The following is a 70,986-nucleotide window of genomic DNA, read 5'->3' as shown; positions in this document are numbered from 1 at the left end:
CAGCATTGCCATTGGCAGCGGGAAGCACCTACTTACAGAAGAAGGAGGTGTGTGGGGAGGGGATATGTGACCTGAACACATGTGTGTTGGATTTGAGAGCATCAAAGGCCAAGGCAGTCAAATCACTCTTACCCTGGGAGGCCGTATCTTGACAGTCAGGAGCGAGGGACTTCTCTGAACAGTGGACCCCAGACTGCTATTTCCTCAGGAAATACCTAGACCAAGCCCTCTGGGTTCTGATCTCAAGTCGTCACCCGAGTTGCCGTGTGAGCCTGGGTCAGTTCTAACCCACTTTGGGTCCCAGGTTTTCCATATGAACAACAACGACGATAAAAGCATATGTGTGTTGGTGGAGAGGAGGATGAAATGTTTTCAGAGGTCCTCTCCAGGTTTGTTATGCTTCAGTTCTATGACCCTGAGTCCTTTTTAAAAAAGTCTAGTCCTGTCTCCGTCCCTGACTTACTGTGTGGCCTTGAGCCAGCTGCTGGACCTCTCTGGGCCTATTTTCACATCTGGAATATCAGGAGATTGGGCAAGAGAGTCTCCAACATCCAGTGATTCTCCCTGGAGGATGCTCACCCTCTTCTCCAGCTGAAAGCTTCAGACAAATCAGAGGAAAGCGAGGCGTTGGTCACAGACGACCCCCTCCTTCCAAACCTTCCGTCTTCTCCCTACTGTCAGGAGCTTGCAGCACCAGCTCGCTTGCCAAACTTGTTGCTATGACAACGGGTTACAAATAACTCAGAGGCAGACAAAGATTTTAACCCAAGAGCTGCTGCGCCAATGGGTTCTTCCTCCCTCCCCACATCAGACTGAGGGAACAATCTGACAAATTCTTTGGGATCAAATCACTCACCTGCTCACAAGCCTGCCAGGGCTCCTCGGTGTCACAAGATTAAGTTCTGGTGTCTGAGGCCCTCCTGGAACCTGATTCAAATCCTTCCAATTACATTTCCCACTTGCTCCCATTAAAAAGTAGTCACTCTCATTTTTGAGCACCTACTGTCTGCCAAGCCCTGTGTTGGATGCTTTACATACCGTAGCTAAGAAAATCTTCCCAGAATTCTATCAGATAAACATTATTATTCCCATTTTGTAGAGGAGAAAATTGAGGCTCACGGATGTGACTTGAGTAAGGTGGTCAGCGAGTCAGAATTCAACCTCAAATCCACCAGATTCCCAAACCTGGGCTCTTTTCATTGTGGTTCACAAATGTTGGTCTACACACTTGGGGCATATTCAGACAATCTGGGGCAGTTAAAAATTCAGATTCTAACTTCCATTCAAGAAGGTGGAACACGTCTGTCTCCTCTAACTCCTGAGACGTCATAAAATAAGAGTAAAGGAATCACGTGTATAAACCCACATCTCCAAAGAAAACTGGAGAAGTTTCCTTCAATCAGGGAGAGATTTTAGCAAGTTTCTGGCAAGCAGAAAGGGGCTGGAGGGGTGGTACTGAGAAAGCCCATCAGGGAAAGGTGAGGCACAGTCCACACATGGGAGGGGATCCATGAGAAGAGCACTGGTCTACCCTGCAAAATTCTGGCAAGGCGGCTGTGGTGCAGAAAACGTATCCTGACAGTGGGAGTGAAGTGTGGAGCCCCCAGCAGGGGGAGAATTGAAAGTACGTGTTGGACCAGTTGACTCCCCCACCCTCCCTCTAACCTTCCCTGTGCTCGTGGGTAGAAACCACAAGAGCCAAACATCTATACTCAAGCAGAAAACAGAGAGTTCCCCCAAAGAAATCAAACAGCCCCAGAGCAAAGCCTCCACTTTCTGGACATAGAGATCCTCCAGCAGGTGGTCCCCACCCAGTCACCTTAAGGGGAAATTTAATAGCAGACTTGACAAACCCCTACTCCTTCCACAGGCTCCCAACCAATCAACTTTTTATTGATTTCGCCTTAAATCAATGGGCTGAGAGGTTTGAACACTTTTGGCGAAATATGCTGATAGGTTTATGAACGAACTGATGAAACAAATGGTAAAAGCTAAGGCTGGGCACATTCCAAGTGGAAACAAAAGAAAAAACAACCCAAGCAATTATTAAATTCAGTAACACACCTCAAACAAGGCTAACCCCCACCCCCGAATCCAGGTAATAATAGTACATTTCTTGGCTCGGTTGCAGCTACTGATTTGCTAGGAATTGGGGTATAAACATATTGGAAAAGTGAAGGGAGGGAAAATAGGAATGTGTGTGTGGAGGGGGATAAAATCTTCTTCTACCATAACAAGCTGTCAAGAGATAATGTCTCAAATTGCTAAGTTAAGAAATAGTAGCATAAGCACATAATAGAGAAACATGGGGGTCCTTCAGTGAAAAATCCTTTCAGCTACAAGTAACAAAAAACCCAACTGACAGTGGCTTCAACACATATAGCATTATTTATTCATTTGTTTATTTATTTATTTTTCAGGAAGTTAACTTATATTTACAAAAGTGTGGCATGTGTTCAGCTGCTCCGTGATGCCATTAAGGATCCAGGCTCTTTCTAACTTTTTCTTCCTTAATGTGTGGAGTCTACATCCTCATGTTCATCCCCTCATGGTCACAAGATTTCTGTCACAGCTCCAGGCAGCACAGCTATATTCAAGGCAGAAAGAAGAAGGAAGGGGACATTGTCGGATATGTGTGTCTCAGGAAAACAAAAGCCTTTCAGAAGGCCCCAGCAAACATCTCAGGGCCATAACTGGAACACATAGCCATCTCTAGCTTCAAGGGGGGCTAAGAAAGTATCTGACTCTTCAGCCTCTGAGTGGGAGATGGCAAGGGAGAAGGGGGTTTTGGAGTAGTAAGTGACAGAAGAAAAAGCCAAAGACTGGCAAAATAAAGTTCTTGCCTCTAGGGAGCAGGACTTGCAGTGGGAAGGAGTGGGACAGGATATTGCTGGGGTTTATTATGAGCTCTTTAGAACATTTTTATTTTTCAACTATGCGCGAGTCTTACTTGGATGAAAAGTAAAAACTTAGAAATAAAGTGCTATGGTTTCTATGAAAGAAAAACATTTTAAAAATAAAAACTGGTGGCAGTTTTCTGTTTCCAGAGAAAAGGACATCCATTCACCTTAGAAGCAAACTAACCAGAATTGGGTCTTTATTGGGCTAAGGAATCTCGGGTATCCACCCACTGATCTTACAGAAAATTGTGCCATCACTATTAACCTGAATGTGGCTGCTGGAAACCAGTACAGCACTGTGTAGCAGTTACATGGGTTGACTGTGGTTAGACAGTCCTGGTGCAATTTCCTGTCTGCCGTTTTATTGGCTTTGTGACCCTGGGCAATTGACACCTGGGAGCCTCACTTTTCTTCTTTAGGGAATGAAGGTAATCCAAGTGCCTGGTTCAGAGTAAGCACTCAGCAAATGTTACCTACTGTGATACAAATGTTAAGCGTCCTGAGCAGTGACATAATTTGGGTGTACTAAAACAGTATTATGCTTGTACTGAGTTCGTTTCTCTTTTTTATTTTTTCTTTTTGTCCTATTCATGGGCTTGGACCGAACTGTCCCTGAAAATTATTTTTTGTTCCTGAGAGAAGTGCATGCATATTTTTGCCCAGGCTTTTGCTCACAGGAGATACGCAGTTTGGACCATCAAAAAAGGTGCAGGCTTGGATTGCTGTTGGCTCCTATTGGAGGACGGACTGTAAAAAGGAACTAGTCTGGATTATTGTTTCCACAACATATATTGCTATTTAACATTAAAGACAATCCACCCTATGAAATGTGCTGCTGACTACTGTGACTGCCTTGTGTAGGACACAGGGACCAGGTCACCACTGTGGGAAGTAGGTGTGAGAATGTCCCAGAAAGAAAATGGATATGGACAGTGTCGTGCTGGTGCAGGAAATACATACAGTTGGCCTGGGAGTGGGGAACAGAACAGTGACCTCCTCTCTCTGATGTCAAGGTGAGAGCTGGAGATCTGGCCTCCAGGTAGGGAGCATATGGCCAAAAACCATCCAGTTGGTGGATAATAATCTTTCCCACAATGATATCAGGCTAGGGGCCTAAAGAGAGGGACAGCCAATAAGCGGTCCCTTTCAGAGGAGTGTGGGTGACATTCTTGTGGAGAGGTAATATCTGGTATCCATTTACAGTTTTCCTTTGTGGTCTGGTAATTATCATCTGTTATCCCCAAGACTCCTGTAAAATTCTATTAAGCACACATACAGAGAAGATATTGCATCCATTAAAAAACAAAACAAAACAAAACGATGCTATGAAAAAGGCATCTTTGGAGAATAAGAAAGAGTGCTTAGAAATTTTAAATGACTGCCAAAAATAAAAATCTTCAATAGAAGATAAAGTCAAGAAAATGTCCCAGAATGCAGAACAAAAAGGCAAAGATATGGAAAATATGAGAGAAAATAAAAAGACAATCACCTAGGAGGTCAAAATCCAACTAACAAGAGGTCTAGAAAGGGAACAGAGAAAATAGAGGAGAGAAAATTTGCAAAGAAATAAAACAGTGATTTCTTAGAGGAGGCGGACCTGAGTCTTCAGATTGAAAAGGCCCAATCACCAGGTGCCCAGTAAAACAGATGGGGAAAAAACACACTTTTGGGCTCATCATTGTGATATTTCAAAACACTTAAGTATGAAGGGAAAAAAATGTAAGCTTCCAGAGGTAGGGAAAACAGGTCGCCAACAAAAAATTAGAACCCGGCTTCTAATCAGCAACACTACATGCTAAAAGCAATATGTGCAACATTCAGAGGAAAAATATTTTTAACGTAGAATTCTAAAGACAAACTATCATTCAAATATAAAGGTAAAATAATGCTACATTTTCAGACATGCAAAGACACCAAAATTTACCTTCTTAGGAAGTTACTTGAGGATGTTCTCCAACAAAATATGTGACGTATCAGTCAGGATTGTTGGACGCAAGTAAGAGAAGCTGACTCTAGTTAACTAGAGCAGAAAAGGGATTTATTGCAAGGTCATTATTGTAGCTCACAGAAGTCTGGAGAATCGGGCAGGAGAAGCCACAACTAAGGCCATGCTGGGGGGACAGCTGGGTTTGAATGCTGCTACTGTCACTGCTAGCCCCACTGCTGTGACCCCTGGACATGACCCCAGCATCACATGCCACTGAAGATGAACTCTAATCATCTTTCTGTCTGTTCTCATTTATTTGTGGTCACCTTCAGCATTGTGTTAATCATGCTCTTCAGTCCATGGCACATTATTTTCATCAGTCCATTCAAGGCCCCTTTTTTGCTTGATTTCATTGTAGTATTATTTTTCCCCGTCAGTCCCCACCCCACCCCAACTCCAGTGTTTGTCATGTATATACACTTCCAATCCATCTTCCACAGATCTCCTTAGATATATGCACAGCCATCATATTATACAGTGTTGTTTTACATTTACACAGATGGTATTATGCTGTAAGTCTCATTCTCTTTTTCACCTTTTCCATTCAACACTAGGTTTTGGAGACCTATCTATGTGACTATATGTAAATTTAGCTATTTTCTTTTTACTGTTTTATATATTCCATCTTATGATGGATATATTTCCATATATCTTATGATATATATCCAGTCACACGTGATGGTCACCTGGGTTGCTTCCAATTCTTCACTATCACAAACAGTGCTGCAAAAAACCACCTCAACTATATTTCCTTAATGACCTGTGTAAGAATTCTCTGGAGTATATACCCAGGAGTGCAATTGCTGGGTCGTAGGGTATACACCTACTGAATTTCAGGAGGTACTGCCAACTTAGTCTCTGGAATACCTGTACCAGTTTACACTCCCACCCACACTTTTCCTTTTCCTCACATCCTCATCAGCACTTGATAATATCTGACTTTCTACATGTTGCCATCCTTTTATTGATTTCTCAATGTTATTTTAATTTTCATTTCTTTAATTATTAAGAGAGTTGAAAATCTTTTAATATATTCAAGTTTCCTCTTGGGTAAATTCAAGTTTCTCATTCTGTTACTCTTCATATCCTTTGCCTATTTTCCTATTGAGTTTACTATCTTCTTTTTCTAGTTATTAATCTTTTGTCAGTTTTGCTCATTGCAAATATATTCTCCTAATCTGTCATCCACCTGTTAATCTTGTATATTTCTGTCTCCTTTGTGTTGCTTACTCTGGATTCAAAGCCATGAACAGAGTATTCAGCCCTTGCTGCCTGGTGGGCAGGGAAAGGAAATCTGACCACCTTCAGTTTCCATAGAGGAAGTGGGGGTCTGCCTTCCACCGAGACTCACACGATGGGGAATCCCCCCAATCAGGATGGAGATTTAGATACTAGGCAGTCAACAGAGTTCACTCCTTTGGTTGGCCAACATCCACATATACCCTTCTTCCCAGACTTACTCTAAAAAAACGCTTTCACAATATAGTGCCTCATATAACCAAAAAATGCACTCATTCCTTCTCTGAAGGGTGAGACCAACAAGTATAAGTTATAATGCTTTCTGGTGCAGGTGATATAAAACCCAACTCAAACTGGTTTAAATAACACAAGCAATTTATTGGCTCGCTTAACCGACAAGCCCATAGGCAGGGAAGACTTCAGGCCTGGTATGATCAGGAATATGGTTCCATTTCCCTGTAATTCTCTTGGCTGTGCCTTCTCCATTTGTCAGCTCCATCCTCAGGTAGGCCTTCCACATGTTCACAAGATGGTTAACAGCAGCGACCAGGCTACATGCTTCTTTGTTCATGTCCAAGGGAAGACAGGCTACCTCTTCCCTCAAAAACTGAACAAAAGCTTCATTGTGACTGGATCATCTCTGAACCAATCATCACTGTGGCAAAGGGGAGAGAGAGATTATCCATAAAGTTCTATACCTAGAGCTGGCAATGGGGTCAGTCTCACTCAAATTGCATAGTTGTTGTACAATGGGGGAGGAGAGGAATGGATATTGGAGAACTACGAAGTCCACTACAAAGGAGTAAACTAAGAAAGAGGAAGATACGGGGTCCAGGAAAGATTGGGTCCAACCCAGAAGAGTAATGAAGGGACGTCCCAGGATGACAGTTGTGCTGCAGGCCTATAGAGCAATAAGTCCAAATTGGAGCAGAAGACGGAGGGCTCCAGGAGGGAGGTATCTGGGAAAAAAGGGGATTCAAACGATTTTATACTTTCCTTAAGAATTTGGAACAACTTAAGAAGGAGATAAAGTCAGACAATGCAAGGAAAAGAGAAAGGCAATTAGAAACTCCAGGAAAAAAAAATTGTATAAGAAAAGAAATGTAATCCAAGTACACTGATTGGAGCATTAGGAACAACATTTACATAATCATAATAACATAAACATTTTATTGACTTTAAGCTTTTAGAATGACCTGTCAGCAAAGTATGGATGACTTAATTTTGGTTATAGAACAGAATGTAAATATTATTAATCTTGTTAGTATAGAAGTAAAAGTATAAATGTTGATAGATTGAAAGAGGGAATATAAGCCTATTATTTAAAGGTACAAAGGTAAGAAATAGAGGATATATAACTAGTGATATGTTTATATTGGGGCATTGGAGGAGGGCAGTTGGGTGGTATTAATAGCAGGAAGTCAACAGATAATGTCTGAAAGTGATAAGTTGATAAATAGAAAAAATTGTATATTATTTAGAGATATGAAGATTATTATCAGAAAAGTAAAAAATAAGCAGTTATAAGTAGACTAGTAGATTTCCAGGACAAGATAGTAGACTTACCACATGTTTATCTCCACTCCCACCTGAAACCTTGCTAAAATGATAGTAAAGGAATTTTTAAAAAGTATAAAAACACAATGATGAAGAGAATGTCCATCAGGAGCAGGTCCATCAGCAAAAGAGAGATTCCAACAAATGTCTGGAAGATAGGAAGTAAATGGAGAAATGGTGACTGATGAAGCATGGTGGAGGAAGCCACAGCCTGGAGTATGCATGGAGGTGATGCCACCGAGGAAGGAGTTGATCTTTCTCTGCAGAAGCCTGGAGTGTCTTGGGTCTTAACAATGCCAGGTATGGTATAGAGTGGGAGTGAGATGTGGGGCTGAAAACAGGGAGATTAACTGGAAGGCTGTATATCAAACTGTTAACCCACCACCCTGTGTACAATTCACAGCAGCCAGGTGTCTACCCATTAGGCAAAACCAGAGGTTTCTTATTTAAGGAAACTGAACAACCTTGGAGAAAAGATCTTTGCATTTTGGCACAGCATAGTAGTCAGCTATTCTCCAATCATCCTAAAGGTAAGCCACCAGTCACCTAGCTCTGTACCCCATATACAGAGCTTCCAATCAAATTTTATTGCTACATTCTTAAATATGAGTAAACAACTATAGATCACCGGGTATTTGAGAAAAGACTACGAATTGAAAGAGATCAAAATACACAAATGAGGGAAAACAAATCCCAAAGGAAATAAATATTTCAAAGAACACAATGAAATATAAAAATACCTCTATTATTCTCAGAAAGATTCAAGATAATAGTGCATCCATTAAACAAGAACAGGATGCTATAAGAAAGGAAAAGATAACATGAATGGATATTTGGAAATTTTAAAATATGATTGGCAAAATGAAAAGGAATGTTAATAGAAGAGTTGGAAAATAAAGTTAAATCTTCTTCCAGAAAGTAAACAAAAGGGAGAGAGAGAGAACTAGGAATGGAAGGGAGAGGGAGGGAGCGGGGAAGTGTGGCAGCAGTTGAGAGAACAGATAAAAATACAAAAGATCAATTCAGAAGGTCTAACATCCAACTTTAAGGAGTTCCAGGAGAGAACAACAACAATAACAAAAACAAAAACAGAAAAGAGGAATGTATCAAAGAAATAATATAAGAGAATTCCCGGAGTTAAAGAACTTCAAAATGAAGGGACCTAACCAATGACCATCACAATGAATGACAAATCCCCAAACTTAAACACATAATTAAGAAATTTTAGAACACCAAGAATACAGTTTTAAAAAAATAACTATTTAAAGGTGTGTGTGGGGGTGGCTGGAGTAAAAGTACTTTCCCCTATTCTTCTCCCCAAGTACAGCTAAAATCCTGGGATATTACATATAAATATAAGAAGACTGAGAGGTGGAGAGAAGGCAAACCTCCTGGGGACCTCAGTAGCAGAGGAGCGACATGGTAGTGAGTTCCCTTGGTTTGCTTTTTGCCTCACATAGCCAAGACTTGGTGCTGGAGAAGATGGCAATTAGATAATAACCACTCTACTCCAGCCAAACACAAAAGGAAAAACTGTGGCCCCACCAGCAAAGGCCAAGTGGGGAGCCTAGACTTCTACCTTTGCTGGCTATAAAGAATAACTCTTCCCCCTTCTCACTGGGGTGCTGTCAGAGAAGGCTGTGTGGGGAGCCAGAACTACCACCCTCACCCAAGAATCATGAGGAAACCCTCCTTCTGGGGTGTGAACAGAGATTGAGTGAGGATCCTGGACTTCCATGCCCATCTGGTAGTAACAAGGCAGCGTCCCCTCTTTCACTGCTGGAACAGTGTCTAAGGAGACAAGCTAAAACAATTAAATAATCCTCGTATTGGACTTCCCTGGTGGCACAATGGTTAAGAATCTGCCTGCCAATGCAGGGGACATGGGTTCGATCCCTGGTCCAGGAAGATTCCACATGCCATGGAGCAACTAAGCCCATGCGCCACTAACTACTAAGCCTGTGCTCTAGAGCCCATGAGCCACAACTACTGAGCCCGCGTGCCACAACTACTGAAGCCCGTGTGCCTAGAGTCCGTGCTCCGCAACAAGAGAAGCCACTGCAATGAGAAGCCTGTGCACCGCAACGAAGAGTAGCCCCCGATCGCCACAACTAGAGAAAGCCTGAGTGCAGCAACGAAGACCCAATGCAGCCAAAACTAACTAAATAAATCAATTTATTTTTTAAAAAAAATCCTCGTATTTAACACCATACCCAAAGTGCCCGGGCTTCAATAGAAAATCACTTATGTTACCAAGAATCAAGAAAATCTCAACTTGAATGAGAAAAGACACTCAATAGACTCCAACACCAAGATGACAGAGATGTTAAAAATCACCTGACAAGGGTTTTTAAGGAGACATCATAAAAATGCCTCAATGTACAATTAGGAATATGCTTAAAACAAGTGGAAAAACAGAAACTGTCAACAAAAAAATAGAAGATATAAAGAAGAATCAAATGGAAATTTTAGAACTGAAAAATACAATAACCCAAACAAAAACCTCAATGGATGGGCTAACAGCAAAATGTAGGGGACAGAGGAAAGAATCAGTTAACTTGAATATAGAACAATAGAAATTACCCAATCTAGAAAACAGAGAGAAAATAGACTGGGAAAAAAGTGAACAGAGACTCAGGGACCTGCGACACTATAAGAAAAAATATAACATTCATGTCACTGAGATCCCAGGAGAGAAGAAATAGAGATGGGTAGAACTATGTAAAAGCAATTAGACTCAGACTAATATTAGGCTTCTTATCCTCAAAATTGGATGTTAGAGGAAAGTGGAGCAACGCCTTCAAAGTTCTATGGGAAAATGATGTTGAACCTCAAACTTTAGGGGACATCCCTGGTGGTCCAGTGGTTAAGACTCTGCGCTTCCACTGCAGGGGGCATGGGTTTGATCCCTGGTCAGGGAACTATGATCCTGCATGCTGCATGGCCAAAAAAACCCAAAAAACAAACAAACAAAAAAACCCAAAACAAACTTCTGCCGAGTATAAGAATGGAATATGGATATTTTCAGATATGCAAAGACCCAGGAAGTCTACCCCCGACACAACCTTTTTGAGAAAGTTACTTGAGGATGTATACTATCAAAACAATGGAAAAAATAAACAAAACAAAAACCCTGGGAACCAGTAAACAGTAGATATAACCAAGGAAAGCTGTGAAGGAAAGTCTCAAAATGACAGCCATGCATCAGGCCTAGAGAGCAACTAGTGCAGATTTGAGAAAGGAGATGGAGGGCTCCAAGAAGGAGGTCTTTTTCTTTTTTGGTGCGGGGGTGGACTTGATGTACTTAATGTGATAGAGATTTTGGGAAGGAAAAAAATGGAATATATGAAAAAGTAAAATAGTGAAAGAGAAGCAAAGAATTAGAAACTTCAGGAAAAATGAAAAACTGCTACAAGGAAAAAATTATAAAAGTACATAATTGGGACTTCCCTGGTGGTGCAGTGGTTAAGAATCCACCTGCCATTGCAGGGGACACGGGTTTGAGCCCTGGTCTGGGAAGATCCCACATGCCGCGAAGCAACTAAGCCCACGCACCACAACTACTGAGCCTGCGCTCTAGAGCCTGCAAGCCACAACTACTGAAGCCTGTGCACCTAAAGCCCGTGCTCCTCAACAAGAGAAGCCACCACAATGAGAAGCCCATGCACCGCAACAAAGGGTAGCCCCCGCTCGCCACAACTAGAGAAAGCCTGCGCACAGCAACGAAGACCCAGTGCAACCAAAAATAAAAAATATAAATTTATTTTAAAAAAGTACATAATTGGCTCTGCAATGAACAATTAGTCATATTAATATAATAACTGCTTATTGCTTTTAAACTTTTAGAATCAAACTATTAAACTGTAGACAAAACACACAGAAAAAGCCTTAATCATGTTTACAGAACAGAATTCAATGTTACCAACTTTGACACATAAAAGACCAGATGACAGAAGTTGAGAGGTTGAACTGTGGGGAAGAAAGCGAAAAGATATTCTCAGCTAACAAAATTCTGGTCAAGAAAAATTGTCTCATGGAACAAGGAATCACAATGTTGCTTAAATTCAGAAAAGTATCTAATAGAGAAACTAAATTATATTAGAAGCAGGAAGGACAAGAGTTGAACTTGGTGTAAATTATCTAAATCCTCGTCTGTCATAGCAGGACATCAATGGGTAATGCCTGAAACTGATAAAAGACAAATCACATGGCATAGTATTTAGATATGGAGATAACAATCAGAAGAAATAACTAAAAGTGGTTGCTAATAACTAAAGGTGGTAGAACGGTGGTGGGGATGTGTGGGTCAGTAGACTCTTTTCATTTCCTTTTGTACTAATTTGAGTTTATTGATTTGTTTTCTGAACAACGTGCATGCATTACTTCTATTTTAAAATGAACGTGTATTTAAAATTAATTTTTAAAAGCAGAAAAAGGACACTCCTCCCCACCACTTACTCCCTCCCCGCAAATTCCCTTGTCCCTGCAGACCTAATGGCAGCAGAATTTACAAATATTTGAGAAACCTTGAAGTCTCCCTTCCTGCCTCTCCCTTAAATGCAGCTCTACTGCAGTCAAACTTGAATATTCGTTAGCCCAAGCTTGCCATACTTATGCTCATCTCCTTGCTTGGAAAAAAAATTACTCCTTATCTCCACTAGTTGGAGTCTTCCTTATTCTTCAAGGCTCAGCTCAAATTCTACCTCCTCCAAAAAGTCTTCCTTAGTCCCCTGGCAGAACCTCCTTCCTCCTCGGTGACTCCCGAGTCTTCATTCATGCCTCTAGTTATGACACTTACATGTTGTTTCTTCAAGTATGTTATTCAGGTCAATGTTTCATGCCCCCACCATCCTTCAAAGCAGCTATCAGAGTGATCTTCCTAAAATACCAATCTGATTCTGTCACTTCCCTGCTTCAAACCCTTCTATGGCTTCCCATTACCCATAGAATCAAAGCTAAGCTTGACTCCCTGGCTTCCACCATTTCTTCCACTGCTCCCCCCAAAATCCATGTGCTTTCACACTCTTTATGTAATTTTGCTTAGGCAGCTCTTCTGCTTGGAATATTCTTTCCCCCATTTCTCCATGGTAAACAGCAGCTCTTCCTTCAAGACTCAGTTCAAGTACCCCCTTCTCTATAAAGGCTTTCCTGATTACTCCCTCCATCCCACCCCACCCCAGGAAGAACAATCCGATGGTCTTATATTCTCTACTCTGCCTCATCTAGACTTCTGTTAGATCATTTGTCACAGTTGGTGCACTTATCTGCTTACTTATCTGAGTCTCCAGGTAAACTGTGACTTCCTGGAGTTCGGGGAGTATATCTCATCTCCAGAACCAAGCACAGGGCCTGACATGCAGCAGGAACTCAATGTATGCTTGCTGAACAAATGGATGAAAAAGTTATGACCGAGTGAATACTGGAAAGAACAAATGAGCAAATGCTTATATTAATGCATGAATGAATAAGTTAATAAGTGAATGAATGAGTTATACATGAATAAGTGAATAAATGAATGATGACCAGACGAATGAATGAGAAAAAGAAGCCAATGAGTAAATGATTGAAAAGTGCCTGTGCCAGTGAGGGTATGAGAGAAGAATGAATAAATTCCCACCTCTGTGTCTCGGTTCAAACCCACCTGGAAGACCTTCTGCCCTGCCCTTCACCCATCTAAAGTGCACGCCTCTTTTAGATTACAAGGAACAGACACACTCAGGTTAGTGATGGAGATTTATTGAAGCATTCACAGGGAAATAAGGAAGACAAAAACAGCTACACAGGCAGCCTCACAGAACAGAAACTTGAAAATGGTTCATGATCCAAAGCAGCTCTAAAGCCTGGCTTATCTTGTCACCCCCTCAGCTGCAGGCATCTGTTGCTCCCTTCTCTAGTGCTTCCCAAAATGGTGACTCAACTTCTTTCTGGCAGTATTTATACTCCTCCTACTGCTACTGACTACCTTTTCTCTGCTCCCCTCCTCCCTAGCCCATGGCCTTCAGGGCCTCAAAGCTTCTGGGCCTCCTGGCTCCTGCAGCTTCCTGGCTTCTGGGGCTTCAGTTCCAATTAATCCAGGGCTTCTATGTGCTGTAATTTCTGCTTGCCTTGTCTATCCTGCTGCCTCTTTGATTCCTGATGCCTTGCTGCCACGTGGTTGCAGCTACCTTGTGGCTCTTGCAGTCTCATCGCTTCTGCTGCCTCATGGATCTTGTCTGTTCAAGCCGTATGCTGCTTCGTTAATCTCACAGATTCAGGGTTTTGTCTCATGATTTCTGTTCCTCATGGCTACTGCTACATCGTGGCTCCTATTGCTTCATGGCTTGTGCCCTTTTGACCCATTGTCTTGCTGCTTCATGGCTTCTGCTACCTGTGGCCCCACATTCTAATGATGTCTCATTATTTCTGCAGCTTTCTCCTTGCTTTCACTGTTCAGTTTCTGACACCCTTCATCCACCACCACTCCTGCCTTGATAAATTCTAATTAACTGTTCACTTCTTCTGAATGCCTCACATTCAACCTCCCTGAAAAAGCATCTGATTGTTTCATATATTTGCCATCCGATACAGCCCATCACTAGGAGGCAGAGTTCTTACATCAGTCCACCTAGTAGGCCACTGGCCAGCTTAGAGACTGGCTGTCCTTGAGTAAGATACTACCCCAACTTAACCATCTGTGGCCAGGACTGTGAGGTCACATGGTACAGAACATGGCAACTCATGCTTAAGAAACCCCTTAGAAGGGACTGTGGGCATGGCAGGTCTGCTGAGGGCTTCCAGAAGGGGGCAGTGTAATTGGCAAGCTGCTTCTTGGGCTGTCCAGTACATCGACCTTCAAGGCCAACCTAAGTCCCACCTTCTCCATGGCCTCCTCTCCCCGTCCTGATCTGCAATGGGAGAAATCAAGGCTCTAGGGGCAATGCGGAAAGGGAACTTAGGTTCCAGTTCTGGCTCCAACACTTCCTAGTAGAGGGGCCTTGGGCAAGTTCCCTCCCCTCTGAGAGCCTCAGGAAGGGGTTAGACAAAATCCTAAATTCCCTTACAGGTCTGACATCTGGGTATCTCCCTTTAGGTTACTGTATAAGGGATATAAGACTTACCTGGGGAAGCCCACAGAAACATCTGAGGTAGGAAAGAGGGAGTCAGAGTCCTGGCTTGGAAAAGCACAGGAGGTGCTTAGCCAAGATTTACTGAACTTGATGAATGAATCAATGGCGAGGGCGGGGGGAGGGGGAGACCACACAGCACACAAAGAATGTTTACCTAACTTGAGGAATTCCAGTTGCTGAGGAGGCTGGAAGGAGATTCTGAGTCAGATGGATAAGGAAAAAGAATGACTGAGATAGGGTAGGAATCTTGGCTATTAACGAGTATTCATTCTATCCTCTCAGTCACCCTCCACATCCAATAATCAGTCACCAAGTCTGCTTCATCATCTTCCTTTACCAGCTCATCTCCAATCCATTCCCACTGCCCTTGCCCTTGAGTGGGCCTAGTATTTTCAACTGTTCCCTAACTAATCTGTCTCCCCTCTCTCACTCACAAATGCATTCATTCATTCAAAAACTATTTATTAGGTGCCTGTTTGGGGTCACGCACTGTGCTTTTTGCTGGGGATATACCAGTAGCAGGATAACCCCAGGCTGACCGTTGTGGTGCTTACAGCTTATTCAGAGAGACAAAACAAGCAAATATAAAACAGTGTGAGAATTGAACAAGGAAACTACAGGCATGGGAGCATACAGCTTGAGCATCTAACCTAATCTATTTCCACACTGGCTGGCCAGAAAGAGGTTTGTTAAAATCACATCTTATCTGGAGTCTCCTCTGCTTAAAACTATTCCACGGCTCCCCTGCTGTCTCCAACCCACAATTCCCAAACCTGGCTGCACCCTGGAGTTGTGTGCAGACCTTCATAAGCACTCCAGATCCTAAGGCCCCCACTCCAATTATGGAAATTGAATTTTTAGAGGTTGGGGCCCAGGATGCCCCAAGTGTTTCTGGTGCACAGCCAGTTTGAGAACCACACTGTCCTACGAGGTAAATCTGCTCTGTAGCCAGGCTCTTACGACCCTCTTCAAATCTGGTTCCTGACTACCTCTCTAGCTTCATTTCCTGCTGCTTTTCCCCAGCCCAGGAAACCTTATACTTCTGTATTTCTGAATTGCTAGGATGTTTCTTGCCTTCAGGTCTTCGTGCATACTGTTCTAACTGGAAACTCCTTCCACTTCTTCCTCAACTGGCTAATTCCTGCCAGTCCCCCAAGAGTCAGCTCAGGTGTCACTTCCTAGACTAGAGGACGTCTTCCCTGAACCTCTACCTAAGCTAGATGCCCCTCCTTTATCCATGCTCCTGTCAGAGCACTGATCACACTGCTTTATGAATTGCCTCCCCAACTAGACAGTGAGTTCCTCAAAGACAGGAGAAAGATTTGACTCATGTTTGTGTCCCGAGACTAAGGCTACTGGGTCCAGAACATAAGGGAGTCAACCTAGTGTCCTCCAACTAGCCCTAGGGATTCTACTTAGATCCAGCTGGCTCTTGGAAACACACACCATGGTGTCTGCTCTTCTCTGGGCACAGCCTGCACTAAGCACGTGTTGCCTTGTGATGATAGGAGGTGGTGTGGCACAAGGGAAAGCACTGGGCAAGCACAGAGGAGATCCCAGTGGAAGTCTAGGCTCTGCCAGCGAACCACCGGAATCTCAGACAAGTCATCTCACCTCTCTGATCCTCAGGATTTAAATCTTTTGGAGCACTTCTGTTCCTATGTGCCAGGGTCTTATCCTAAGGCATCTCATGTAATGCCTTCTACCTCGTGAGGTAGGGATTAGTTACTCAGATTATCATCCACACCTACTGAATTAGATTTCCAGGGGTGGGACCAGAGCAAGGAGCTCCACATCCTTTGGACATGGGGGTGCAGCAGGGAACTGCTGCTTTTCATTATAAGTCCTTCTGTACCATTTTATTTTCTAACTGGTGTATATATTGCTTTGATTTTTAAAAAGGAAAAAGAGGGAGTTCCCTGGTGGCCTAGTGGTTAGGATTCCGGGCTTTCACTACCATGGCCCGGGTTCAATCTCTGGTCAGAGAACTGAGATCCTGCTAGCTGCGTGGTGCAACCAAAAAAAAAGGAAAAGGAAAAAGCTTCGCAGGTAAGGTTGATAACCACCCTTAGAGGGGAGAAAGCTCAAGACTGAATTGGAGGGTGTGGGTTCAAACCCTCACTGTTATCTGGTAGCTGGGTGATTTAACCTTGCTGGGCCTCAGTCTCCTCATCTGCAAAGTGGGAAGAATAGCAATCACTTTTTAAATAATTAATTAATTGATTGATTTTTGGCTGTGTCGGGTCCTCGTTTCTGTGTGAGGGCTTTCTCTAGTTGCAGCGAGCGGGGGCCACTCTTCATCGCGGTGCGCAGGCCTCTCACTATCGCGGCCTCTCTTGTTGCGGAGCACAGTCTCCAGATGCGCAGGCTCAGTAGTTGTGGCTCACGGGCCCAGTTGCTCTGCGGCATGTGGGATCTTCCCAGACCAGGGCTCGAACCCGTGTCCCCTGCATTGGCAGGCAGACTCTCAACCACTGCGCCACCAGGGAAGCCCAGCAACCGCTACCTTTAAAGTCCTGTGATAATCTACATGCCAGCCAAATTGCTTCAGATATATTTCATTTCATCTTCCTTACACCGCTGCAAGGTAGGTGTACATTATCTCCTTTCCTACATTAGGAAACTGAGGCTCAAGGAGGTGAACTAACAGGTTCAAGTTTCTACAGCTAGTATTTGAACCAGGGTGACTCCCCAGTTGTGCTGTTCCACATATGCCAGCATTTCCCAAATTACAGCACACATACCACTAGTGGTATGTGACTTCTTTGGTTGAACACAGACAAATTTATTTTGTTTTGATAGCTATCCCTTTTAATATGTATTAGAAAATACATACTTATTAGCACATCAAACCCATGGTTTCACGGTTATCACTACTCAGGATGAAATGAAGTAGATAATGATATTAGACCCAAGACAACCTCAAGAAAAATACTGAGTAAACAGTACAGAAAGGCAATTTGGAAGTATCTATTGAAAACAAAAATATAAATAACCTACGATTCTGTAATTCAACTTGTAGGAATCAACCCTAGGTAAATTTTCACACACGCACACACGATGCTCCTGCATAGTATCCTTATAACAGCAAAAACAGAAGAGTCTTACTGTCTATCACACGAGAAATAGGTAAATAAAATGTGGCAGAGTCACATCATGGCAATCTACATAACAATTACTAAGGATGAACTGCATCTACATTTAGCAACATGCATATATCTCAAAAACATTGCTAAGAAAGAAAACTGCAGAATGATTCAATATACCATCTGCATTAAACACAGTATTTTCAATGAACTCATATGTAAAAGTCTTAAAACAAAGTCAAGATGGATGTACAACAGACATTATAGCAATTGAGGGGGGAGGGGGAATGGTAGTCGAATGAAGTTAGCTTTATTTGCAACAATCTAATTTCTTAAAAAGAAAATGGATTCATGCATTACTTGGGTAATTAGAACTGATTTAACTTTTAGAAAGAAAAAATGTAGTATACAGATCGGACAAGATGATGGTCTGACAGTATACATGAACAAGCAAAGACCGACCTCATGGCAGCAGACTGCACTGCCTCTGCAGTGCCTGCAACTAATGCGGTTAGTTCCCAGAAGGAACATTACACACAGCCAGGATGCGGCCCAGGCTACCTCTCCCCTACTTCCTCACAACCCAGGTTGGGGCTTAGGCACCCAGTTATCATACATGACTGAAGCGATAGGGTTCCTTAGGTCCTCCACTTACCAGGTAAACCCCATCAATGCCCTGGAACTTTCCCAATAACCAGGGCATTCAACACCTCCCAGATTTGGAGGCTCCTTCTGTCCCTAACAACTGGGATCAGAAGCCTTCAGGGGTTAGGCATGAAAAGGCTTGAATTCTGAGGGGTTGGCACCTAGTGGGCTCCAAGCAGGGATAAGGCCTCCAGTGAGGAGTTTGACATCATTAAATCCTACGAGGTAGGTAAATACTGTTAGCCCCATTTTACAGTTGAGGAAACAGGCACAGAAAGGTCAAATGACTTGCCCAGTGTCAAGCTAGTAAGTGATAAAAAAATGGGACTAGAACTGTCCCCAGAGCCTAGGCTCTGCTCCTAGCACCCAACCAAATCCTACCAACTTGTCAAGGTCCAGCTCAAATGTGACCTCCAGGAAGCCTGGAGCTGATCATCCTCTTCTCAAATTCAAAGCACCTATACATGATTCAGCTAACCACAGGAACTCATGAACCCACTAGCATCTCCTTAGTAGGAGGGTAGAGATCATGTCTGATTCAGTTCTGTATTCCTAGCATAGAGTCTGACAAAGAGGGTGTTTAGTATGTATTTGATGAACACAGGAAATGAATGAAAGCATTAATGAGTGAATGAGGGTGGTTTCACGTAACGGCCTGAATCCTGAGGTCTGGAATAACTATGCCCAGCGCCGCGGTGCTGTCATACTAAGCTCTCTTGGAATCAAATTCAGCCTAGGCTCCTTCTAAAATGGGTCTCCAATATCTTTATTATTTTGCAAACACACCCACATGCGCACATGTGGACACATATACACACATGTACATACCACACACAAGCAAAATGCAGGGGGCCCAAGGAACCCATGATTATGGGTGACGGGGTAAGGTCCAGGGTGGCGGAAGGGGGGATGGACAGATGGCCCTGTTCAGCTCAGTTCAGCTCAGCACCTCGTTCCAGAGGCCAGGATGCTCCCTGAAGCTCAGGAAGTTTTGCTCCAGAACTAACATCACCTCTGTTCCTCTTCATGCTTGACAGCAGTGCCTAAATCCCATGACTATACCAAACAGGGACAGGAGGTAGGGAAAGGTTGGGAGCCAAATATCCAGAGATTGGGAGAGGCGTAACTTAGGGATCCAGACCGGGCAGGAGGGCAGAACTACTGCTACTGCTCATTGGGGTTGGGGTTGGCATCTGGGTACTTGGTGAGGTCGAAGGTCAGGACTTTGCTGATCACACAGTCCCCTTGCTGAAGGAGGAGGGAGAAAAAGAAAAATAAAATTGTAAGGAGAGAATTAAGAGGGGTCAAGTGCCCCAGGATTGTGGGGCCTCAAACCCTCCTCCCTACATACCTGCCCAAAGCCCAGGCAATGGTTCTCTGAGTATGACAGGATGTGCGCAGTCCCATGTGCCTTCTTTTCCTGCCTATCTCTGCATTCTCCTCCTTTTCTCTGCTGTCTGGCTGCCTCTGCCTCGCCTTTCCACCTGTCCCCAAATGCAATGGCCCTGCCCAGCTGAGCTGGCTAAGCCTCCAGGGCAGGGCTCCAACAAGCCCAGATGGCCATTCAGGACCTGAGTCCCTATGCTCCCCCACCCCTGTGCCCCTCCACTGCAGCCTTCCCTTCCTGCCCTGGGAAGTCAGGCAGGGAGTGGGGCTGGCTCCTGAGCCAGGACCGCCCTACCTCGGGGTAGACTCCAATGAGGCTCTCAGCCTTGGTGTAGAACTCCTCCTTGAGAGAAATGACGATGGCCTGGAAGTTGCAAGTAGACTGCTCCTTGATGTAATTTGCTACCTGTGGGAGGGGCCGTGGAGCACTTAGCAGGGCTGAAGCCCTAACACTCCCTGTCTTATCCAGTCAGAACCAGAGGCAGATGGGGTGGGGTAGGGGGCGGAGGGTTGGGGGAAGAGAGGCTGAAAAGGAGGCCACTGACTAGCACAGTGCGGATGACCCTGGGCCCAGCCTCCCAGGCACAGAGAAGAGGCTGCAGGAATGGCTAGGGCGCACTCAGGAGTTGTTCCCTGAAACCCAGCCCCGACCTGGGGGCCTCCCTCCCGGGCCCCACTTTCCTTGCACCCACCTTGCCAATGTTGGTGTTATCCAGGGCAGCATCTATCTCATCCAGGACGAAGAAGGGGGCTGGCTTGTAGCTGGGAGGGAACCAGTAGGTGAGCTGACACTGATGGGGGCAGGGGCGGGGCATGACAGCCCCAGAGCCCATCATACAGGCCAGCACCCCCTTCCATTTCTTCAGAGATTAAAAAACCCAGGTCTGAATGTTGCCTGAGCCCCTAAAGCCCAATATACCAACTGAGTCCTCCTTTGCATCCAGCCCTGCGCTCCAGGATCCCACAGAACAGAAGACATGATCCTCTCTGGAGCGTCCAGGTTGGCTGGGGAGATAAAGCTGTCCTAGGCTCTGGCCATACTGACCAAGCTACCTGGAGGTCTACCCCACCCACTCACACCATGTCTCCCTGCCTCTGCACATGCTGTACCCTCTGCCTTGGAATGCCTACTGGTCTCTCTGGCTAACTTCTACTTATCCTTTGCATTTCCTGCTCAAGTGTTGGCTGCCCTTGAAAGGCTTTCCCAGATTGGGTTGGTGGCTCTCCTCTGTGCATCCACAGCTCACACGCTCACCCGGTTACAACATTTAGCTCACTGTTTGTTTACACATCTGGCTTCCAGTAGACCATGAGCTCCTCGAAGACAAAAACCATGTCTGACTCATCTGTGTCCCTAATCCCCCAACAAGGTCTGGTACAGAGCAGCCCTCAAGAAATGCTCACTGAATGATGCTGTACAATCAAGCACTAAGTTGTGGGGGGGAGTCAGATTCAAGTACTGTTGGCATTCAGGAGGGGGAGGTCAGGGTATGCCACAGTGGTTGAAGCAGGCTTCCTAGAGGAACAGGAGGAAGAGAATGAGATGTGAAGGGGTGGAAGGTGATGGCCAAGCTAGATTTGCATGAAAAGGGCTTATGAGCCAGCAACCATGTAAGCAAAAGCCTGGAGGTGGGACTGAATACATGCAGGGGAAGGCATGCTGAGTGGATGAGGCTGGATTGGGAAGACAGGTCCAGGAAACCAAGGCCAGATATGCTGTAGTAGGTAGGGAAACAGGGATTCAATCCAGAGTCCACCAGATCATCTTCACCTCGGCATAACTTTGCATATCCTTGGACCCCAGAGCCTCCAGTGGCCTCAGTACAGTCTCCACCAACTGCCCTGGAGGGGCACAGCCATACCTGTGGATGGCAAAGAGCAGGGCCAGAGCTGCTACTGTTTTTTCCCCCCCTGACAAGTTGTCCATGGGCCGGAAGCGTTTGCCAGGAGCTACACAGTTGTAGTTGATGCCATCCAAGTAGGGCTCCTCAGGGTTCTCAGGGCCCAGGAATGCCTAGGGGGAAAGGAGATGGGTCAAGAGTCTGGGTCTAGATGGGGATGAGGACAGGAAGCCTAGAGGGAAGGGCGAATGAGGATGGGTAGGGGCTAGTTGGGTAAGGGGCTCCAGCCTACCTGGGCACTGCTGTTACGGGACAGGGCCTTGTAGATCTCATCAATGTTGGTGGCCACTGATTCAAAACAGGAATTGAAGCGGTCAAAGCGCTCCTTCTTGATCTGTTCAAATGCCTGTTTGGCCTTCTTGGCTCGCTTTCGGGCTGCCTCAAACTCTGCCACAAGGCAAAGACAGGTGACCCCTCAGTACCCAGGCTCTGCCAAGGCTGAGGACCATGCCCTGGCAAAAATGACCTACAACTGACAATCCACAGAGCAGGGACATCCCACATGAAGAGGAATGCCTGCGGAGGGGCCCAGGAAGACAGTTCCACGATCACCTGTATCCAGTGGGCCAGCCACATAGTGCAAAGGAAGAAACATGGGCTCGCAGCCACATAACATGGATTCTTCCCTGGGCTCTACCAGCAACGAGCTGTGTGACCTCAGGCAGGTCACTCATTCTCTCTAAACCTCAGCAGTTTTCTACTCTATAAAACAGGTGTGATAATCCCTACTGTTTAGGGCTCTTGGGAGTTTCAAGCAAGAAAGCACGTAAAAACAGGAGCTGTTGTGATGTATAACAGGCCCTTGCCATACCTCTAGCCTCCTGCCTTCATCTTAGAACCAAGAAGAAGAGGAAACCCTTACCGTCTGAGGTTTCCTGGAACTTGTCTCGGACACTTTCCAGCTTTTCCATGGCCTTCATGTTGGGGGCAGCAATACGCTGGAGCACACTCTGCTGCTCATTCAGCTTCTGCTGCAGTGTGTTCATCTCCTGCTTGATCTCCTCCTCGGCCTGGGCATCCTGCAAATCCCAGGCCCAGCAACATCAAGAAGGGCCAGGCCCCTACAGAGATACCTGATCCGGGCGGGGGCCTGGGGACCTACTCCCACGCAGAAGGCAGGTTCCTTTTCCCTAACCCTGCTCCTCTCATCAGGTCCTGCCAACAGTAACCATTCCCACCGTCCCTAGAAATTACAGGCTGACGTCGCTTTTCTCATCTCTAGCCCTTCCCCCAGGCCCTGTCAACCTCTCCATCTCTCAGGAGGAGCAGCTGGTGGTGCCCCTCTCTGGCTCTCAGCCCAGGCCATGAGCCAGCGCCATCCCAGGGTGACCTAGAGGCTCCCACACAGGCTGGTCTGGACTCCACTTACAGCTCTACAACGAATAAGGCAACTCACGTTTTCTGCTCAGATCACCACACCTGAGCAAATTCCATTTGAACTTGGTTTTAGGTCTTATGGATATTGTGATGCATGTCTGGGCTTGTGCCTTTCTGCCACTTTTAGTCAATAAATATTTACTGAATGCCTTCCAATGCCAGGCACTGGCCACTCATATCCTGTGAGTCATGGCTCCTGTGTTCACAGAGCTCATGGACTAACAGAGGAATGCATATAAGCAAACAATCAGAACATCGTATGGTGAATACCCAAACAATGATAAACAGATGGTGACGGGTCAGCACACAAGAAGGGCACCTAACTCAGACACTGGGGCTAGGGAAGGCTTCCAGGAATATTTTTAAGCTCAGGCCCATAGGATGAATGGTGAGGACAGAGAGAAGGAACAGTCTTCTATGCAGACAGGAGTATCACATGCGAAACCAGGGTTTATTCATGGTTCATTCAAGGAAATCGAAGAAATTCAAAAAAGTAATCAACTTTAATGAACTTCAAAAGCCAAACAGGGGAATTCCCTGGCGGTCCAGTGGTTACGACTCAGCGCTTTCACTGCCCGGGCCCAGGTTCAATCCTCGATCAAGGAACTAAGACCCCACAAGCCACACAGCACAGCAGAAAAACAAAAAGGCCAAACAAATATGCAAAGGGCAATTCAACATGGCAATAGTAGCAAGTGTGTGTGTGTGTGTGTGTGTGTGTGTGTGTGTGTGTGTGTGTGTGTGTGTGTGTAAGCACACACATGCCTGTCCGCTAGGCAAAGAGACAAAGCTGGAGGCACATGAAGAAGCCCAATGATAACAGGCCTTTTAAGAAATCTGGACTTTATCCCAAGGGAGGTGAGGTACCACTGAATGATTTCAAGCACAGGAAGGACATGAATATATATATATATTTTTTAGAAAAGCCTTTCTGAACATCTCTCTCTATATATATGTATGGAGTAATTCGTGGATACAGTATAAAGGTACACAATAGAATGCTATCTTTTATCTAAGAGAGGAAATGTGAATAATTTACATACAAATATATTTGTATTTTAAAAATACAACAACAACAAAAAGATAATCCAAAAACTAAAATGGTCACACATACAGGAAGGGGGGTGAAGTTGGACAGGAAAGGAAGCTAAACTTCTCTTCACATACCTTGTATTATACTTATGGTTTCAGAATCAAATGAAGAATTTACATAATTATAAAACAAAATTAAACTGAATCAAAATGTGAAAGCCACTGGGTAAAAAAACTGTTGGGGAACAAGATACTGACAAGGTGCCAAAGAATCACCCTAAAGATTCCTTATTACTTACAAAGGTAAAAGTGTATGCTTAGCACTGAGATCTGGCAATTGATGCCTTAACTGAGGATCAAACCTAGCATCATGAATAGTGGGACACCCTAACACTATGTGCCTCCTGGCGTGATGCAATATAAAGTACATAGTGGGGAGTTCCCTGGCGGTCCAGTGATTAGGACTTGGTGCTTTCACTACCATGGCCTGGGTTCAACCTCTGCTCGGGGAACTAAGATTTGGCAAGCCACGCTGCACAGCTGGCGGGGAGGGGGAGCACACAGTGAAATATTTTTGCCAAAAAATTACTTAACCCAAATCTATCAAGCCTCTAAAATAGTTCAAACTTCCAATTCATAGGAAATACAAGGTTAGGTGGAACAAATTAAACAGAGTAATGGGGCTTCCCTGGTGGCGCAGTGGTTGAGAGTCCGCCTGCCGATGCAGGGGACACGGGTTCGTGCCCCGATCCGGGAGGATCCCACATGCCGTGGAGCGGCTGGGCCCGTGAGCCACGGCCGCTGAGCCTGAGCGTCAGGAGCCTGTGCTCCGCAACGGGAGAGGCCACAACAGTGAGAGGCCCGCATATCGCAAAACAAACAAACAAACAAACAAACAAAAAAAAAAAAAACCAGAGTAATGAAAGGAAACTGACATATCCATAATGTACCCATAACATATCCTGTTCTTCGAGACAACATGTAGACTGTTCAAAAGACCAATGTTATGAAATAAAGTGAGGGGACTGTTCCACATTAAAAGAAACTAACTAAATAAAAGAAACTAAAGAGACAGAACAACCAAAAGCAATGCATGAATTTGATTGGGTCACAGCTTAAAAAAAACAAACTACTACAAAAGACACTTTGTAACAACTAGGAAAATTTGAATATGGGTGGAATATTAGACATAAAATTATTAATTTTCTTAGGTATAAAATTGAACTGTGGTTATGGAGGAGAATCCCTTGCTCCAGCATGCTGAAGAATTTAGAGTTGAAGTCTACAACTTCCTTCAAAAGGTTCAGCAAAAACAAAAAAAGTGTGCAGTGCAGAGGGAGGGAGAGAGTCAAGAGAGATAAGAGAGAAAGCAAACTGGGAAAATGTTCATTGGTCAATCTAAGGTGAAAGGCATATGGGTGTTCAACTGTACTATTCTTTCAGTTTTTCTTGTAGGTTTGAAAAGTTTCAAAATTAAACTTGGAAAAAATAAAGGAGAATAGTAAAAAGCAAAATCCTTTAAAAATTGAAAACTAAACAAAAGAAGTCTGACTATATATTAGCTGGTTAAACACTCAGAAGATTCTTTCAAATCACTTTAAAACATAGGAACACGACTATCCATGCCCAATGAGCTATTAGCTTAATGAGCCATTAGCATCAAGGAAATCTTAAATAGCATTCAATAATTGAATTGTTACTAATAATATCTTATTATGAGTTTCTACATATATGATAGGCTAAAGTAAATATACTATTGAATACTTGCTAGAAACCAGATTTTTAGCAAGAATAATTGGAAACTCAAACATAAAATCAATGTTAAACTGTGAAAATTACAATTTCAATTGGAAGTATCAATATGAACTCATGATACATTTTTCCCTCAAATAAAAAATGCATTTTGTAGTCCAGTCTACTGAAAAGTTCTAGAAGCACCAAGCAACCCAGCAGTCATGAACATTCCAGTGTCCAGATGGTAGTTGCTAAATAATAGCATTCCCTACTAAAAGAAGTCAGAGCTTCTCAGAGAAATGGCTAATTCCAGATCTGGGGTGGGAAACGTAAAGGATGAGCCTGGACATACCAGAAAGCAAGGAAGATATCAAAGACTACAAGAGGGGACTTCCCTGGTGGTCCAGTGGTTAAGAATCTGCCTTCCAATACGGGGGGGGCGGGCAGGTTCAATCCCTGGTCAGGGAACTAAGATCTCACATGCCACGTGGCACAGCCAAAAAAAAAAAAAAAAAAACTACAAGAGTTGTGTCAAAATTATTCAGAAGCCAACTTGAACGAGTTCCCACTGACCAAAGATACAACACCTTGATGCAATGAGAAGGATAATAACCACAACAGAGTGCAACACATCAAATGTGTTTAAATCCTTAAGTTCATAATAACATGAAAACAACTCAGTGGACAAATCTTGAGAATGCCAAAGAACCAACTCATTATTTTATAAACTGGTAAATAAAGGGAAAGAATCAAGCCATATATCCTGCCTTTCCTATACAAACTACCTCAGGGTAACCAAATAATTCACGGAGGAAATCTCTTTACAGTATTCCAGCTAATAAAGAAATGATAGAATAAGATGACCATTTTGCAACCCCTGACAAATTATGTAATGGATCTAGGCAATAATCATCATGGCTGCAAGCCACACAAAAAGAGCCAATGACCAGACATTATAAACCTCCTGATGGAAGTAATGATGCCATATGAAGTAGTCTTGACCAAAATAAACCCCAAAACTTGAATCTAATCAAACCTCTAGATCTGAGCTGTCCAATACAGTGGCCACAAGCCACATGTTACTACTGAGCATGAAAAATGCAGCTGGTGTGACTGAGGAACTAAAGTTTTAATTTTACTGAATGCTAGCTAATTTAAATTTAAAAACTGATACTCAATTCAGTTACTACAAAACTTCTAAGTATATTTGGAACAACTTGGGTATGTGGTTCTCCTTTTTCAATTGTAAATTTTAGGATATCTAAATACAGATCAAGTATTTCTGAGTAAAATTTAGCATCCAAATTGAGATGTGCTGGAAGCTTAAAATAGATAATGAATTTTGAAGACTTAGTACAAAGAGATGGTTAAATTTCTCATCAATAATTTTTATACTGTTTACACATTGAAATGATCATTCTTTTGGATATACTCGGTTAAATAAAATATAGTATTAAACTTAATTTCATGTTTTAAAAGTTACACATGTGGGTGATACTGTACCTCTATTGAATAGCACTAATCTACATCTAACTACCCACTTACAGGAACTATGGGGGACAGCAGAACTTATTTTTTTTTGCTTTGTTCTGGGGGAACATTTTAAAAACCACAGGATACAATCAACAAAGTACAGAATGTAGAAAATCCTTCAGGAGAAATGAGCGAATTTCTTCAACAACAATAAATATTGCAGAGAAAAATAAAAACAGAGGGGGAACTTTTGGATTAAATGAGACTTAGGAGACATCATCAACCAATCACTATATCAATCATCTATCTCTCTTTCATCTTACTTGACTCCCAGTTCAAGCAAGCAAACTGTGAGTGTGTGTGTGTATAACAATCAGGGAAATGTGAATACTAATCATAATATTATTATTAAGGAATTATATAATAATATATAACTCCAATGTTAAGTAATTGGGTTTTTTGTATGATAATGATTCTAAATATTAAGAATTTTCTCTTATAGAGATACATTCTGAAATATTTACAAATGAAATGACATGGTGTCCAGAATTTTTTAAATAACCTGGGGGTGTGAAGGGGAGGATGGAGTGTGTGTGGGTGCATACGAAACAAGTTTGGCCATGAGTTGCTAACTGCTGAAACTGGTGATGGCCACATGAGACAGCACTGTACTATTTTACTTCTGCATATGAAATTTTCCATAATAAAAAATCTAATAAGAACAATAGCAAAAATCAACTTGAAGTGGCTCCCTCTGGCCAAGAATGGGACAATTTGAATATCAAAAAGAAAAATGACTCCAAATAGACTGAAACATACCAAAAGACATCTAAACACTTAAGTTTATAATAAATATAAATTAGAAACCTCACTGGTCACTAACTTTAAAGGTTACAAAGGTAACCAACTCATTCTGAAAGCTGGTAAATAAAGGCAAAGAATTAGGTATTTATTCTACCTTTTCTGTACTAACTGAATTTCAAGGGAACTAAACAGTTGATGTGAGAAAGTTCTTTTTTAGAAATCAAATTAATAAATGTAGGAGGAATGAAAGAATCAGAAAATTACCATTTTGCAGCCCTTAATAGCTGTAGGCAATGATCGTTCATTAATAGCTGCTAAAACCAGCTGTGAAAGGCTGATAGGGAACTTTATAAGATTGATGGGGCTAACAACACCTGAACATGGTGATCATGATTGTTTTTCCTTTTTTAACTTTACATTACGTAAATTTTTAAACATTCACAGAAATGCAGAGAATAATACAATGAACCCCACGTACCCAGCTTCAATGATTATCAACTCATGGCCAATACTCTGCCATCTATACCCAATTTCTTTCTATATTCAACTATTTTAAACCAAATCTCAAATGTTTCATCCATAAATACTTCAGTATGTACCTCTAAAACAGGGTTTCTGCATCTCAGCACTAATGATATTTTGAGCCAAATAATTTGTTGTTGTGGGGGCTGTCCTTTGTGCACTGTAGGATGTTTAGCAGCATCCCTGTTGTCTACCCACTAGATACTGGTAGCAACCTCTGCCCCAGTTGCGACAACTGGGTGTGACAAGAGTTATCTCCAGACATTACCAAATGTCCCCTGGGGAGGCAAAATCTACCCCATCCATTGAGAACCACTGTTGTAAAAGGTAAGGACATTTTAAAAATAAAACCACAATACCATTATCACCTAAAGATATTAACAGCAATTCCTGAACATCATAAACTATCCGGTCAGTGTTCAAATCATCCCAATTGTGTTAACATAAAAATTTTTTTACAGGTTTTTTTCAAAGCAGGTTCCAAATAAGGTGCCCACATTACAATTGGCTGATACATCTCTTAAATCTCATTTAATCTATAAATCCCCCTGCCTCTCTTTTCTTTGCAATGGATTCAAGGGAAGGCCACACATTGTAATTGGTTGATTTGTCTCATAAGCCTATAAAAGTTCTCCCTTTCTGTTTCTTTCTTTCTTCCCATTTATTTATGGAAGAGACCAGGTCTTTTGTCCTTTAGAGTTTCCCACAGTCTAGATTTAGTTAACTGCATCCCTGTGCTTTTACTTAACATGTTCCTCTGGCACCAGTGTTTCATATAATTGGTGGACATAAAAGCTTAATCAGATCCTTGTTTGAGTTTTTGGCAAGAATATTTCATAGGTAGTGTTGAGCATTCATCAATCTTATCATTACAAAGATAGAGAGAACTGACATTCAGTGTCTACTGATGCGATGCAAAAGGAAGTTCATGAGTACATGGTACCACGTATGATATATTCTTGCCAAAAATAAAAAATGAATCTGAATCCAATCAAACCACAGATTTAACTACCAGTTTATAGGAAACACAAGGATGGAAGAACATGTTAAAAAACATCATGGGACACAATCAGCCAAATTCAGAGTATAGAAAATTGTACAAGACCAATGACCCAGTTTCTTCCATAAATAGCAAGAAAAAAATAAAAAGGGATTAAAAAAATGTTATAGACCATAAGAGACCAACTTTAACACATGGACCTCACTTGAATCCTGATTTAAACACAGAAAATTTTTTTTTTTTTTTTTTTTGCGGTATGCGGGCCTCTCACTGTTGTGGCCTCTCCCGTTGAGGAGCACAGTCTCCGGACGCACAGGCTCAGCGGCCATGGCTCACGGTCCCAGCCGCTCCACGGCATGTGGGATCTTCCCGGACTGGGGCACGAACCCGTGTCCCCTGCGTCGGCAGGCGGACTCTCAACCACTGCGCCACCAGGGAAGCCCAGAAAAAATATTTTTAAAAAAGATATTTATGGGACATTCATGGAAATCTAAACATTTATTGAATATCAGGTGACGTTACAGAGTTAGTGCTAATTTTTTGGTATAATATCATGGTTACATTTTTTAAAAAGGAGTCCTAGAGATATATACTGAGGTAATTATGAATGGAATATCTAGAATTTGATTTAAAATGTGCCAATCAGGAGGGGGAAGGGTATAAAAAACAGGATTGACCATATGTTGCTAATTATTGAAGCTGGATGATGGGTACCTGGGGTTCATTGTATCATTCTCTCTACTTCTGTATCTGTTTGAAATTTTCCATAATAAAAAGGTTAAAAAAAAAAATCAAGTCCCCCTGCCTGGCTATAAGGAAAGACTGGAAAGCATCAGAAACTATTTAGAAGGCTCCTACAGTAGTCCATGTGAGTGGTGAAAGCAGCCTGAACTAGAGAGACACTGGAAACAGAGAAAAGTAGAATTCAGTAGATATCTGGAAGGTAGAATTGACAGGGCTTGGTAATTCACTGAATATGCAAAGTGAGAGAGAGAGTTAAGGACAAGGCTCAGATTTCTGGTTTGAACCTGGGGCTGGCACTGAAGAGAAGAGGCCGATTTGGGGAGGAAGGCTGGGGTTTGAGGTACCTGTGGGCCCTAGCACAGAGATGGCAGCTGAAGCCAGGGGAGTAGAGGAGATACCCAGGATGAGAGCACGCCAAATGAGAAGGAAAGGATGCCTGGGACAGAGCCCTGAGGAACCCCCGAGGTCTATCTGTTCACTGTACAGGAGCCTGTTCTCCGTGTACCTGGGCTGAGATGTGTACACAGGTGGAAGGGGAAGACTGGCAACAGGCAGGGATGGGGGCAGCTGGGGGTGGAGGCGGAAGATGTGCCTGTGTCTGTGTGTGCATATTGGGGGAAGCCATGGATCACAACTCCACCCCGCCCCGCCTTGCCAGCTCGCCCCTCTTTCCAGACATGGTGTGTCTCCACAGGGCCCCCAGATGAGCTGACCCTCTCTCTGGACAGCTGGGAGGATGTAGCCACTCCCCGAGGCTGAGCCTCACCTTCAGATCCTCACACAGGTCGCCGTAGTCAATCTCGATGAGGGCCTCTCGTGCATAGATATTGGAAGTTCGTTGGGAGCCACTCACTGAATCCTCCCCCTGGGAGCTACCCTGCAATGGCGAGAGGGAGAGTCAAATGGACCCGAATGGCCATAAGAGCACTTGCTCCTCTAGAGGGGGCTGAGGGGCTCCTTTGCAGCCTTCGATGTCTTTGAGAAGCACCTTGCTAGAAAGTACTTGTGGCAAAAGGAAGAGCAGCTCTGACAGCAGAAAGATCTGAGTTCAAAATTGGGCTCTACCGCTGACTAACCGTGTGACCCTGGGCAAGCCATGCTGTTGCTTGAATCCTCATTTAAACACACAAACCCTCATCTGTAACACAGGACGATGCCTGCCTGGCAGGGCTGTGCTTAGGATTAGGAGTAATTATATCACATGCTACCATGATGCCTGGCACACTGCCAGTGTTCAAAATATTTTGCTGAATTAAATGGAAATGCTATTTGGGAAGAAAGGAGGGAGAAAGACATGTGGGACTGAAATACATGTTCAGGTCAAAGACAAGATATCTGCAAACCTCCTCTCAGTTAACATTCCCACCCCCTTGCCACCAAGCTTCACTTCCAGTGGCTAAAATGCCTTGGCTCTTCTATTGGCTGGTGTCCCTCCCTTTCCCATAACTAAGCTTCATCACCTCTGCATTGCTGATGTCCCTTACCCAACTCTCTCTTGGCCAACCTCCCTCACTGCAGCTAAGTTACCATCCCTCAGGTCCCTCAATTGCATCTTCCTTTGCTCTTGGCTAATGTCCCTCAATTCCCACTCCTACCAATATCCATCACCTGCTGGAACTATCTTAGCTCAAGTCCCTAATGTTAATGAATGACTTCCTCTTCTCCTGGCTTACCTCCCTCACCACCTACTGACATGCAGCCCTACCCCCAACAACTTCCCTCTCACACCAAGGCTATTACCTTTCACCTCACCTGCCTTCACAGCCTCACCCTGCCTCATCTCCCCTGCATCCCTCCTTTTGTCTCTCACCACCTGCAACCACCATCCTTTTCTCTCTCTCACCTGCCCTCCCTAGCCACCTTCATCCCCCATTCCTGGTTATGTTATTCACAGCCCACACCCACCACCAGCCTTAATACTCACCTCTTCCTGACTAATATCGTCCATGGTGCCCTTAGACAGTGGCAACTTGATGTCCTGCATCTTGCAGGCCTGTAGCAGGTTGTGGCGGTCACTGCGTTTCTGTTCAAGCTTGGTCTCAATGGCTGTCACCTCCTTCTGTAAATGGGTCATTTCCCTAAGAAGATCCAAGGAGATAGGTGAGACTCAAATCCAGCAAGCTGCCCGTACTACGTACTTCCCCCAGGCCCAGGCCTGAACCCACTCACTTGTTGGCGCCCCCCAGTTTCTTACGAATCTCCTCCATCTCATGGTTCTTGTCATTCACCTCTGACTTCTTGGCCAGGTGCTGATTCTTCAGGTCTTGTAGCTGGGCCATGGTCTCATCTATGATCTTCATGTGTCTTTGTTCCTCCTGGTCCCAGCACAGTGAACAGGACAAGAAGTGAAGGCTTTCCCCAGCTCACCTTGGGATCTTCTCCCATTGTCCCCACCCTTTCCACCAGACAGTTTGCTGGAATCTGTCTTCAATGAGCTCTGCTTTTACAAACCCCCATCACCCCTCTGAGTTCTTTTACCTTCTTCCAAATTATTTTGTTGACCTCCCCCCTTACCCCAATATACAAGTTGCCTGCTGTAGAAAAGTTCGAAGTATAGGAAAAGTATGAAGTAGGAGGAAAATAAGAAATTACTTGTAATCCCACCAGCCAGAGAGAACCAATTAACATTCAGCCTATTTCCCCTCAGCATTACTTATGGACAGGTCTACATAGTTGAGACTAGATTGTAATTAAAAGTCTATATTCTGACTTAATGTTATTTAAGCATCTTTTCCACACCAAGACTACTGTCATGAGCAATAACATCAATGTTTTTAAAACACCCACAAAAACAATACTGTGTACTTTCCATGAGTACATATATATGAATGCAAAAGTATTTAAGTAGGGCTTCCCTGGTGGTTTAGTGGTTGAGAGTCTGCCTGCCAAGGCAGGGGACACGGGTTCGTGCCCCGGTCTGGGAAGATCCCACATGCCGCGGAGCGGCTGGGCCCATGAGCCATGGCCGCTGAGCCTGCGCGTCTGGAGCCTGTGCTCCACAACGGGAGAGGCCACAACAGTGAGAGGCCCGCATACCGCAGAAAAAAAAATTAAAAAAAAAAAAAAGTATTTAAGTAAATGCCTATAAGGTCTGAAAGAATACACCCTACATGAGATTAGCCCCAGGAAGAGTAAGGGGACTGGGATTGAGAGTGGTCAGTCAAAGGGGACTGTTATCTTACCTATTATGTTCTGATTTTTTTTTAAAGGAGAATGTTTTCATTTTGATCTGAAAGTCACAGAAGGGGACATATCTGCAACTTCCTCTCAAATGGCTCATAAGAAATAATATACAGGGCTTCCCTGGTGGCACAGTGGTTAAGAGTCTGCCTGCCAATGCAAGGCACACGGGTTCAAGCCCTGGTCCGGGAAGATCCCACATGCCGCAGAGCAACTAAGCCCATGTGCCACAACTACTGAGCCTGTGCTCTAGAGCCCAGGAGCCACAACTACTGAGCCCGTGTGCCACAACTACTGAAGCCTGCTCGCCTAGAGCCTGTGCTCCACACCAAGAGAAGCCACCGCAATGAGAAGCCCACGCACCGCAACGAAGAGCAGCCCCTGCTTGCCACAACTAGAGAAAGCCCATGCGCAGCAATGAAGACCCAAAGCACCCAAAATATTAAAAAAATAATAATTTTTTAAAAATTAAAAAATAACCTGGGGGACCTCCCTGGTGGTGCAGTGGATAAGACTCCGCACTCCCAATGCAGGGGGCCTGGGTTCAATCCCTGGTCAGGGAACTAGATCCTACACGCATGCCACAACTAAGTTCGCATGCCAGAACTAAGGAGCCCGCCTGCTGCAACTAAGACCCGGCACAACCAAATAAATAAATAAATAAATAACAAAACAAAAAACAAAAACATCAACCTATGTGCCAGCATTTTGGATTTCCTCATGTATTACTGAGGAGAAATGTATTCTGAAGACTCTCAATGCATGGTGCCATATGGCCTAAGAATGATGGTTTTGTGCATCATGGCCAGTATCCTTTCTTAAAAAAAAAAAATCTTGGGTGATGTGATAGGAAACAAATTACACATAATTGTTTTAATTTGCATTTCTTTGATTTCTACTAAGGCTAAATTATATATACGTGTTTATGGGTTATTTGAATCTCTTCTTGAACTGTTTGTGCCACTTACTCATTTTTTCTCCCTATTTAGGTGTTGGTGTTTTTCTTATTTAGAAGAGGGCTTTATAAAGTATGGATATTATCTCTTCCAATTTTTCCTCTTAGCTTTTAGTTTAGTTTTTCATGGTCTCCTTCCTTACCTTTTTGAGCTTTTCTATCTCATTTTCATCTTTTTTCACTGTCTGCTCCCACATGTGTACTTTATCCTGGTCCTCCTTCAGTTGGTTCTTTTCAAAATCCAATTGGATGCCCAAGCGAGTCTTCTGATTCTCGAACTCCAAACTGTGGGGAGAAAGGAGAACTAGGTCTAGGGCACAGGGACACAGTTACTGCTGAATTTTAGTCGCCACTCAGCTCATCCACATAAAACTGTCCCCTGAAGTTACAGAACTAAGTTCCTTGGCCTCGCTTTGTAGATATGGCACAAGGCAGAGGAGATTGGGCCAAACTCCATGAATCCTCCTTTAAACACTGGAGCCTCCATTCTGACTTCCTAGAGGGAGGCACAAAAAGGTCCACCTGAACCCACCAGCTATGATAATTCCTATTTATTAAGCTTCTATGTAATTTACATACATTACCTCTAATCCTCTAATGAACAGCTCCACAAGAAGGCATTATTATCCTAATTTTACAAATGAGGAAACTTGGGCCAAGAGGTAAAAGACCTTGCCCAAGGCCACAGAGCTGGCAAAGTGAGATTAGATCCCAGGTGTAAACACCAAAACCTGGGTTTCTTCTCCTGGCATCCTTGCAATATAATGTGGTGGGATAAGGGGACTGGTATCTCAACTCTGCCATTTACTAGTAATGAATCTCAGACGAGTTAGTCATACTCTCCATGCCTGTTTCCTCACCTGAAAAATGGAAATAATAATAGTACTGACCTCAGAGTTATTGGGAGTTAATATGTATAAAGTCCTTAGAACCATGCCTGGTACACAGTAAGCACTCAACAAATTTTAGTTATCATCACCATCTCCAGGTATACTGGCTGTATTCAGTTCATATTCAGTTCATGGGCTTTCACTCTTTCCAACTACCCCCAAACCCCCGCATACACCTCTGCCCCAACATTCCAGAATCTCTAAAGGGGCAGAGCTTGGGTAGTAAAAAAAAAAAAAAAAAAAAAAAATGGAGAAAATAGATTCCTGCTAGTTCCCTCCTCCCCATCTCTATAGAAACTCAAGAGTATGTAACCAGCATATGCAGATACTAGCAGGACAGGCAGGTCTAACTTCCAACTGTCCCTCCACCCCCCAATATGGTGTGACAGATGCTGCCAGATGTCATGCTAGCAGCTTAAACCTATTAGTCACTATAATCCAAATGGAATGTAATTGACTCTATAATTTTGAGCTATGCAATTTTAAGTTCAATCTCCTAAGCGTGACTCACAAAGCCTTCTGTGATCTGGCCCCTGCTGACCTCTCCAACACCTCCGCCTTCCTCCTGACCCCATTTTTCTGCTCCAGACATTCAATACTTAGTTTGCAGAACATAGTATGCTCTCTCACACCTCTGCGCATGCTGTTCTCACTGCTTGGAACTCCTTTCTTCTGTCTACTGCCTGGTTGGCTAAATCCTACTCACTCTACAGGTCTCCAGTTCATCACTCCTTGGTCTATAAAACCTTTCTTCACGATTGTGAGCAGGTTCTTAGTTTCTATTACAATTTGTTGGGTTCCTCCCTTTTTGGTGTAATCATACCCCATAGTCCATAAAACACTTACGATCGCTGTCTGTACAAGACCTTTCCCTTTTCTCCTTTGGTTCAATCTGATTTCTACTCCTATTATCTTCCCTACAGTGAGCATGTACACCAAAGTGACATACAGACATACATACACACACACACATACATACGTACATATATAACCTTAAAAATGCATATCCTTGTAAAATGTTGTTTTGTTTTTAAATTTATACAAATGTACAGTGTTATAAATTTATCCTATTACTGCCTGTAAATCTAGTTCTTGTCTGAATTGCTACACAGTATTCCATAGTCTGTACAGTCATCACATTTAACTTATACTTCTCTGCAGTGATGGCCGTCTACATTGCCACCAATGTCCCACTACTACAACTTATGCCAAGATGAACAACTTTGAATCTGTCTCTTTGTCACCCTGTGGCCAAGACTCTCTCTGGGATATAGACTCAGGAGTGGCTTTGCTAAGTCATTGGGCTCGTGTAGACTTATTTTCACCAAATACTGCTAGATTGTTTTAATTCGCATTTTCTCTAATTAGGAATGAGATGGAACATCAATTCAGTTATTAGCCATTCGAGCTTCTCTTTCCATGAAATGCTAATACATCCTCTCTCCATTATTCTACTGGGTCTCTAGGTTTTTATTTTTCCTTTTGTTGATTTGCAGCTCCTTGAACATTTTCCTCTGTATTTTCTATCTACCTCAAGTACAGCATCATTCTGAAACTGCTGATCTACTTGTTTGTCTCTCTCATTACTCCAAAACTCCCTGAGGACAGGAACAGTCTCTGATTCAATTCTATATTCCTTGAGCCTGACTTGGGGGTAGGAGAGCAATGAACAGTTACTGTATGGGTGATGGGCTAGACGAACTGCTGACTGAAGCCCTGGGTCCAGGGGGTGACCTCCTTCAGAGAGACTGTGTCATGTTCATCTATCTTACCCTCATCTCCCCACCCTCTCCAATATCTAGCACAGGACAACTTGGCACAAGTAGGTATTCAAACAAGGTTTGTTGAACAAATGAATAAACTAAAGTGGGAAAGAAAGGAGAAACTTGCTTTGTTCTTACTATTCTTCCAACCTAGAACTTTGGTCCTCCTCTCCCACATCACCCATCAGGACAATGACAATAATAAAAGCTAATATCTATTGGGAGTTCCCTGGTGGTCTAGTGGTTAGGATTCGGTGCTTTCACTGCCATGGCCCAAGTTCAATCCTTGGTTGGGAAACTGAGATCCTGCAAGCCACATGGCGCAACCAGAAAAAAAAAAAGCTAATACCTATTGCTCTTAGTAGGTGCAAAGTATCATGCTAAATACTTTATAAGGATTAAGCCCAACCTCTGATCCACCCCAACAATTCTATGCGATAGGTATCACAATTATCCCACTTGACGCATAAGGAAACTAGGGCTTAGAGAGGTCAAGTCACTGCCCAAGATAAATGAACCATGGAGCTGGGATTTTAACCCAGGTAAACCACGTTTAAAGCTGGTACTCTTAATCCCTATACTGTGCCACATGCTTCCATGATGTCCCTGTTAAGGCTGACCTACCATAAATGCCCATCGCTGTAAAAGCTGCTCCCTGCCTTACGATGGCATTTGACTTCCCAGATGTCAGGCTAGGGGCTCAAGGGCACCCCAGTCTCCCCTTCTAACCACACTTCCACCTACCGCTTCTTGGCGATTTCATTCTGCCGCTTCACCTTCTCTTCCTCAAACTCCCGGATGTTGCGCACACCAATCTCCCGACAAAACTCTTCAAATACCTCATCCTCTACCTGAGGGGAGAAGCAAGGGAGAGAAAAGGCCCTCTGGGTCAGAGTGCTGCTTCCAGCCTCAGTCCTGCCCTGATGCACATGCTGGCATGGCTCATCCTCTACCAACCTGGTTCATCTTCTCCTTCAAGTCTTTCATTTCCCTCTCTCGACTCTGGATGATCCTCTTGATATCATTGATTCGAGGCCCAAAGTTGGCTAGCTCACTCTCCAGCTTGGACTTTTCCTGAAGGAAACAGGGTTGAGAGGACAAAAGAGACCAGGATCCTTGGAGAAAAAGAGCCACCCTGAGTATACTGGCCCCATGGACAAAAAGGGCTAACTCGCCACATGCTGAGAGAACCTGACTTGGCACTGCTGTTAAGGCTGCATCATCTCTCACTTGGACCATCACATGGCTTCCTCCCTGGTCTCTAGTCAGCCAACTTCAATCCAAAAGGCTGGGCACACAGTAAACGTCATTACTTACAGGCCCACACTCCCTCATCAATAACCCCTGGGGCCAGATATGTTTTGGAATTCAGACTTTTTGATTTTAGAAAAATGATACATATACTACATATTACATAACACCTCCAGGGTTAGCTGGGGAAGCACCCATAATCAAACACATTAATATATCTATAAAAGTACCCCCACTCACAGGGACTGAAATATCTGTAGCTCACTTTGAAAACTTTCAGAAGAAACTCAAATATTTGTTGAATGAATTAGTTATGTTAATAGCACCTAACATTTACTGAACATTCACTGGCTATGAGGAATCACTCTAAATACCTCACATATATTAACTCATTCAATCTTTGTAAGGACCCTATAATTTTAACTCCCACTTTACAGATTAAGATGAAAAAATTGACACTGAGAGGTTTATTTTGTTTTTTTTCCTGTTTTGTTTTGTTTTTTGAGTATTTGCAATACATATGCTTGACAAAGATATTGTTTCTGGAATATATTTTTCAAAAAACTTACAAACCAATACAAAAATGAGCAAAAGATTTGAACAGATACAACACAGAGGTTTAGTAACTTGCCTAATGTCATACAGAGCCAAGATCTGAACCCCTGCTTGTCTGACTCTATGCTATGGCTGGTTCCCCAAAGCAGTTCCCCAAAGGAAGTGGGACAAGTTCCCCACCCCCAGAAAAACCTAGGCCAGGAATGTGAGGATGGCCTTTGGCAAACAGGGCTGAAGGCCAGGCCCCACCTGCAGATTCAGGGCCAGATGTCGTGTCTTGGTCTGTTCTAGGTCACTCTGTGAGTACTTGAGCCGCATCTGCAGTCCATGGGCCTGAGACTGCACCTGACGTAGTTCTGCCTCTTTCCGCTTTGCCTTCATCTGCTCCTAAAGTGGAAGAGAGGGGCTAGGTGGTAAGAAGGTGGCCGGCTGGCCTGGGCTTCGGACCCCCATTCCTAGGGACAGCCCTGCCTATGGCTTACCTTCAGCTCTTCTGTCAACCGCTCTTTCTTCTCTTTCAACTTGTCTACTGCTTTCTCATCCCAGCGCCGGGCCTTGGCCTTCAGATCACTAGCCCCGCCAGAGATCACCCCTGACTTCTGGAACAGGGTCCCATCCAGTGCCACTGTCTACATACAGCAGGGAGAAGAGAGGAGAGGGGAGAAGCTAAACAGAGGAATTGCCAATACTAAGCCTGTCCAGCTCCAATATGGGCAAGGGAATCCATACCTTGTGGCGCTGGTGGCCTCCAAAGGCAATGCGGCGGGCATCCTCCACATTGTCACAGACAAGGGCATTGCCACAAGCGTACTGCAGGGCCTTTTTGATGTGAGGTGGCTCATAGCGAATAACATCAATCACCAGCTTGGCCCCCTTCAGCTCCCGAAGTTTCTCATCTGTAGGTTTCACCTGTGAGAAGAAGCTCAGTTAAGTGGCAGAACATGGAGGGCTAGGAGGAGCAGCCCTCTCACACTGCCCTGACCCCATGACCACCAGCTTCACCTCCAGGTAATCAAGAGGCAAGAAGGTCTCAGGCTCCCCACGCTGCTCCTTGATATACTGAATACAGTCCCGGCCTGTCTTCTCTGAGTCCACGATAATGGCATCCATGTTCTTACCCAAAACCTTGGTTACTGCAATCTGATACTTCTTTTGTGTGGGTTGGCAGAGGTCAATGAGGCGGCCGTACTAGGGAAAGTCAGAAGAGAAAAGTGAAGCATGAGGCTTTTGGGAGCTGGCTTGGGAACCCCAATTCCCAGCTTGGAAGGGGGTGGGAGCAGGTCAGAATTTCTATCAGGAACACAGCCCCCACACTACGGAAGAAAAACCTACTCTGGCTTTAAAGCAACAACAACTTCAGGCAGTCATGTCTGAATCCAAAAATCATCTTTCTAAACCTCACTTTTACCATTTCACAGACCACTGCCACCCCAGGCATTATGCCAGAGACCCTATATGCATTATATCAAATTCTCACAAACACCCAGCAAAGTAAATCTCTTTGTTCAGTTCACTTCCCCCATGTCCCCCAAATCAATCATGGTTCCCTAAGAACTATCAGATAAAGGGTAAGATCTTTAAGGGCAGTGACTGAGCCTAACTCCTCTTTATCAACTCCCCAGCAGTGTCTATAGGAAAGATCAGGAAATAGTTGTGGAACTCAATTAAGTTGAACCCAGGGATGGAATTACAGCAATAGAGGAATAATATTCAGGGAATCTGGGGACTCAGGATTTGGTTTAAGAGGCCAAGAGATCTGATAAAGCCTAGTGAATGAGCTGGTTGTTACACGCCAAAGAAGCTCATACTGAAGCCTGCACAGAGCTACTTCCTGGGAACTAATTCCTGCCCTGTGGCCCCTTCCCTTCCCAAAGCCCTCTCCAGTTTCCCCACCTCCCACAAAGGAGTGGACACAAGCAAGACAAAACTTTCAGGAAGATACAACTGGTGTGATGCAAAGAACACGAGGTTAAGAATCAGAACAAGTTGGGTCTGAACTGCAGGGTTTTTTTCTTTTTTAAAATTTTATTTATTTTGGCTGTGTTGGGTCTTCATTGCTGCACGCGGGGTTTCTCTAGCTGTGGTGAGCAAGGACTACTCTTCATCGCGGTGCACGGGCTTCTCACTGCGGTGGCTTCTTTTGTTGCGGAGCACGGGCTCAAAGCACGCAGGCTTCAGGAGTTGTGGCGCTCGGGCTCTAGAGTGCAGGCTCAGTAGTTGTGGCGCACGGGCTTAGTTGCTCTGAGGCATGTGGGATCTTCCTGGACCAGAGATCGAACCTGTGTCCCCTGCACTGGCAGGCGGATTCTTAACCACTGCCCCACCAGGGAAGTCCCTGAATTGCAGTTCTTATACTTATAAGCTATGCTGTTTTGAGCAAGTCATTTAACCTCTCTGACCCTCAGTTTCCCTAGCTGTAAAAATGGGATTAGCAATCCTGTCCTCACAGGGCTGCTGTGAAAATTATCTGACAGTGAGTGTGAAAGTAAGTGCTCAGGAAATGAGTTCCCTCTCCACTCTTACCACAGAGCCAGGGTACAGGCGCTTGATGCTTTCCATAATTTCTGCCTTACGCTGTTGGCGGCTGCTCTCCTGGCGGTCAATGCGTGCATCCCCCAGCTGCTCCATCACCTGGTTCAGCTCCTTATTGATCTCATCAATTCGCCGCTTGGCCATCTCCACCTCCTCTGTCAGCTCCCCCTCTAGCTTCTTCTGCTCCTCGAGGGACTGCCTACAAAGTAAGGAAACACAAGGGTTACCCTGCCTGGCCAGAAAATATTCCTGGCCGAGAGGGACTCTGTGGGTCCTGCCTGGAGAGAGGCAGGACAGGAAGGGTTCACAAGAACAGGCCTGGAAGTAAGAGGGAAGGTTACAAGGCCACATACTTGCTAGTTGTGATGTATTCCTCCAGTTTCTCAATCCGCTTCTGATTCTCTTCAATCTCCCTCAGCTTTTGCTTGATCTTGGCCTGGGAGAAAGACAAATACACTACATCACCATAGGCTGAGTAAGTTAACTCCAAGACCATGGGGCCCTGGCTCACCCCGCTCCCCACGTGCCTGCTCATCCAAGAGCCCAACAGTCACGGACAATGGGTCACTAGTGCAGGAGGCCCATTAAAAAGCAGACACACAGGGACTTCCCTGGTGGTGCAGTGGATAGGAATCCGTCTGCCAAACAGGGAACATGGGTTCGACCCCTGGTCCGGAAAGATCCCACATGCCGCAGAGCAACTAAGCCCATGAGCCACAACTACTGAAGCCCGAGCACCCTAGTGCTCGTGCTCCGCAACAAGAGAAGCCACCGCAAGGAAAAGCTGGCATACCGCAACAAAGAGTAGCTCCCACTCGCCACAAAATGAGAAAGCCCGCACGCAGCAACGAAGACGCATCGCAGCCAAAAATAAATCAAATTAAATCTTAAAAAAAAAAAAAAGCAGACACACAGATGGTGTTCAATGTGGCTCTGCTAACTGATGGGGTCACCCTGGGCCCTATGAAACCCTCTCATAGGTGTTCTACCCAGCCTGGGCTAACTTCCTCACCAATCAAGACAGGCTCAAACCAAAAAAGTGTGGGCTAGACTGCCCAGGTTTACGTCCCAGTTCTGCCACTTAATAACCTTAGGCAAATTACTTCACCTCTGTGCTGTACTTTCCTCATTTGGAAAATGAGGAATTAAATGACTGCATACATGTAAAAAACAGTGTCTAGCACACAGTAAGTGTTTGCTAGATGTTAGCTATTGTCATTACTGTTAAGACTATCATTACTTCCTTTTCTCTGGACCATCATTCCTAATCTTGTACGGCATGCCCACCTCTGTCTCTACTTTCTTCCGCTCTTCCAGATCCAGCCGGTCCTGGTCGGCCTTCTGGTCTCGATTGAACTTCTCAAGCTCCTGCGCCAGGGTAGCTGCTCTCTTGCTGGCTTCTTCTTTCAACCGGTGATATTTCTTCACCTGTGTCAGGGACAGGGAAAGAGGACAGGGATGACCAAGTCAGTCCATGTCAGCCCAGCGATCTCTCTACTCCCGCCCCTCCCCAACCCCACCCAAGAGCTTACCTGATTCTCCTCCAGGGTCAAATCTCTGCCCTGACTCTGACTCTCCTCTTCCATCCGTTCCTCAAACTCCTGCCGGGCTTTCTCCACTGACAGCATCTCCTTTTCCAGCTCATCCATGTCACCTTTACGCTTCTTGTAATGCTTCTGAGCATTCTGTAGGGACTTCTTGGCTGCTTCCAGTTTCTTGATTTTGTGGGAGGTATTCTCCTTGGCTTTGATGTACTGAGGCCTCTTCTGATTCAGCTCTGAGTCCTTCTCCCTTTTGCCAGAGGGGAGGGGGAAACCAGTTAGCACTGTGGGAGAAGGGAGGGTTCCAAGGCTTTTTAATCCAAATGGGGCCTAAACTCCAAGCCTCAGGGAGTGCCTAAAAGAACAAGGGCCTGATGCCCCACAGATCCTCAAAACAGGGGCTATTCCCTAGAAATGCATTCCAGCCACTCTATAAGGTAAAGCTACCACCCCTGCCTCAACTCTAGCCAGGCCAGGCCCCTCAGTAACAACTCCCAAGAGTAACCTGTGTTCACGTAATCTGACTTAACCTTTTCAAATTTCTGTCCTTTAAACTTCAAGCTCCAGTTTTCCTCTTCTAGGAAGAGACTACCAGCCACGAGTGGCTTCCCATCACTTCCTCTCACTTGGCAAAGCCACCACCCCTTTCAAGTTCTCATCTGCTGAGTACCTATCTGCCCGGAGTCTGAGTACTTAAATACTATTTGTCTAAAATGCAAGTCAACAAATGTGTCTGATTCTAGCCAAAGCAAGTCAAGGGGAAGATAGAGAAACTAGTACAGGCACTGGGCTCTGGGCTCAGAGGAGCCCAAGGAAACAGCACAGCCTCTTGGCTTTCCACAAGTCACATGCCCAGGCCTGCCACTTACTTGATCTCCTTCTCAATCTGCTGCTGTTCCCGCATCATTTTGCCCAGCTCCTTCTTCTTCTCCTTCAGCTCATCCTCTACCTTGTCCATCCGCTTCTTGTCCTTCTCGATCTCCTTGTTCTTAGAGGCCAGTTCTTTGTTGAGTTTCTCGATTTCCACTTCGTTATGATAAAGTTTGAAAAGTTGCAACTGTACCTGAGCTCGCACCACCTCATCCTTCAGGCGCTGGTAGCGGTCAGCCTGTGCAAATAGGGGTGTGGAGGCAGGGGTGCATCAGTAAGGCACTGGCTTCAATCTGGCCTCTCAGAGCCCAGAGGCAACCTGGCCACCTACCTCTTCTTTTTCTTGTTTGGCCTCCTTGCGTTCAGCTGCGATGTTTTTTTTGCGATGGTAATTAAACTGCGTGTCCTCTTCAGCTTTTACCATTTCCTTTTTTCGCTTGTCATATTCCTGGGCCAGCTCCCCAGAGCGACTGATCTCTTCAAAAAGAGCTGTCCTCTCTTTGGGGTTCTTCATGGCAATAGATTCCACAGCGCCCTAGTAAAGGTCAAAACACTCTCCCCACTTAGACCCTAGCCAGCCCAGTTCCCGCTACCCACTCCGACTCAATCATTCAGAAAAAGTTCACTGATCCCTTCCCCACACTGGGTGCCACATTTCACCATTGAGCTTTGAGGACATATTCCCTGCCTTTTGAGGTACATGGGGAACAGAAGAGATAGAAGCAGAGACAACGCCGTGTGTTACGTGCAGTGACAGCAGTAGCACAGAAAAAGAACTAAATGAAGCTTGAGTGTAGGAGACTGGTAGGGGTACCTATGTAGGAAGGTTTCCCAAAGGTGACATCTAAGATGAGTTTGGAAGATGGGGAAGAAACTAACCAAGAAAGTAAGAGAGGGGGCTTCCCTGGTGGCGCAGTGGTTGAGAGTCCGCCTGCCAATGCAGAGGACACGGGTTCAGGCACTGGTCTGGGAGTATCCCACATGCCGCGGAGCAGCTAGGCCCATGAGCCACAACTACTGAGCCTGCGCGTCTGGAGCCTGTGCTCTGCAACAAGAGAGGCCGCAATGGTGAGAGGCCCACGCACCGCGATGAAGAGCGGCCCCCGCTCGCTGCAACTAGAGAAAGCCCTCGCACAGAAACAAAGACCCAACACAACCAAAAATAAATAAATAAATTTATTTAAAAAAAAGAAAGTAAGAGAGACGAGGTTATTTCACGTAGAGGAAAATTAATATTGCAAAGGCCTGCAGGCTAAAGAAAGCAGGTGAATTTGGGGAACTGTAAAAGCCTTAATTAGGCTGGAGGGTAGGGCTAGAAGGGAAGAGTAATGGCATATGAGGCTAGTGAGGTAAGCAAGAACCAAAGGGTGGTGTTTCATGAATGACAGGAGTTGGATTTCATGCTAAGGCAATGGTTCTCAAACTTTAGTGTGCATCATAATAACCTGGAGAGCCTGGGAAAACACAAATTGCTGAGCCCCACCCCATAGTCTCTGCCCCTATAGGTCTGGGGTAGGGCCTGAGAATGTGCATTTCTAACATGTCCCCAGTTGATGCCGATCTGGAGACTACAATTTGAGAACTGCCATCAGAAGGCAATGAGAAATCACTGAAATGTTTTAAGGAGAGGAGGGAAAGAAACATATTTGTGCTCCCATAAGATGATCCTGGCGTAGGGGATGAACAGGAAGGGGCAAGACTGGAGTCGGGAAGCACAGTGAGGAAGCTGTTACATTAGTTCGGGGAGAGATGATGAAGCCAGAGATGGAGCAGGTCCAGTGGGGATAGAACAAAAAGCAGGTAGCCAGTAATTGTTAAAAATGCCCACCTGGAAGACGAGGAAGTTACGAGCTTTGATAAGAATGCCCAACTTCTCTAATTCCTCACTGTACTCATGTAGCTGGACCACTTTGTTGTTGATCTTGTACTCAGAGGAACCCCCTACAAGACAATGCATGAGTCAGCCAAGGGTTAGGCCTCCCTCCTACCCCAACAAACTAGTCTAGCCACCCCCGGATGCCCGTGGACCCAAGAAGAACCTCTGGCCAGCCTCACCTACCAACAATGACACGGGCAAAGGTGCGGTCCTCAGCACCCTCCTCAGAGTAGACCATGCTGACAAAGGCCCGGTTGGCAGCTGGCTTGCCCACAGGAGCTCCATGGATCAGGTCCCTCAGGGTCTTTACCCGCAGGTTGCTGGTTTTCTCACCCAACACAAAGCTGATGGCATCCATGAGATTTGACTTACCTAAGGGAGGACAGGACAAAGTAGAGGAGGGGAAGTCAGGAAGAAGGGGAGAGGAAAAGGAATAAAGGAGACATTGACAAGAACATAAATGTTCCCTAATCACTCAGTGCACAGACTAACAGGAGGACAAAATACTGCTTTGCCCCTGTAAAGGCTAGGCCTGACCAAAGCCCTGGATCAAAGGCTTAGAAAAACAGCTCCTTTGCAGTTACCACTTACAGCAGCCAAAAACTAGAACCCCATCTAAGGAAATGGTATATTCACAGAATAAATCATTCTACAACATTTTTTTTTTTTTTTTGGTCATGCCATGCAGCCTGTGGGATCTTAGTTCCCCAACCAGGGATCGAACCCACGCCCCCTGCATTGGAAGTGTGGAGTATTAGCCAGGGAAGTCCCTCTACAACCTTTGATGACATGGGAAAATACCCACAACAGGAGAAACAAGCATGATACAAAACTCAACATAGTTTGATCTCAATCAAGTTTAAAAAAAAAAACACACAAAACAAAAAAACACACAGGGGCTGAGGGAAGGGGGAAAATGCAGAACTGTTATTTGATGAGTATAGTCTCAGTTTTGCAAGATGAAAAAGCTCAGAAGATTGGTTGCACAAAAATGTGAATATATTTAACACTACTGAACTGTACACTCAAAAATGGTTAAAATGGTAAATTTTATGTTATGTGTATTTTAACATAATTTTTTTTAAAAAGGCTTATTCCTATAGTGATACATGAAGCACACAGCATCACCTATGAAGTATCTTACCGAAAATATTTGACCTGAATCTAAACAAACCTTTAGACCTACCTTCCAGTTTATAAGAAACACAGCAGTTAGAGAAACATAGTAAATGACACCATGAAGAAACCTTAAGACAAACACAGAATGTGGGATATTCTACAAGACAACTGGTCTGGTCTTTTTGAAAAGTCAGTGTCTTTTGGGGAGAACCATTCCAGGATACAGAGATTACTGAGACATAAGCAAAGGCAGCACACATACTTTGATTGGATTCTGGTTCCAAAAAAATCCCAAAAAGACATTTTGGGGAGCAATTTGGGAAGCTTGAATATAAACTGGATAACTGATGACATGAGGAAATTAATTCTCTCAGGTATGATAATGGTATACTGGTAAACAGGAGAAGAGTGATCTTAGTAGATGAATGCTGAATCCTTTAGGGGCGAAACGTCATTATGTCTGCAATTTACTTTCAAATGATTAAGTAAAACACAGGTGTAAGTTTGAAAAGTTTCATAATCAAAACTTGGGGGGACTTCCCTGGTGGTCCAGTGGTTAAGAATCCGTCTTGCAATGCAGGGGATGCCAGTTTGATCCCTGGTAGGGGAACTAAGATCCCACATGCCGCGGGCAACTAAGCCCGCATGCCACAACTAGAGAGCCCACGCACTGCAACTAATGAGCCCACGCGCCACAACTAGAGAGAAGCCCACACACCGCAACGAAGAGCCTGCACACTGCAACGAAAGATCCTGCATGCCACAACTAAGACCCAATGCAGCCAAAAAATAAAAATAAAAAACTTGGGGAGAGGGAAAGGCATAAAAATATAAACAGTACAACAGTGATCATTTCTGGGAAAGAAAATAGGTAACAAGTCAGGGAAGGGAGAGAATCTTCTTTTTTACTGTATATCCTTTGGAATTTTCTGAATTTTATACCATGTGCATATATTCACTATTCAAATAAATAAGGTTTTTAACATTAAACATGATTATCTTTTCAGTAGTGGAGTCACAGTTTTTACTTTCTCTATTTTAGACTCAGAAAAAAATATATTAAAAAAAATTTAGACTGGGGTTGGGGGTAGGGAATAGTTTAATCTCTATAAATTCTATCTCAAGATTCCCCCCAACATGCTATCTGACCTTGAACTGAGGACCTGATTTCTAAAACCCTTCTACCCAGCTATAAAAATGGCAGCCCAGGTCCTTCCACAGAGGCAGTACAAGACAGTGATTAAGAGCTTGGGTTCTAGGGGCTTCCCTGGTGGCGCAGTGGTTGAGAATCTGCCTGCCAGTGCAGGGGACACGGGTTCGAGCCCTGGTCTGGGAAGATCCCACATGCCGCGGAGCAACTAGGCCCGTGAGCCACAACTACTGAGCCTGTACGTCTGGAGCTTGTGCTCCACAACGAGAGGCCCGCGCACCGTGATGAAGAATGGCCCCTGCTCGCCACAACTAGAGAAAGCCCACGCACAGAAACGAAGACCCAACACAGCCAAAAATAAATAAATAAATAAAATTAAAAAAAAAAAAAAGAGCTTGGGTTCTAGTCCAACAGACCAGGTTCTAATCTTAGTTTCACCACTTCTTAGCTGACCTTCCTTTCCCTCACCTGGAAAATCTGAAAAACCATGACTCATGGGTAAAATCATCTAAAACAATGGTTGGCACATAGTTCTCTGTGGGAGTGGCAGGAGCACAGGTATGACAGGCACAGGTTCTGATCCTGGCTCTGAGAATCAAGTGTGCAAGTGATCACAACTCTTTGTGCCTGGGTCTTCTCATCTATAAAACAAAGATAATGGTATCTCCCTCCTAGGGTCACTGTGAGAATTTAAATGTAAAGTGTCCTAATAAATAAAGTACTTGCCACACAGTGAATGCTCAATAAATGGCAATCCTATCCTAAGCAGGTCTGGACTCTTAGCTTAGTCTCCCTCATCACAGCAGGACTAGCACATCATGCTGACCAGGAGTCAGCCTTTTAGGCACCCATTTCCAACTTTTGGGCTTCTCCCATGCTCTCCAAGGATGGCAAGAACATCTCACAACCAAAGGTCTCCCTACTCGCAATCATTCAATATTGTAAACATTTTTATAACAAGCATTATGACCTGAACAATGATATAATGTTTCAAGGAATGTCTTCTTTGGGGCACTCCGTAGACCAGTGATGAAGATACAAAACAGAATAAACGTTAACATGTAGCAAGTGTCTACTATGTGGCAGAGAGAAATTCACTGAGGGGAATCAAAGAATGCCTTGTGGAGCTGGGCACTGAAGAATGGGGTCGGATGTAAGCCTGACATCTACTCGAAGAATGAGGAAGAAGGCGGTCTCTTCCCCCTCCCCCACTTTCCTTTGATTATAAAAATGTAGCTCAACTTAATCCTTGGAGCAGAGCTCCCTCACCTTCCCACTTGTATCCCTCACAAGCATCCTATAAATCTACTTCTTGCCTGTCAAAAAAAAACACAGGGTACGGGAGGGCCAGTCAGACCAAGGGCCTTTTCGGAATACCTGGGTATACAAATTTACCCATGTTGAGGAGACTGAATGCCAAGAGGTGCATCTCAGCTCTTTCCACAGGGGCCACCACACCAAAATCCTAAGAAACTGCAGTGGAACCCCAAGCATTAGCCATCTAGGCCAGTAGTTCTCAAATGAGGTGGGGGAGGGTGGAGTGATTTTGCCCCTCCCCCCTGAGGACATCTGGTAATATCTGTAGACTTTTTTTTTGTTTTTTTTTCGGTACGCGGGCCTCTCACTGTTGTGGCCTCTCCCGTTGCGGAGCACAGGCTAGGGACGCGCAGGCTCAGCGGCCATGGCTCACGGGCCTAGCCGCTCCGCGGCATGTGGGATCTTCCCGGACCGGGGCACGAACCCGTGTCCCCTGCATGAGCAGGCGGACTCTCAACCACTGCGCCACCAGGGAAGCCCTGTAGACATTTTTGATTGTCACACCTGGAGGGGGTGGGGGGGGTTGCTACTGTCACCTAGTGGGTAAAAGCCAAGGATGCCACTAAACATCCTACAATCCTAAAAGCCAAGGATGCCACTAAACATCCTACACCTTACAATGCCACTAAACATCCTAGTGGGTAAAAGCCAAGGATGCCACTACACATCCTACAAGAACGGACCCCACAGCAAAGCATTATCTCACTGGAAATGTCAATAGTGCTGCTGTTGAGAAACCCTGCTTAAAAGAGAGCCATATCTAGGCAAGACTCCAGGGAAGGTCATCAGTTACAGCTACTTCAGCAAGAGCAGCCCCTCAGGCTAGAAAGTGATTTAGCTAGAACACCTCTGAGGTGAAGGAACACAGCAGGATTCCAAACAGACCTCTAATGTCCGTAGATGGGAGGACTCCATGGTGTATAATTTAGAGATGGGGAATTTAGATATGAAATGGAGGCCTTATCTGACTACCCTTTCTTTCCTCCTTTCCTTCCTTTTTCTTTCTGTTTTTTCTCCCAGTTTTAACAAGATATAACTGACATACAACACTGTATTACTTTCAGGTGTACAACATGATTCTGTATTTGTATATATTGCAAAATGGTTGCCACAATAAGTTTAGTTAGCATCCATCACCTCACAGTTAATTTTTTTCTTGTGACTTTTTTAAGATCTACTTTAAAACATACAAAATATACAATACAGTATTGTTAACTAATGACCACTCTTCCTAAAAAGCCATCCAAGTCACTCTATCACATCACTGTATCACATCAATCCTGCACAGCACTTATCACAGCCGAAAAATAACTTATTTCCTCCTTTATTATCGTCTTTCCCCTCTGGAATGTAAGTTCTCCAAAAGCATGGCTTATTCTGTTCTCCGCTGTTTCCACAGCACCTTGACTGAATAACTCCTTATAAAGCAGTAAGCATTCAATAAATTTGACGGGCGAATGAGTTCTGACTTTTGATGGTTTCAGTGGTAGGAGAGGCATGCCTCGAATTCGAGGCATCCCGACCTCTCAGTTGAGGCCGGGGAGTCGAGACCCCAAGCACTCCGGAGACGCGAGCACGGAGTCCGAAATTCAAAAGTGCCGCCTCCAGAGAAGAGTTTTTAAAAGAAAGGAAAAAAAAAAAAAAAAAGGAATTGGAGTGTACCAACGCGAGGCGGGAGGGGGCACTGGGATGAAGCAGAAGTATACCGCTTGGCCCGGAGGCTACGGGAGGACCACGAGCGGTCCTACATCTGCCGGGGGGTTCAAACAATGCGTGGAGGCCGGATGCAGCTGCTCCGGGGAGGAACTGCGTGGCCAGCGACTGGCAGCCGGCTCCGGACGCGCCACTTTTGGCTGCAGGGGGCAGTGGGCGGGGTAACGTACACTTCGGCCCGTACCACTCGGGCCGGGAAGGGGGTCGCACAAAGAGAGGGCAACTGACACCTGGGGAAGAGGTTCGCGTCAGAGCACCCAAGCGGGAAAAGCGGGTCCAGGTCGAACCCCTCAGGAGGGCAAGGAACCTGTTAGGGTTTGCGACATTTCAGGCTGCACAGGCTGGATTGTACTACTGTGCTGCCGGATAGGGGGCTCCAGGCTGGGACGTTAAGCAGGGCCGCAGCCGGGTTTATCTCACCAGAGCCATTGGGTCCAATGATGGCGGTGAACCTCTGAAATGGTCCGATAATCTGCCGACCCTTGTACGACTTAAAGTTCTCGATCTCAATCAGCTTCAGGAAACCCATGACCGTGGCGGCGCCGGCGGCTGTTAGAAAGGCCGCGCCGTACGCCCGCGAACGGGGATAGCCCGCGCGGGAAACACCGCAGTGCAGGCCGGGCGGACGGCAAACCTCGCGAGAATAAGTCCAGGCCTAACGGGATTTTCGGCTTCCGGCGCGGGCGGGGCCTTCGGGCTGACGTGGATGTTTTCTAGATCCGTTGCCAGGGCGCGAGGTTACGACAGGCGTTTGGGCCCCTCCCCACTTTCTTGTCGCACGGCAACGCAAACCGCCGCTACACCCAACGTAGCCTTGGAGGAGGCAGGCGGGGCCAGGAGGAATCTGCAGCTGTTGGGATGGGGGAAACCTGTCTGAAGGAGCAGATCCTTGCGGAGACAAGCCAGGAGTCACAGCAGGATTATGCCCTCCAGGGCAAGAGGAAGGTGGGAGCTCGGCTGCGGCTTTTGTCTGGCCGGCGGGAAGGCTCAAACAAGAACGGGGTCGGGAATTGGAAGGACCCCAGGGAGCGGAGGGCTGTACAAGAAGGAGGGGCCAGCGGGAGGATTCCGTGTTAGAGTTCAGATCTTGCTGAGGGTGGAGTAGGGTTGGAAGTGGAGTGGGGTGAGGTTATAGGTGGGATGGGGTGTGAAGGGGGATGGGGCGTGGATGGAGATGAGGATACTCTGGAGCGACTGGGATACGGGCTGGGGAAAACTATGGCCAGAGGTACTGTCCCTATCCCCCGCCTCCCTCCTGTTTCTCCAAGCAGAGTTCAGAGACTGCCGCTATAGCTGCTATAGTCTTGGACCTGATGCTAGACCCAACCTGGAGCTTCAAAATTGGGACTCCTTGCTGAGAAAGATATTTTGTGTGAACCCCTGGGAGTCAGGGTCCCTAAGCCAGTGCTCTCCACCTCTATCCTTCTTCCCTTCTCCCCACTTCATCTCTCTCTCTCCATGCCTCACCCCCATCTCATTCCCTCCTCTCCATCCCCCTCTGCCGTCCCTTGCTTCCTCCCTTCCTCTTCTCTCTCTGCCCTCCACCCCTATCAACCGCCCTGTTGCCCTCCTTCCTCTCTTCTGCCTCTGCCCCTGACTCTGCCCTTTCTATCCCCTTCCCCTCTGTTTCCCATCTTTCTATCCCTCTGCTCCATCCCCTCATCCCCCATCACTTTATACCTGCTTTTTACTAAGCCATGGCCTTAGCAGTCCAAGAGGCTGTCTGTGGAATCTTCCCCTTCAGTGTGACCTTATATTGTGGTGACAGATGGAATGAGTAGGCTGGCATTGGTGCTTAGACTTAGACATGAAAAGGGTCTGGTGGCTGCCACAGCCATTCCTGTGACTATTTTTTAAATGATGTCTGGAGGCTGGGAAGAGTCTTAAAGTCTTAGGACAAGTCCAGGAAAGTGAGAAAGCTTGGTTGATGCAATCTAGTAAATGAAGTTCAGTTGGGAGAAACAGTCATGATCAGGCTGAGGGGATAAAATGACCAAAGGACAGCAATCTCATATAATTGACAGGAACTACTGTTCCATTTAAGATGAAATGGAGCTTGGGGGGAAAAAAGTCAAATTGGATCCCTACTTCTCACACCATATACAAAATGCAATTCCCAAATAGATTAAAAACTTAAATGAGAAAAGCAAAACTTTAGAAATTTTAGAAGAATATATAGGAGAATATCTTTATGACCTCAGGGGATTTCTTAAATAATAAAAACTTTTGAGCTTAAAGGAAAAGATTGGTAAATTTGACTACATTCAAATTCCTCCAAATTAGAACATAAAGTGAAAAGATGGTAAGTGCACACAGAAAGCTTCTAAAGTATTGATACTGTTCTATTTTCTGGGTTCTGTGGAGGGTTCACAGGTGTTCATTTTGTTGTTATACTTCATAACTTACATGTGTTAACCATATTCTTTTGTGTGTATCAACTGTTACCATAAAATTATTATAAAATAATAATAAAGTGAAAAGACAAGCCACAAATTGGAGATATTTGCCACAGGTAAACTAAGAAATGATTAGTGTGTAGAATACAAAAGGAACTCCTAAAATTAATAGGAAAAGGACAAACTGATTTTTTTTAATGAGCAAAAGATATGAATGGGCACTTCACAGAAGAGAAAGAAAAATGGACAAAACACACATGAAAAGATGTTGCAACCTCATTAGCAATAAGGAAAATTCCAATTAAAACTGATAATTATAATTTTATACCCACAAGTTGGCAAAAATTAAAAAGTCTGTAATATCCAGTGTTGCTGAGGATGTGGAGTGGCTAGAGTTTTTATACACTATAGTGAAAGTATAAATTGGTACAATCTCCTTGGAAAACAACATTATCTCGTAAAGTTTAAATAGGCTTATGCCCTATGATCCAGCACTTCCGCTCCTAGGTATATGCTAGGGAAACTTTTCCACCTGTATATATGTCTCTTTTAATCTACAAGTCCTTTCTCTTTTCCTCTTGCAATTAAAAAATAAATAAACTGGGTTGTTTGTGCTGCTGGGTTGTTTGACTAGAGTCCTAGTCTCTCTTGAACCCAGTTCAGTCAGGCCCCAGCAAAAATGTTCTAATCAAGGTCATCAGCAACCCTCCCCTTCAAATTAGTCAGTTCTCAGTCTTCGTCTTACTTAACCCATCATCAGTTGCCCACTCTCTCCTCCCAAAGCACTTTCTTCACTTGGCTTCTCAGGCATTCCCATTTTTTCTCCCACCTCACTGGCCACTCCTTAGCTTCCAGTGCTGGCTCCTCCTCTCCCTGTCTCCCCTGAGGCATTCTTAACTATCTACAGTCCCTTAGAGATCTCTCACTGCCTCATAGCTTTAAATTCCTTATATCAGGCAGGATGGGCTAAATTATGCTGAGGTGACAAACAACCTCAAAATCTCAGCAGCTATATGTGGAAGCTAATAAATACAACAAACTAGTAAATATGACATAAAAGAAGCAGACTTACAGACATTGAGAACAAACTAGTGGTTACCAGTGAGGGGGTAGGGGCAATATAGGGGTGAGAGAGTGGGAGGTACAAACTACTGGGTGTAAGATACGCTCAAGGATGTATTGTACAACATGGGGAATATAGCCAATATTTTGTGATAACTGTAAATGGAAAGTAACCTTTAAAAAACTGTTTAAACGTGTGTGTGTGTGTGAGTTGTGGAAAAAAATAATATCTACTTCATAGAAATATTAAGAAGAATACTAGTAGGTCAAATATCAGCATTTTTATATGGTGCAACCTAATAAATGAGTTACTAATACAACATGCTTATAATTGCACATTTACAGTAAATGCTCAGTAAATGTTAACTGTGATGACAATAAAAAAAGAAAAAATAAAATCATAGGCTATATAAAGCTTAGTAAAAATATGTGCTACATAAGAACAAATTGTTTCTGACAGAGGCCCTGAGAAAGCCTTAAGTGATCTATTTTTGTTTATTTTTAGTTTCAAGCTATGTTATAGGTGGGTGAGGTTGCTGGTTAACTAAATTCCAGTTAGGTAAGGTCTTGCTATACAGAAGCAGAATAATAAAATTATTTTTAAAAAACTGTTTAAAAAAAAAAAACCTAAGGACAACCAATCCAAACAGCCACCTAGGCTTTCTCAAATAAAGCAAGTGCTTCAGCTATAGCCAATCAAATAATTTCCTTCCTTTCCATCTCTTCTCTTTAAAGATCTTTCCCTGAACTCTTCTTAACCACTTCTGGTTTGGCACTGCCCGGTTTGTATTTTGCTCAGATAAACTCTTAAAAAATGTTTTTTTAAGTCTCAGCAGTTCATAAAAACAAAGATTTCTCACTCCTGCTTCTTGTCCACTGTGGGTTGGCTACATCTCTGTTCTGTCATCACTCCAGGACTGAGGCTGAAGGGGCAGCGCTCACCTGGGACATTGCCCAGGTCCCACAGCAGAGAGTGAAGAGAGAAAGTGGCTATAATGTAATGGCTCTTAGTTCTGCTTGGGAATGGCACATGTCAATTCTCACATTGCAGAGGGCAAAGCAGATCATGTGGCTAACCTTGAGGACAATAAGATAAGGATATAGAATCCTTCTGTAAGGAGGAACAGCAATTTTTTTTTTTTTTTTGGCCACATGGGGCTTCTGGGATCTTAATTCCCCAACGAGGGAACAAGGGATCTAACCTGTGTCCCATGCAGTGGAAGCACAGAGTCCTAACCACTGGACCACCAGGGAATTCCCAACAGCAAATCTTTTTGAACAATAACAAAATTTACCATACTATATGTATGCTATCAGTGGGTATCTAATCGACCTCTCAAACTCAACACTTCGAAACTGATCTCCAGATCCTCATCCCATTCTGTTCTCCCCACACAGACTATTCAGTTGATAGCAACTCCTCTGACTGCCCCAGCCAAAATCCTTCAAGTCATTCTTAACACTGCTCTCTCACAGCACATCCAACCCATCAGGAAGTCCTGTTGGCTCTGCCTTCAAAATATATCCAGAATCTGACCACTTCTTGCTACATCCGCTGCTACCAACCTGGTGTGAGTCATCATCATCCCTTGCCTGAACGACTGTAATAGCCTCTTGTCTGGTCTCCCTGCCTCTAGTCTTGCCTCCCCTCCCCTCCAGTCTCTTCTTAACAGAGCAGCCAGAGAGATCCTTTAAAAATCAAAGACAGGACACATCACTCTCACTGCTCAAAATCCTCCAATGGCTGCCCATTTCTCTCAGAATAGAAGCCGCAGCCTTTACAATGGTCTATAAAGTCCTACATGCTCTGCACCCCCCCCACCCAATCTCTCTAATGTCATTTCCCACTCCTCCTTGCCTCCCTGCTGTCCCCTTGAACGTGTGCCTCTTCTGTCCACCTTAAGGCCTTTGCACTTGTTCCCTCGGCCTGCAGTGCTCTCCTAGTTATCTGCATAGGAGACTCTCTCACCTTCTTCAAGTATTTGCTCAAATATTACCTTCTCAGTTATGCCTCCCCTGACGTCCATATTTAAAATTGCAACATGCCCCCCACGTCCTTGGCACTTCCAATTCCCCTTATCCTGCTCTATATTTTTTCCTGAAGCTCTTATTATCTTTTTACAAACTATTTAATGTACTCCCCACTAGAAAGTAACTTTCACAAGGACTCAGATTTTTGTCACTTTTGCTCCTTGATGTCTCCCAAATGCTTAAAGGATCATCTGACAGTAGGTACTCCATAAATATTTGTTAAATGATAGAATGAACATGGGTGAAAAAAGCAAGATGCAGAAGAATGCATACTGTGTGATACTCCATAAAATTCTGAGACAAGAAAATGTTTTAAAATATTGTTCAGGGAGTTATGCACACACAGTACATTAATGCATATTAGTAAGGGAATGGTAACATTTTGTATAGTGGTTATCTCTTAGGGTAAGGATGAGGGAGGAGAGACATAAGACCCTTCAATAGTATTGATCATTCACTATTTCTTAAGTTGGGGAGTTGGTTCATGGGTCTCTTTTATCATGCTTCCTAACTTACATATGGCTTATATATATATTCTCCTGTATACATCAAATATTTTAGTTACAAAATGGTTAAAAGAGAGAGAGAGAGAGAGACCGGAACTAGTTATACGAGGAGTTGAAGAATGGTGTTCCAAACAAAGGAACATGGTGTACAAAGGCCCTGAGGTGGGAACAGTTGTAGTGTTGGAGGACTTGATAGGAAGCCAGTGTGCCTGGAGCACCGTAAGCAAGGGATAGGGAGGCATGAGATGAACTGGAGAGGTGTGCAGGAACCAGATCTTGAAAGCCCACAGTAAGGAGTTTGGATCTGATTGTAAGTGCAGTAGGAAGCCAGTGGAGGATTTTAAGCAGGTGCAAGACATGATCAGATTTAAGTTAGCAGAAGTGGTTTGGGCTGTGGCTTTGGCTGGCTCACGTGCCAAAACTGGGCCTCCCAAAATATGAAGGAACACAGGCAAATTTAAGCCCTCTAGCCTTTCATTTGACTGGAGAATAAGTAATAAAAATAAAGGGGGAGTGGTGGTGGCATTTACTGAAACGGGGAAAACTAAGTAGAACATAATGTAAAAGGGATGTTGTAAATGAGTTGGAGACTTGGAAAGGTGAGCAGGGGTCAGATCATGAAGACTCATAAATCTGGCAAAGGGGGTTGGACTTGATCTTGTAAACACTGGGGAACCATTTGCTTTAAAGCTGCTTTTAAGGGTTTTAAGCTGAGGCGTGCCATGGTCAGATTTGCTTTCAGAAAAATCACTTTGGTAGCCAAGGCAGAGAAAGAGGTAGAGAGCATAACACTAGAGCAAGGGAGGCCAGTGAGGCTCCTGGGAATACTGTCTGGCACCAGCTTGTGAGGCCTGAATTAGGGTGGTGACAGCAGAGATGGAGAACACAGATATGAAATATGTCAGGAAGTAAAATCAGTAGGAATCAATAACTGGTAAGATACTGTGGGGAGAATGGAATGGGGGTGGGGGTGTAGTCAAGGAGGATGGTTAGCACTGATTGGCCATTCACCTCACTCTTGCTCCAGATATATAAGGTAGACCCACCACCAGATCTCAAGGAGGTGGCAGCCATAGAGGCTAGAAGAAATCAAGAAAAGGAGCAACAGAGCCAATTCTTCAATGTGTGGACCAGAGAAATGCGGGTGAGTGGGCAGCAGGGACTTTCTCTGGACCAGGGGCCACCTCACTCTTACACCTGGAGAGGAACATAGCAGTGCCCATCACAGCCCCTCCCTCATTCAAGCAGACTGTAGGGCTAGAAAGGAAGGAGAAGGGTGAAAAGGTACTCACCCCCACGTGTGGGAAGAGCCTGGGAAAGGGGACTGGGGGTGCAGGGGAAGAGACTGGGGTTAGAGGAGCCAGTGACAGCTGACTTCTCCAGTCAGCTCTGGGCCAAGTGGCCTGGTTCTCAAGAGACAGGCAAATGGAGCCGAAAGAAGTCTATAAAGAATATTTGGGGGCTTCCCTGGTGGCGCAGTGGTTAAGAATCTGCCTGCCAATGCAGAGGACACGGGTTTGAGCCCTGATCCGGGAAGATCCCACATGCCGCGGAGCAACTAAGCCCATGAGCCACAGCTACTGAGCCTGTGCTCTAGAGCCCATGCTCCACAACAAGGTGCAATGAAGAGTAGCCCCCACTCGCCATAACTAGAGAAAGCTCAAGCCCAGCAACAAAGACCCAATAGCCAATATTTTGTCAGCCATAAATAAATAAATAAATAAATAAATATATTAAAAAAGAAAAAAGAATATTTGGTATTGCATGCATATGCCTAAACTTTCTGGAAGGCTACATAAGAAACTGTTAACTGTTCCCTGGTGGTCCAGTGGCTAAGACTCTGTGCTCCCAATGCAGGGGGCCGGGGTTCGATCCCTGGTCAAGGAAATAGATCCCGCATGCCACAACTAAAAGATCCCATATACTGCAACGAAGATCCTGCGTGCTGCAACTAAGACCCAGTGCAGCCAAATAAATAAGAAAATAAATAAATATATTTAAAAGAAAGAAACTGTTAACCAGCCTGAGGGACAGAGATGGGAGGGACACTTACTCTTCACTAAACTGTATTCCCTTTTGCACTATTTTGAAACGTTTTAAATGAATTATCAAAATAAAGAGAAAATATTGATAGTTTAAGAAAAAATAGATTGCTGGCTGGGTGGATGAGTGGTGTGACTGAGATCTAGTTGGTAAGCGTTTCCTCAGGGCCTGCTCTGTGCCAAGCACTGGGTTGGGCAGTAGGGATACAAAGCTGACTAAGGCCCAGTCTCTGCCCTTAGCAGGCTCATAGTCTGGTGTAGGAGATAATCAATAGAGGCAAACTTCATTATAGTGTGGGCAGTGGGCCCTAGATTCTATGGGAGTAGCACCTGCTGGAGGGGTCAGGAAAGTGAAGTCTGAGCTGGTCTTAAGGGATGAATAGGAGTTTGGGTAAAGAGGGGAGGAAAGAGTGTTCCAAGTGGAGGGAGATGCTGGAGCAAAGGCTATCAGTATGAAACAGCCTAAGATGTGCAGGGAACTGTAAGCAGAGCTTCTGAGGGTGGGAGAGGGGAAGAGGGTGAGATGAGGCTGGAGACAGAGGAAGAGGCTAGACCACTGAGGGACTTACAAACCATGCTGAGATGGTAGAACATTATCCAGTAGGTACTGGGGATCCTATAGGAGGATTTTGAAGCAGGTAAATTCTGAGCAGTCTATGTTAGAGCATTCGAGGCCCACTGCTGGGCCCGTACCTTGATTTAACTCATTTCTTTGGGATCAGGTGGATGCTGAAGCCCTGAACAGCCAGGTGGAAGAGAAAAAGCTTAGGAAGGCAAAAAAGCAGAGCAAGGTGGCAGCTTATGGTAAAAGCCCAAGGCCAGGGGCCAGCCAAAGAAGAAAAGCAAGGGCCGAGTGGGATAAGGCAGGGCAGTTCTGCTTCGGAGTGGGGCCTGAGGCCTGGGGTGTGGTAAGACAAACCAGATTGACCTTTGGGAACAGTGGCTGTGCTGAGTGGGCTCTGTCCCTCCCATGGGGCCTTCTCCATGCCCCTACCCACCACCCCCAGGTACCAACCAGGTGCAATATGATGTGGTGGCTCAGATACTACAGAAGGAACAGGCAGAACGGACAGGTCGGCTGGCCAAGAAAATGCAAGTTTCGGAAGCAGAAGCAGCAGCTCAAGAAAAGGCGTGAACTTGACTTTTGGGATTCAGACCGACTCTGGAGGGAGTTTCCAGCTCATCTTGGTGACAATGATCCCCACTGGGGCCCAACCAGCCTGCAGTGCTTCTCTGGGGAAGATTTGGACAGGGCCATATGCCTGAGAATGCAGCAGGAAGAGTTCATGCACAGCCTGGAGAAGCCGCTGCAAGAGCAACAGCAAGCCAGAGTTGAGGAGAACTGTGCAGGTAAGCAGCGGGGCCCTCCAGGCTGTGACCTGAGGCCTAGTGGGGAGTCATCCTGAGCTGGATACAGCGCCCAGAAGACCAGAACTGTGTGGGGAGGTCCAGTTACCCATAGGGGCTGATGCTGAAAGGTTAGACTGAGCAGGCCCCAACCTCCTTGACTTCCTTCATCAACTGACAGTATAGCCACTGATCCCCAATCAGCCTGGCACTCCATTACCTGGAGGCAGCATAGTGAAGACAAACCTAATGGCTCTGCTGCTTACTAGCTGGTTTGGGCAAATGAATTTTCCTCTCTGTGCTTCAGTTTCCTTATCTTTAAAATGAGGAAATGAATCCATACCACAAAGAGCTCGTATGAGAATGAAATGAGATACTGTAAGTAAAGCACAAGCGTCAGTGCTCAATAACCAGTAGCTACTATCAATATTATTATGACATCTGTGGCTATGTCCCCCTTTTCCATTAGAGTAAGCCTTTCACAGGCAAGGACCATCTCTTATCTACTCACACTGCTCACCTTTAAAGCCACTCCTGTTATAGCACCCTGTTCTGTTATACCGCTTATCACGGAGGTAACTAAGTATCTGAAAGTATTTGTGGAATGTCTGTCTTCTCCCCAAAATGTCAGCTCACTGAAGATGAACCACATATCTCATTTCCACCCCTATATCCCAGTTGCCTAGTACATTGTCTGCCACAGTGTCAGGAGCTCAATAAATCATTGTTGAATGAACAATTGACCAATGTAAACAAGAAAGGCACCCTACCCTCCAGGAACCCACAGAACCATGCCTTCCAGAAAATCAGTGTAGAGTAAGAGGAAAAGATACATGCACAAGTCATTTACCAGCACATATCTATACTTTAACGCTGCGTTAGGTACTATGAGCGGTACTGTGATAGAAGTATAGACAGGACACGGAGGAAACATCAATATGGGAGTGGTCAGCTCTCACAAAGGAGAGGAGGCAGGGCAGGGGGTTGGCACAGGCCCGCTGTCAGGAACCAGTTTTGGAAAGTTGGGTACAATTTCGGCAAGGCAGAGAGTGGGAATGAGAAAAGGTCATTCTAGGCAGAGCAGGTAGCAAAAGGAAGAGCTAACCTTTGCTGAGCACTTACTGTATACCAGACACTGTGTCAAGCTTTCTACCATGTATTAACTCATTTTATCCTCACGACAACCCTATGAGGCAAGTACTAGTAGTATCCCTATCTTCGGTGGAGGAAACTGAAGAACAGAGATGTTAAATAACTTGCCCAAAATCATACAGCTAGTGGGTGATGGAGGCGGGAAGTGCGGGAAGTGAACTCAGGCAGGCTGGCTCCAGAGCCTGCACTCTTGACTGCTACGCCACACTTGCTGTCAGTCACCATGAGAAACTGGGAACTCAGAGGCCAAGGGAGAACTTTCAAAGAGGGAGTCATCAATAACGTCAAATGCCCCAGAGAAGTTCAGATAGGAAAAGAATGAGACTTGAAAATGAGATTTGGAAAATGAGATTTGGAAATTAGGAGTATTTGGTGATTTTTGTCAGAACAGTTGCAGTGGAACCAGGGGCCAGCTGCCCAATGGCAGCAGGCAGGTGTACGAGAAGGTAGAGCAAGGCAACAGGGACAGCAGAATGCTGGGAGAGAGTCTGTGTAATGTCATGGAAGGAGCATGGGCTGATTCCTCGAGAGATCCGGATTCAAATCCCAACTTACTACTTGCTGGCTGTGTAACCTTGGGCATTTTACTTCACCTCTGTACCTCATCTGAAAAATGGGGCTGATCTTTCCTCTCTGGGTTGCTACGAAGAGTGAAATGAAACAAGGCACCCCTATCCTCCCTTCCCCTGCCCTCCAGTCTCTGAAATCTGTGTCCCTGTGCCTCTCCAGAGCCAACCCCTCAACCTATGCTCTGGACCCCATTCCCCCTGCCTCCCACACAGGCTGTGCTCCCTTTAGGTACTCCCCGCTGGGTTCTCAACACTTGCCCTTCCACTGGCCCCTTCTGTGAAGGCTGTAAGCATGCTTGTGTCTAACCCTTCTTAGGAAAAAAACAAAAGTCTCCCTCCACTCTGTGATTCCTCTAGATGCTGTGAGCTAGCTGTTTTCCTTTACAACCATACTTTCTGAAAAATCTGCTTCCACTTGCTCTTTCCTTCCGAACTTTCCAGTCACACCTCAACCCCTGAGATCTCATTTCTCCCCACACAACTTCACTGACACTGCTCTTACTAAAATCATCAATGCCCTTTGTGTTATCAGGTACAAGAGGCTCTGTTCAGTCTTTTCTCCTTGACTGGGACTTTCTTGCTACACTTGACTATGATCACATCTTCCTTCTTGAACCTCTCTCTTCCTTGGCTTCTGTGACAGCACATTCTGCTTGTAGCTCTCCGATCATTCCTCCTGTCTGCCCTTTATGGATTCCTCTTCCTTCTACTTCTTCCTTCTTGAGACTCTGTCCCTGGTGCACTCCTTACCCTGCATACTTGCCTCAGGCACCCTCGGTCCTCATTCTGGTTTCAGCTAAAATGTCGCCACCTCTGTGCTGAGGACTCTTTACCTGCAGAATCAGATATCCAGGTGCCTGCGGACCACCTCCAACTCAGCTTCCTAAACAATTCATCAGTGCTCCCTAACCTGCTCTAAATTCTGTATCCTCTAGTTCCAGTGGTGGCCACACGATGCATGGAGTCATCCCAGCCAGGACCCTGGAAAGCATCCAAGTCTTTCTTCTCCCTTACTCCCTCATCCAATCCATCAAGTACTGCTGATGTAACCTCCATATATTTCCCCTCCATCCTTTCCATCACTGGCCTGGTTTGAGCCCTCCCAACTGGCCTACTGCCTTAGCCTCCAAGATGGCTTCCCTACATCAACTGTCTCCCACCAGCCTGACTGTCCTCTATACTGGCCACCAAAAGGAGCTTTCTAAAATGCAGATCTGTGTCACCCCCTTACTTAAAATCCTTCCATGTTCCCCACCACCTTCAGGGTCAAGTTTTTAGTCCTTAGTCTGGCCCCTGTAGAGCTCCCTAGTCACTTGCATTTTATGCTCTAGGAAGAGCAGACTATTTGTAATTTAAGATACAGACCATGCTGTTTCTTGGCTTCCTTCATTCATTTGATAAATATTTACTGAGCACCCACTATGTGCCAGGCTCTGATGCAGGTGCTAGGGCATGGTAGTGGATAAAACAGACAAAAATCCCTGCTTTCACAAGGGTTACCTTCTAGTGAGGAGAGAGACAGGCAATAGACAAAAATAATTAAGTAAAATGTAGGGTATATTGGATGGTGACAAATGCTAGGGAGAAAAATAAATCAGAGAAGGAGGATAAATGTTGGGGGCAGGCAGGTGGCAATTTTAGGTATGAGAGACAGAAGGCCTCACTGAGGCGGTAACATTTGAGCAAAGACCTGAGGGAGGCAAAAGAGCACGAGACAAGAGCAACGTTTATTGCAAATCCCTGAGGCAGGACCGTCTGGCATGTTCTAGAAACAGCAAGGAGACTGGTGTGGCTGGATTGAAGCAAAGTTTCAATACATTTGCTCATGCTGTGCTTGCAGCCTGGAATGCCCTTTGCCCTTTCTGACTATATGCAACATGTATTTCAAGGATCACCTCCTCCTGGAAGCCTTCCTCTCACCCAAAGCTCTCTTAATGCCCTACATACATCTCTGTCATTGCCCTTACCACATTGTGGTATGATGATCTACATTTGATCCATCTCCTCCATTAGACAAGGAACTCTCTGAGGACAGGATCTAATTCATTGGTATCCTCAGAACCCAACACAGGGCCCTTAGACTGAGGCTCAGAGATGAAATGATTTCCCCAAGGTCACACAGCCCAGAAGCAACAGAGCTGCATTGAGACTCCAGCCCATTGGAGGCATCTTTCAGTGAGGGACCTGAGAAATTCTTGTTGCTGTCACTTTGGTTATCCCTGGCTCGAAAGAGTACCTCCTTCCACACATCCCTCCAATGAGGACATTACCCCCTTCCGAAACATACATACACATACATCCACAAAGCTTGCTGAACAAATGGCTGAATGAGTGAACCAGAAATGCAGCAAGCCAGTACAGTGCCCTGACCGTATTTCTCTGTGTAGATATGCTCAGTGAACAGCTGCGCCTAGCCGTGGACTTGCAGGCCACCCAGCTGGCCAAGCTGGAGGACTGCTGCCACAAGGCCATAATGTCTGCCATGGCCAACGCCAACAAGGCCCAGGTACGTATGGCCAGAGCCATCCAGTGCACCCGGCTCTCCCCAGTCCCCTGAACAAAGTCCTGGGGAACCTCAGCCACATCTTTCCCCTCACAACCCTTCTCGAATCAACACCAGCCCTCTCATCTACCTGAGGATTTCCCCCTTCACCCAAGGGCCCTCTTAGGGCAGACGGTCCCCTTCCCCACCTCCAGACTCAGGATGACCTGAGAACAGAACACTGCCCTCCCTTGCCCAGCCTCTTAGTCTAAGGGCTTCCAGAGGGCAGGGGAGTTCCCTGCCCATTCCACCCCTTCCCCCACCTTAAGTCACTCAAAGGCCATGCAGTATCTGTTCCTTCTCTCCCTGAGATGGAGGAGAGTAGGGCCATGTCTCCCCCTCCCCTGTGACTGAGAGCTCCCTGAGGTTGGGCATCCAAATGCTCACATTCGGGGGCCCCACCAGGTAGCTAAGATGGCTAAGCAGCAGCGCCGTGAGCATCAGCACCAACAGGAGGACAACCTCATGGAGAACCAAAACCAGATCACAAGTGAACTACTGACTGAGAACCCCCAGGTCGCCCAAAACCCTATGGCTCCCCACAGCGTCCTGCCCTATTGCTGGAAGGGCGTGATTCTAGAGCAGAGAGCTGCCATCAGGAAAGTACAGGAGGTGCAACACCATGAAAAGGAGGCACAGCGCCAGACCGAACAAGCACTGGATACCAAATGGGAAAGCCAGCCCATGTGCTTGGCCCAGGCAGCAATGGAGCTAGAAGAGCAGGAGAGGGAGCTGTGTGCTGAATTTCGGAGGGTACTAGGCTCCTTCAACCAGCAGCTGGCTAAGGAGCAAAAAGACCAGTGAGTTCTAGGGGGTGGCAGCAGGGATGAATGCCAAGGGAGGGTGGAGACGGATGGCAAGGGCCAGGCAGAGAGGGAAAGCCCATCACCTGAGGCCTCTGGATTTCTATCTGAATTCAATAATCTACACCAATCAACCTACAGCCCAATATCACTTGCAATTCAACACCAGCAGCCGCTGAGCTCTGGATGGTCATCTCTCCCTCCTCCATCAATCAAGCTCACAGAGGCTGAGTCAAGAGAGGAAGATGATCCATTTCCCAGTGGGAGAGCTGAGCCAGCACCCCCACCTTTGACCCTAGGTAATAAAGTTATTCACTAAAATCAAGGCCACGTGTTGTAATAGGACACAAAAGGTGTGAGGTACTGCCTTTCCCGCCCCACCCCTGGGCTCTGAGCATGCAACCCTGTCAGAGTCTTCACCCATTCACCTTTCTTCCCCATGCCAGTTCCCCCAGCACACAGTGCTGCTCGCTCCCCTGTGAGAAAGAGACTTTATTAGGCACGAAGGGTGACTGGTGGGCAGAGGTTACAAAATGGCTACTGGGCTTCCTCCCAAGCTGGAGTAGAGTACTCCAGGAAGAGGAGGGACAGAGGAGCCTGTGTTTTCTCTGCCTTCCCCCTTCAAGGCTGCATGCGGATGGCCCCATCCAGCCGGATGACCTCTCCATTGAGGAATGGGTTCTCGATGATGGCCTGTACCAGATGAGCATACTCAGCAGAGTCACCCAGTCGGCTGGGGAAGGGCACCTGGCTGGCCAGGAAGTTGCGCACTTTATCTGGGAGGGTGGTCAACAGCGGAGTGCCAAATAGGCCTAGACAAGACAACCAGAGTCAGAGACCCACCCTCGCTTTCATATTTACCTGGTCCCTCCTCACCTTAACCCTACTTGTGGTGCTTCCCTATGCCCAGAGATAGAAGGCTGCTGCTGTTTAGATGGTAAATACCTTCCCCTCTCAATTGCCCACAGATCCCATCCAATCCCAGGTGTGGCAGGGAGGGGATATGTCTACCTGGAGCAATGGTCATCACCCGGATGCCCATGGGAGCCAGATCCCGAGCAATGGGCAGTGTCATGCCCACTATGCCCCCCTTGGAAGCAGAGTATGCAGCTTGTCCAACCTGGAGAAGGAGTGGAGGTCACAGGGGGAAGGGGCCCCAACAAGTCACCAAGGCACAAGCCTTGCCCCTACTCACACACCTGGCCCTCAAAGGCAGCTACACTGGCTGTGTTGATGATGACCCCACGTTGGCCTCCCTGGTCTGGTTCATTCTGGCCCATCTCACCAGCTACCAGGCGGATCACATTGAAGGTGCCTATGAGATTCACCTGGAGGACCAGTAGAGACATGGTGTAGGACCTAAAGCAGAAGCAGTCTTTTGTCCCCTAAAAGCTTTGGGGACACCCACAGCCAGATACTTCTTACTACTACCCCTGGAGAACCTCTAAGGCCTTACATTGAGAACTCGCTGAAAGTCCTCCAAGGTATGGGCCTGGCTCTTCTTTAAGTTGTATGTCTTGCTGGCCACTGCAATGCCTGCACAGTTGACTGCCACATCCACACGGCCAAACTTTTCTTTTGCTAGAGTCAGGGCTGCTTGCACGTCCTTCTCTGAGGTCACCTTCAAAGGGAGAAGTGGAGAAGGTATTCATCTCCCATCACACACATACCACTAAATCTTGAGGAGGGGAGGACAAGGCAGGTTCACTCTTTGAGTGACAAGAGAATTGTGTAAGCAAGGGAGAGGCCAGGAGAAAGAAAACTCGAGAGTGGGACAAAGGTGAAAATGTTAGGTAATACAGAGCAGTGTTTCAAAACATTTTTGAAATCCATACCCTCTTCTGATAAATTCACATACCCCTGGAGATTCTCAACTGCTGTGGATCAGAGAAGTTTTGAGAATTATTGATATGAAGATAAACTAGCTTTTTTGTACCCGTACCTGCTAAGATAATTTCGTCAAGCTTTACTTCCTGTAGTTTGTTTCATGAAAAGTTTTTTGACTTTGTAAATATAAAATTACAGGGCACAATATGCATTTTCAAACTATACATACTTCTTTGAGGAGATTCTGATATGGCCAATTCCCAACCCCTCCGTTGTGAAACCCAGCTTTAGAAATTCCTTACCGCAGGCGTTTTGAAAATGGCTCAGGCCAAAAGGGAAAAGGAGATGGGTCCACTGCCCACATAGACGGTACCCTTATGAAAAGGGACCCCATGGGAGAGGTGAGGTAATCCCACTTACGTCCGCTGGGGCAAAGGCGCAGTTCTTCCCTAACTTCTTGGCCTGGGTCTCCCCATCCGAGTTGGGCAGGTCGAGAAGTACAGCAGTGGCCCCCTGCCCCACCAGTCGCTCCGCCGTGGCCAAGCCGAGGCCCGAGGCTCCACCGGTTATTACGGCGACCAGACCCTGTGAAGAGGGGCACGGTCAACAACTATACTGTACAGACCACCCCGACCCTTGCATCTGCCCATTTTCCAGGCTTCTGCGAGGGAGGCTCCTGGTCACCCCTGCGGTTTGACCCAGATGTGCCTCCTCACTTTAACGATGGGACCTCTGGGTGTCTCATCCCCCAGAAGCCCATCCAGACACCCCGCATGCACGTGCCCCAGAGAGTTGACCTTCACCTCCCGAGGCCAACCGCCGCAATAGCAGGCCTCGATAAGAGTAACCCTTTCTGCCAGCACCGATCTCTCCCCCCTAGTTCTACGGCCGCGCCGTCCCAGCAGGTGCAGCGGGGCAAGAAGCAGGGACGAAGACCCGGTTACCTTCACGCTCCGACACGCAGCAGCCATCTTGCGCTGGCCTCTCTACAAGCAGGACTGCCGGGCGCTCGCTGGTTGGCCGAGGCAGAGCCGTGGGGCGGGGCCGGCGAGGCTGGCTGTCCGCGGCTAAGGACAAACGGCGAGTGCCGGCGGCTAGCGTCCAAGACCCGAGAGCACGCCCGGGCAAGGTCCCGGCCGAGAGTTATTTCACCCGGGGGAGAAAACAACGAGTAGCAGCATCGCACCACCACAACCTCCGGCCTTTGGGCAAACGGCCACCTCCGCTGGGGGGAGGGGGACAGGAGATTGAGCGTGTGTACCTTACTCCTCGGAAAAAGCCTCCATTCAACATTCATATGTTTATATCTGAGAGACTCCTATATGCCAGGCTCTGTGCGGGGCACTGGGGATAACCAGAGGAATAATAAAAGGTTCATGCCTTACGAGGGGGAAGTTGGAAAAAGTTCAATTGGAAAAAGAGATAATTACAGTACAGACACACGAAGGAAGGGACAAAGAACCAGATTCTAGAACCCAGACATGGATATCCAAAGATGGAGATTCTGAGAGCCATGTACAGAGAAACATGTCGAGGAAGAGATTGAGAGGAACAGAGATGACCGACAGATTCTCAGAGATAGGATGTGGGGAGCCATTAAGAGAGAAGCTAGGAGACAGACATTCTGAGACAGCTGCTGAGAAGCACAAACCCAAATAGGCATAAACAGAGAAGCCAAAAACATCTTTCATCAGGTCAGCCTTTGCTACTGTCTTCTTTGTCTAACCTATTTTAAACCCCAAAGCCCAGATCAGATTGGAAACATTTCAGATTGGACCTCAACGAGAGACTGTCATTTAAGACCCAGAACATCCTAGAACATCTTTTAACCAGTATCCCAATTAGAATCCTGAGCCCACCTAATCTACCTAATCTGATTTCTTTCTATGGAAGTATACTTCTCCCCAAACCAAGGTCTTCAGACCATAACCTTAGTCTACATTTTCAGCCTCATTCGGTTGTATGTTTAATCTATCTGAAGTATCTCCCTTTGTGTTTTCCCATCCAGGAAGACTTCCCTCTGGGCCTCCTAAATGTTGACCACCGCCACACTCATGGTCACTACACCATATTCATCAAAGGATTTAATACCAGATTCACAATCTTTCTAACAACATGAAGCCCCCCAGCAGTCTATAGCACTCTTCACTGAGCCCAGTATGCTCCAACCACAGTGCCCTCTTTGTGTTCTTCTTTGTTTTGTTTTTTAATTTTTATTGGAGTATAGTTGATTTACAATGTTGCGTTAGTTTCAGGTGTACAGCAAAGTGAATCAGTTATACATATACATATATCCACTGTTTTTTTAGATTCTTTTCTCATATTGGCCATTACAGAGTATTGAGTAGAGTTCCCTGTGCTATACAGTAGGTTCTTATTATTTATCTATTTTATATATAGTAAGTAGTGTGTATATGTTAATCCCAATCTCCCAATTTATCCCTCCCCCCTGTGTTATCTTTGAATTAGCTATTCCCTCTGTTTGGAATGCTCGCCCCCGATCTTTGCATGACTGTATTTGTTGCTGTTGTTGTTGTTGTTGTTTGGTCATTCAGAGCTAAGCTTAAATGTCACTTCCCCTCCCGGAACTCTCAAGCTGTAAACCACCTAGTTACTATCCCATTGGCTTGGAAGATGTCATCAAGAGGACGTGACCTCTGGTTGACCACAGAGCTGGACCCAGGCATTGGGAGACTCCTTACCCCCTCCTCTGTCCTTGGAATATATCCACCATTCCCACAGGTGGAGCTGTTTAAGGACGCAGCCTTGAAAGAGTAAGGTGTTGAGACCATCTGGACTGAATACATGACTGAACCCCCTTAACGCCTCTATATAAACTTTTAAGATTCTGGCAGGTGGGTGTGGAGATCTACTCGCCTTTCGGCCACCCAAAGCAAACCTTGGAAGTTCCCTTGCTCATTAAATCTGCCACCTACCAATGCGGAGTGGTCTGCCTCTTTCTTCAGTTTCTCCTTGCCCTCCCTGTTCAGGGGCCAGTTTTTGAATCAACACATTGCATGTTTGAATTCTCTGCATAGCACTTACAGGCCCATCATCTTTTTTCCAAACTTGGGGCCAGATATGCTTTGGAATTCAGAATTTTTTCAATTTTAGAAAGGAAGACATGTACCCTATATTACATAACTCTATATACCGCATATACTCTATATTACATAACTACTTAGAAAGGTCTGGAGCATCACTTATAATTGAACATTAATTTCTAGAGTCAAAAGTATGAAAATTCACACTGAGTGAATCAAGACTACAAATAACCTCATGCTACTTCAGATCAGGTTTTGTCACCTAACGAGTTTGGGCTCCAAAGTATGAAAAAACAACCTATACTTTTCAGAACTTTTGGCATTGTGGAATTGTGCCTCAGAGGCTTTTGAGTCTTGTCTAACCTGGCCTCGTCTGTGTGTGTATTTGTGTTGTTCTCCCTGTGCTGGAAGGTAAACCCCATGGCAGCAGGGTCTTGTCCTGCTGGTTTACCTCTTGGCT

At 45.3% G+C, this 70,986-nt stretch overlaps 3 protein-coding genes across 5 annotated transcripts; 1 reads left to right on the top strand and 2 right to left on the bottom strand.

The window, feature by feature from the left end:
* Positions 1–19,262: 19,262 nt before the first annotated feature.
* Positions 19,263–51,841, bottom strand: SMC1A (structural maintenance of chromosomes 1A). 3 transcript variants are annotated; one of them, XM_022566319.3, is made up of 25 exons: positions 51,626–51,839; positions 46,090–46,278; positions 45,859–45,971; positions 44,362–44,565; positions 44,030–44,268; positions 43,152–43,410; positions 42,907–43,047; positions 41,973–42,055; positions 41,611–41,818; positions 40,090–40,275; positions 39,817–39,996; positions 39,570–39,716; positions 39,337–39,474; positions 38,239–38,355; positions 38,026–38,132; positions 34,772–34,913; positions 32,663–32,808; positions 32,418–32,571; positions 31,260–31,370; positions 22,670–22,826; positions 22,040–22,194; positions 21,769–21,920; positions 20,599–20,668; positions 20,202–20,312; positions 19,263–19,768 (listed from the first exon to the last, which is right to left on the bottom strand). In XM_022566319.3, the coding sequence occupies exons 1-25, from the start codon at positions 51,732–51,734 to the stop codon at positions 19,685–19,687; spliced, it is 3,702 nt and encodes a 1,233-aa protein (XP_022422027.1). In that variant the 5' UTR covers positions 51,735–51,839; the 3' UTR covers positions 19,263–19,684. The 3 variants fall into 3 exon arrangements, with proteins under 3 accessions (XP_022422027.1, XP_089760646.1, XP_089760648.1); XM_089904520.1 differs by lacking the exon at positions 20,202–20,312 and having other exon boundaries at positions 51,626–51,840; XM_089904522.1 differs by lacking the exons at positions 19,263–19,768; positions 20,202–20,312 and adding an exon at positions 21,311–21,422 and having other exon boundaries at positions 20,610–20,668; positions 51,626–51,841.
* A 222-nt stretch (positions 51,842–52,063) lies between these two features.
* Positions 52,064–66,083, top strand: RIBC1 (RIB43A domain with coiled-coils 1). Its single transcript, XM_022566322.3, is given in 8 exon segments — positions 52,064–52,150; positions 58,228–58,344; positions 59,965–60,046; positions 60,250–60,337; positions 60,339–60,592; positions 64,698–64,816; positions 65,258–65,652; positions 65,747–66,083. Coding segments are annotated over 8 exon segments (1,230 nt in total). The 3' UTR covers positions 65,835–66,083.
* A 46-nt stretch (positions 66,084–66,129) lies between these two features.
* Positions 66,130–68,522, bottom strand: HSD17B10 (hydroxysteroid 17-beta dehydrogenase 10). The gene is made up of 6 exons (XM_022566321.2): positions 68,427–68,522; positions 67,903–68,067; positions 67,112–67,276; positions 66,855–66,983; positions 66,667–66,775; positions 66,130–66,467 (listed from the first exon to the last, which is right to left on the bottom strand). Exons 1-6 carry the CDS (start codon positions 68,451–68,453, stop codon positions 66,277–66,279), a joined length of 786 nt encoding a protein of 261 aa, XP_022422029.1. The 5' UTR covers positions 68,454–68,522; the 3' UTR covers positions 66,130–66,276.
* Between the last annotated feature and the right edge of the window lie 2,464 nt (positions 68,523–70,986).

The sequence above is a fragment of the Delphinapterus leucas genome, chromosome X (genome assembly GCF_059928025.1).
Source record: "Delphinapterus leucas isolate spDelLeu-1000000601 "Yukka" chromosome X, BTC_Dleu_Yukka2, whole genome shotgun sequence".
Taxonomy (NCBI): domain Eukaryota; kingdom Metazoa; phylum Chordata; class Mammalia; order Artiodactyla; family Monodontidae; genus Delphinapterus; species Delphinapterus leucas.
Note: the sequence above shows the minus strand (reverse complement) of the source record. Positions and strands in the feature narration are given on the sequence as shown.

Coding starts and splice junctions, on each gene's coding strand:
- SMC1A (XM_022566319.3), bottom strand. CDS start 51,734: ATGGGTTTCCTGAAGCTGATTGAGATCGAGAACTTTAAGTCGTACAAG. Junction 44,566..45,858: donor GTAACTTCCTCGTCTTCCAG/GTGGGCATTTTT, acceptor GACCTTTACTAG/GGCGCTGTGGAATCTATTGC. Junction 41,819..41,972: donor GAATACATCACAACTAGCAA/GTATGTGGCCTT, acceptor CTTACTTTGTAG/GCAGTCCCTCGAGGAGCAGA.
- HSD17B10 (XM_022566321.2), bottom strand. CDS start 68,453: ATGGCTGCTGCGTGTCGGAGCGTGAAG. Junction 68,068..68,426: donor CTGCGTGTCGGAGCGTGAAG/GTAACCGGGTCT, acceptor CCCTCTTCACAG/GGTCTGGTCGCCGTAATAAC. Junction 66,468..66,666: donor GGTGATGACCATTGCTCCAG/GTAGACATATCC, acceptor TGTCTTGTCTAG/GCCTATTTGGCACTCCGCTG.